The sequence below is a fragment of the Dreissena polymorpha genome, chromosome 6 (assembly GCF_020536995.1).
Source record: "Dreissena polymorpha isolate Duluth1 chromosome 6, UMN_Dpol_1.0, whole genome shotgun sequence".
NCBI classification, from domain to species: domain Eukaryota; kingdom Metazoa; phylum Mollusca; class Bivalvia; order Myida; family Dreissenidae; genus Dreissena; species Dreissena polymorpha.
Window position 1 is genome coordinate 7,117,223 of NC_068360.1, and position 72,089 is coordinate 7,189,311.

At 32.4% G+C, this 72,089-nt stretch overlaps 1 protein-coding gene across 1 annotated transcript; it reads right to left on the minus strand.

Annotated features, from left to right (window-relative positions):
- Window positions 1-41,988: 41,988 nt before the first annotated feature.
- On the minus strand, window positions 41,989-54,072 carry LOC127834189 (opsin-5-like). The gene is made up of 8 exons (XM_052359832.1): window positions 53,961-54,072; window positions 51,280-51,462; window positions 49,536-49,643; window positions 48,877-49,040; window positions 48,127-48,288; window positions 46,913-47,098; window positions 44,628-44,653; window positions 41,989-42,001 (listed from the first exon to the last, which is right to left on the minus strand). Exons 1-8 carry the CDS (start codon window positions 54,070-54,072, stop codon window positions 41,989-41,991), a joined length of 954 nt encoding a protein of 317 aa, XP_052215792.1.
- Between the last annotated feature and the right edge of the window lie 18,017 nt (window positions 54,073-72,089).

Sequence of the window (72,089 nt, forward strand, 5' to 3'; positions counted from 1 at the left end):
CCGAGTAACAAACACATTTTCGCAGCAGATCGCTTCGGCAAATGAGCATTGTTAAGGTCTGCTTTCTCTTTAAAATCGGTTGTCGGCTGTACGAGCTCTCGTGACTGTTTGATCGACTCACGTGAGCTCGCATACTCCGAAGGTATTGAACTGTATTAAAGACTATTCAGCTGCGAATGTCACAGACCAAGACTTTGGCGTAAACATGTTCTCATTAAATAACTGCTTCACTGACAATTTAGTAATTGTTAATGGTTAGGCGGCTTAACATTTGTCTTTTCTGTTTTTTGTGTGTGAAAATACTCGGTGATAATTTTGTCTGGCAGTAGGTTTAATGTTCCTAATGAGTTTTTTGCGAGATTTTACCGGATTGAGACATGAAACAAGAAGTTAAGGCTGTATTATTGTGTAAATACAATTATTAAAAAGGAACACTAATACTTACTTCTACCCTCAAGATCATAATTTTTAGAATTTAAATGTATACAACTGATATCGTTATGTCCTAAATAATTGTTCAGACATTGTCAAAATTTTGTTTGCGAAAGGTAAATATTTGACATTAAGCTATTAATTTTAGACCATACTATACAAATTGAAGGATCAGAATAAAGCCACAATGTTTAAAAACAGATACAACTGATTTACCCTCAACCATCAACATGTTAACGCAATAGGAAGAAGTGGTTTGAATCGACACGCCCAGCAATTTCCCCTATGAAAATGAGTATCATTTAATTGCGAACTGCATGTAAAAAATGTGTTGTCATTATATGATTTATTATTTTTATAATTAGTCAACGGATACTTAGATAAACACATATTTTGAAAGTCACACAATTTAAGAGGAATTACAAGCAAATTATAAGAAGGTGTCTATCTGAAAAAAAACGTTTAACATATTAATCTATTAATGCTTAGTTAAATGGCTTGATGTATATTCTTTATTATTTTGATCGTCAGTACACGTTTTGTAGACGACCCTCAATATGAAAAGAAGTTGCTCCAATTTATGTCTCAACGCACTGTGTAATTTATTTAAGTTTTCTATTGGTGTGTTCCGTGTCAGGATTATAAGGTGGATAGCCATAGGGTAGATAATTCCAACATCAGTTCGGTTTGTTCAATAGTTCGCGTAACCAGGTTTAAAAAAAATGTTTTTGCATGAGTTTTAAGTATTATCATTACCATTAATCCTGTCGCAAAAAAAACTAAATAATATAGCCTGTTTCTATAAGTTAAATTTAACTGCTTCCTTTGAATTTGATTATACTTGTACGACTATTTATTATCTGGTGTTATCACAATTGTTAACATGGTCATTTTACTTGTTGCTGTGTTTGTCTTGTTTTGTTATTTATTTTAAGTGTACTACTATTTAGTTTATACTACTGATTTTGAGAATCCAAATATCATTGTGTTATATTTAGCGCAATTTATTTTTCACTGCTACTTCCGTTTGTTCGGTGTGTTCTTGCTAAATTTTATGTTTTATTGTGTAAAGACATGGTGGTCTAGTTTTTGTTTCTTGTTAATTTTTTTTCTTCAAATTCCTGTACACAAGATGTATGCTTTTTCATAGGACTATTTAGTGTTCTGTTTACGTTTTGTCGTGTGTATATGCCACAGACAATTTACCATATCTAATATAATAGGGAATCTATCATACTTTTTTGTCAAACACCAATACTTTTTATGTATTTCGTTAAATGACTCAAGGGCACATTATTTATTTTAACTGTAGTGACGTAAATGATAATAAAAAAGAGATTTGATGGAATGCATTACATAACAAATATAAAGGCTGTTATCTTTATCTTACAGAACGCTCAATGAAATGCACAAATTTAAAAACAGAATTAATTCAGAATTGAGTGGGAATTGCTGCTTTTGTTAGTGGTTTATATATATTATTGAGAGTTGACATCTTTATCAAAAATATATAACAAATTCCAGTAAATTCAGATACGAGAGCTTACAGACTTAAGTCAGTATTTCAGGTTTTTCGGGCATATAATGCTACCTGATGAATAACAGATCATAAAGAAACACTGGGTAATATTATTATGTTGAAGGACTAAAAGATCAACAGGTTCTTAAAATTGGTATATGGTATCCGTTCATACATTTAAATGTCAACAAGAACATCGCAACTTCAAAATTATCACCACATAAGATGAATATATGTGGGTGATTTAACAAGGATGAGTAACATTTGCAATTGTATATACAATTGTGAGATGACACATAGTTATAGTAATACTATTAGATAACTAGTAATCTTAACATAATTTGTATGTGCCATATCGGCATAAAATCAACACAATTCGACTTGTCAGTTGAACTGTCAGGGCATTGTCAGCTAAGTATATGAACAGGTTCCCAACCACTGCAGGATTTCAAACTAATAACAAGTTGATATCTCTGTTAGGTAAGTAATACTCCGGAAAAAAATAAATAAGAACAACAAATTACAAAGGGGTATGTCAATCACTCGTAACATGTTACAAAGGACACTATATGAAGTGATGTTATTGTGAAGTCAATGTACAGTGTTATTAGTAAACATTTTGTCTTAAGTAATAAAGTTTGTTACTTTCACTTAATTATGAAATATACAAACAATTTAACAAAATACATCAATATGAAATCCGCTCATGAAACACACACACACAAATTTATATAATTTCCTGGGACACTGACTTAAAGGTATATCAATCACATCTATTGAAGTGTGTGTTTGCGGCTTATTGTTTCGCCTTTGTAATCGTAATTTCTTGAATAGCGCCTTCAAAGGCCAATTACTCTGTAAATATGGGAGCAAAAGTTATTGCTCGGGTGCAATATTTATATTCACTTCGCATAACTAACTTTAGGTCCGTACTTACGGTGTCCTTTAGATTGTTTGTAACGACAGATATGACATATTAATATTAGTAATCACATGTATCGCCTTGCCTAACATACCTTTGACGCATGACTTAAACGTTGTTATTTTTTCATTTTAAATTATACACGCTCAGTAGTCAAGAAGAAAAACTAACATTCAATTGGCAAACCTACTACTAAATCATCAACATTCGGACTATCTATACATGTTCATAGATAGCATGTTGTGTAAATCTGCTCACAACAAAATGTCCTTTTGCATGGAAAATAATTATCTCATAACAGTAAACTCACAGGTGAGGGTGTGAAATTATTTTGTCGAAAGTGTTTATAAAAGATTAATAAAAGTAAGGTAAGAGGCAACTAAAGTGGTCGGTCTAGTCTAGACAATAATTGAGATCATACTTTTGCAAAGTTTAAACTTATTAAATATTTATAACGCAACCTCGATTTATCATATCGCCCGTTTTCTATGAATTATTTTTATTATGCTTGCCAATGAAATGTACAAGTCGGTGACCCAAGTTTTAATCAATAAATTTTTATATTTTTCTGTTGAGAAAAACAAACTTTCGCTAATAAAAGGGTTTCAAGAGTAAACGTTTGATATTCATCAAATAATGTTATGTTATGCTGATGTTATCACTCAGAAATAAACTAGGAAAAGCCATCTCCTGAGACAATATTAATAGAACTATACCGCATAGCGCATTTTTGCACAGTCTGCACCCAAGCATATTTTATGGTTATTTGAAATTTATCATTTATATTCTAACGACAATACCAAAACAACGAGAGGGACATTATGCCCATGAATCCCTCACCTAAATTAGTTTGATATTAACAGACATATTTTTACAAGAAGTTACTCTGTACACTTAGCAATAAAGTTAAGAAAAGGGTTGGCTAATTTTAAGCACAAAGCCATCATTTGAATATTTAAGTAGAATACAACTTATGAAGTGATATTACATAGAAAACAAGATTCTGGGTATTGTGGTTTTGCGAGCGATTTTATCGTGTATCTATGTTTCGTGTTGCTCTCTGGTCTAAAGATGGTTGTCATGCTAAGGAAACGATATTAACTACGTTTGTAAAAGACCACTTAATGGTGCTTTACACCAAATATCTGGCCTTTCAAGTTGAAAGTATGATAGAAGAGTGTACAAGTTTTTTGACAGTGTTCATATACAACTAAAGTTGATCCTTGGACATGGACATTATTGACGCAATTTTTATGACAAGAAGCTTCTTTAGCGTTTGGCAGTAGAGCGTTTTGTGTAATCTCGGTTTAGAATATATTTTTGTTTCACCTAGCTAATTTTCAAAAGTTTATGAAAAATACATCGCGTATTGATTGTGTATTATCTGTTTCGAGATGGACCTTATTATTATTATTATACTAGTAACGAAATCATTAACCCTATCTATCGTTATAATAGATGTCCGATACTTATGACATAAGTACACTAAATTTCTGTCCGGCGATTTTTATTCCCGGATCACCTTTATTTTTTTATTGAGTTTCTGTTTACATATATTGATTTGAATAAAAGATTCTTAAAACGCATATGGTTTGTGATGAATTTAAATTTGATGTACGGCTATCCCTCATACCAGTCTGGATCCCGATGTTTTATATTAGTTTAAACATATTTATTTCAAGCAATACAATTTGTTATTACATAGCATTACATGTAACATTTATACAATGAACATGTTTGAATAGTATTTCGACAGACCCGGAATTAATTGTGTCCACAGATAAATAAAAACGAGCATTTTGTATCGACAAAAATCTAAGTAATCATACCACATCTAGCGTTAAAATTTTGGCTATTGCTATAAGGAACACTGATTGTTAAGGTGTTAGCTTTATTTGACGAAATACTTAACGAAATTTTCGTTGATTTTGAGCGTTATAGTGACTTTAAACCATTATAACAGGTAATCGTATTGCGTCTCCATAAGAATTAGTACATCATCTTCCATGAGCCAATATAACATAATGATTATTTCCGTAGCGTTCCCCGTACACAACAAATATAAAGAAGACGTTTGAAGGCAATAATGAGATCAGTTTATGTCATCTAAACGTGTCCTTGCAATTGATATCGCATTCAATATGTGGTTGACCTCTAATTCGATGTCTTCAATTCCAGTCAGCGGATAGTAAACAGGCATCAGACAGGAAATGATTTTAAAAAGGTTGGTAAAATTAACCTCATAAATTATCAGCTTCGTTACTGCACTTGTTCCCCCTATGTGGTCAACTTGCGCAATGCGGAAACACCATTTAATTACATTCTCAGTATTGACTGAATAATTTGACTACTTTGACTTCATAGGGGACCACAGGGAACCGTAAATGACATGGTAAAATTGATATGAACTACGTTTGATAGTTATTTGATTTGGGGTTTTATTGTTTGATGGAAAACATATTCTTTCTTGTAGCAGAATGAATTATATCATTCGTTTGTTTAGTATGTTTAAAGTGCAACATTTTGGATTGAAGTTTTTAGTTGTTTTATGGCACATCCGTTTTGGCTGTCGTATGACTTTTATGGCATTATTAGCTCAAAGTTTCCGACTAACTTGCCTATAAAATATAACAGTGACTGTAAAAAACATGCATATATTTTGATACGTTGTATTGTCTTATATTTTAACTGGTTTTATGTTACGTATGATTGAAAAAAATGATTCTTTATTTCACCACAATACTGTATTATCTTGTGTAAATATTACCTTTGCGATATGTGCATGACACTTCTTAAAAATATACACACCACTACATCAAAATGTTATAGTTTGAGCTTACTCGTGTTTTACATTCTTTGTCAAGATTTATATCTTTCACAGCTAAGTTTGACACCATATATTGCAATCACATGTCATAATCAGGTGTTGTTTTAGTAACACTCAACAACACAAAAACCATCCCCACCAACAAAAAGGTCATGGTAAATTTACGAAGCATTTGAATAATAAACAGCACAACCACACAATCCATATTACTTTCTGATTTTTATACATCTCGTAACCCTACTGACGAATATTTTATAATTCATAATGATTGTTCAAGAACGAAGTCAGTTCAATACTACGTCAAGTCTATCAAAGGAACTTTATAACTCTATAAAAACAGTAAATGTACACAAAAATTGAGTGCCTCATCAATCTTATGTTTGTTAAAAAATGTTATAAATAAACAGAAGTCAACAGGTTAACTTACATGCTTATACTGGTACGTTAAGTTTTATTAGTTTAGCATCTATACGTACATAATTGCAAACAATCATTGTTGTCGGTGGAAAAGGGCCCATAACTCTACTGATACATAACAACTCGGTTACACTATGTCCGCATTTAATTTGCCGGTTTACCAACTCACGTTTTTCATGGAATTGCTTGGTCACCAATACTTAGTGCAGCTACCTTTCTCAGTATCATACATGTTTTAAAGCAAAGCCAAGTTCAATTATTTTACAGCAGCATTAGTTACACTATTTCATTCTTATTTTTCTTCAAAAAACATCAAAGCTTGTGGCTTTAGAAAAAACAAAAACAATTTTTTCTCTGTGATTTTCTATTCATCTTGTAACCCTTATGGCGAATATTCCATAATTCATAGTTTTCGTTTAAGAAGTAACTCATTTAATACTACATCTTGTATATCAAAGGAAAACAAACACAAATATTATTGAGGGTTCGGAAAATAAAGTAGCGAGTATCAACAAATAAATTAATGTTGTTATTTACAATATATAAGCCTCAATAAATAATGTGACCCCAGCTGTTGTAAGTTTTGGCTAAAGGGAAATCATTTTAAGATGTGTAAATGACCCGATAAATATTAAACCTCTGAGCTATTAACGGAGTAAAACATATGTATAATGAGGCCCTTAGGACAGTACCAATTTTCATCCCTGAGGCAATAAATTAGCGGCCTTTTTAGATACGCACTATATGATGTTATTTCCTACATCTGAAATGTATGTGCATTTCTTTTATAGGGAATTGGGCATACTTATACAATGTTGAAGAAAACCAGTAGACGGGTTAAATTATACGGCAAGTATTAAACCTCGAAGCCATGACATTTAAGGAAAGATTGTGTATTGCTCAAGTTCTAAAGTCTTCGGAATACTTCCATTAAAATAATTAGCAAAAAAGCACATTGTATCACTATTGAAATAAATCAGATATATTTTTCCTTCACTTAGGTTTTTCAGTCCATAAAGTATACATTTGTTTGCTTTAATATCACAAACATAGAAAATCCTACGCACGGCAAGTATTTACATGTTAATGTAAACATGTTAAGTAAAATTTAAAAATAAAAGCAAAGTCACTATACAATTTGCTATTATAACAAAACCTAGTAATTGAAAAAATGCTCCCATTTGATCAGAAGTCATTCTCAACGAATACAATTTTTCGATCTTTTGAAACAATTGGTAACAACTATACACATTCAAAATACATATTAAGCACTGTCCGTTAGTAACATATTGCAATATTATGAAACGTCAAGAGCTCAAATGGTGTAAAAGCCGAAGTACTTAAGATTGGTGTATATAATTCTAAGGTTTATAAACATTAAGTCTATATAAATTAGAGATTAGTCCAAGTTTAAGTTTCACAATAACTGAAGAAGATTATGCAAGCAACCATGCTTTGTTTAACGTGTCATAATGTTACACTTAGTACTCCCTAGATCGAATAGCAAATATTTATTATTGATAATAAGTATCGTTTCAACTAAACACAACACTTTAAGTCGATTTTGCACCGATTTAATTTGGCGCTACGAGTGTAAAATGTATGTTGTGATTTAACACAAATTCTTTCAAATCTGTGGTGTCAAACAAAAGCTTAAATTAATATAACAAACATTACACAACATTAACATGTGATTCCCAAAACACCTTCTTCTGTTTTTGTTAGATAGTGTATAGCTAATGGAAAGTCAAGAATAGGGAATTGTGGTGATACAAACTCGCGTTAGAATGAAAAACACGTAGGAAGTAGAACGGGCTGTCACAACAGGCATTTACTAAAAATACATAAATTACACATATTGTAAACCTTTAAATAAGGTTATATTTAATTGAAATTTAAGTTATCGGAATTCGTTGATACAATGAGGGAGCGAGTAAAACATTATGTGTGTCCTTCTGATATTTTAGAACAGTAGTTTCATTATTATAATTAATTATAATGTGAGTGTAAAAACTCGCATTTTTACTTGTATATGTTAATTTCAATGTTATAAATGATCGTATGTGTATAGGAGTTTCATTTAGTTATTTATTAAAATAAGTGCATGACATAATATGATATATAAACCAACATATGTAGTCGGTCACTTGGTTGTAACGTTTAAAAAACATCATGTATAAATTCAAAGTTGATGGTTACCGAGATATGAATAAGAAGTTTATATCAATAACTCTGTATTCATTGCTTAACAATTCTTCAAATATGAAAATCCAAATGCATAGAATAAAACACGTTTAAAATATTAACACTTAACAATAGTAAAAATAACGTTTGTTAAAAGGTTTTTGCTCAATCGTTGTCGATGTTTGGACGAAAAGCAAAACTATGATCCATGTTGTTTTTGTTCTTGATATTTTTTTTACCGCATATTGAATATCCAGAACTTTATATTAGAAAACTGAAGAAAAGGTAAAAACTTAAATATGTAAATTATCTTAAACCTTTGTGCAAAAACAATACGAAATGTGTGTATCTTATTTTGTTTTTATTATATTGTAATACAGTATGTTTCATTAAAAACAATACCATTAAATATGTTTGTTAATAACTAAATTAATTAAACAGTATGTACAACGAAATAATCTAACATGAATTTTGTTTAATGACTTGTTTGAATATATATTCAGGTATATGAAGTATTGTATATTTATTATGTAAGATTTCGTTCCGCAGCTGGTAGGGAATATGAATGTAAACTAGTTTTACCATGTTATCGGTTGAACTACAAATCTCTTTTTATGAATATTTAATATACAATTGGCTGATTTTTTCTTTCGCTCTGTGTTGAAAGAATCATTTTTCTGATTAAAACAGTAAAATGCTTATGATTGCCTTACAATTAAATTAAGTAATGATGCATTGTAACTGACGTTACTTGTGTCAGTTAATACTCACATCCCGGGACGGGTCATACTGGAACCAAATGAAAGTATGTCATTTTGTTGGTCTGTCCGAGGCCACAAACTTGATCTTCCTTGTAATGCTTTAGATTGCTACATTTTACTACATTTGGTGTCGAGAGGGAAGGGTATCCGTCACTTCTGTTATGAATATAAATATATTAATCTTGCGCTGCAATCAGTGCGACCAATACTCGCTGTTAGTTATAGCAAACGCAAAGTTTTAATGATATACTTGTAATTTGATTAGTAAAAATTGTTTAGTTTTACTTTTAGTTTATTATTACAGGCACATATTTTTTCACTTTCAATTATCCTTAAAATTTATATACAATTTAAGCAACATGTAAACACAAAACAGCCGTTTCGCTAATCTTTAATTAACTTAAGGCTCAGCTTGTATTCCATAAAGTACTTCATAAAAACGAACACAAGTCATTATGTTATTTCCAAAGTTCCCCAAGTGCTTCGGGAAGAAAGAACTGCATTAACGTGCATATAAAGAATTTTAACAATCACGTGGAAGACGTCATAGGGCGTAACGGTAATCCAACAATCAATCTTCAGGTACAGCTAAACATGTATGTCGCAATAATGCGACTTATTTTATTTATTTTTTTCATTTGAAACGAAACACATATGTTTACAAACTGCTACCTGTTTCTATTTACAGTGAGTGATTGTTGAATGATTCAACACATTTGCTGCAATTAACTTACACAGTTACACCATAATGTATTAAAATAATATTAAAGTAATTGTAATCTGAAAATTGTGGAATGTGCTAATAATGAATGCATTACCATATTGTGTTTAATTCTTTAAACGGATGAAATTTTCATGAAAAAGGTTGTGTGTGGAGTGAAAATCAACGGCTTAAACGCCAAATTTGTGGGACGCACATATGAAGCCTGGGTAAACTCAGACATTTGATGAAAATTATTAGATTTGCTGATTTATAGGTATTGAAATTTCATTGGCAAAACAAACATAACAAATATCAGTGTAGTTTATTTGAATACGCACTATACAAGAAATATACAAGAAGAATACCGATACATACAATAACGAATAAAATATGCACGTATTTAGAAAACATAAAAAATATATTGCTTTGTAAAAGAAATCATTCAACTCGTAAATATAGCATTACCCTATACGATTACATATAATCTCTTGTATTGTAGCTCAGTTCACAATGTATATTATAAAAAAGGAAATTCACAGTTGTTTTGCCGACATGCCCTGGAAATACGAGGCTTCGTGGGGAAAGGAACGTCTCAGAATAGCTTGTGCAGTATGCCTATCAGAGACGACAGTTTACGCCTTAACTCAATTTCCGCTAAAAAGATACTAAAATTAAACGAAAACACTATGGGATCGTAATATGTCGTCCCTGATAAACCTGTTCGGATCGCAGAGTCTAATATAGTCCGACACTTTGCATGAAGCCCCGTAGTTCAAGGCGAGGTTCATATCATATATCATGTGGTAAACGCTGATGTAATTGATAAACCATTAGATAAAATTTAAAGCAACTCGTAGTCAAGTAGACACGATTGTATGCAACTAATATACAAGTAGAGAAAAGTCGTATGCGATTTATAGACATGTAGGCACAATTGTATGCAAATGGTTAACATGTAAATATTAGTTTATGGAACTGATAGAAAAGAAGACATAATTGTATGCAACTGGTAGACATGGAGACATAATTGTATGCAACTGATAGACAAGCAGACACAGGGTTTGTATACACGGAAAACCCCATCCAATCGATATTTTAAGCTTGAAGCTGATACCGTTTGCAGTTGTTTCTATATTATCCGTACAAAACTTAAATAAAACGTATTTAAACTATAGAATCATAACTCTAAGCATTTTAAATACAATAAATTATCATTCGTATGGGATGCGAATATATTACATGCTTAACGTTTAAATGACTTGCTCTGGACACAAAACAAGTGTATGCATTCTCAAAAATCCTAATTTTACACAACGTTTAAAAGAGTAATGCTTCTCGCGCATAGTTCAACCGTGGAATTATATATTTACAAATAAAGTTTTAAGTTTTTGCCTCGTGTAGTTTTCCGATGTTTCCGTACAAATCCCCAAATATGACTTAAATAATTTAGGGATACCTGTTTTTGTTATCAAGATATGCGGCGGAAAAAAACACATATAACAAGTATAAGCAAGAGCAAAGGCAGTTGTACTATATAATACCTAAAGATCAAAAATAAATTGTGTCATCATTTCAAAGTAGGATTAAAATATAAAATATACACAACATCATATCATGATGCCAATTGATTCATCTTTACAGGTTGTGTTCCCCTTGTTTGGATGGGGAAAAACATTGAATACGACTTATCAATGTAAATTTGAAAATGAAGTAATGTTCATATGCAAACTAAATACGTAATAATAGCATCCTTAAACATTATTTTCGTTTGACTGCCCTACTGTCAATACTAATCGCTTCATTAGTAACGGATATTGCAATACATGCTTTGTTATTTTGTAGTATGCAAAGGTGAACTGTAGCGTTGACTTATTAATGCATACAAATGATTTTAAAATGTATGAACATATGTATTTATTAACCTGTAAAGTCTTTATTTATGGTTGTTTTAGAAGTCACAGACATGCTTTTATATTTGCTGAAGTAGCTGCAAACAACATTCTTAAAAGAATTCATTTCACTTTGTGGAAAACCAACAAACGTAAACAAAATACAGTTTTGCGTAGTACTTTGTATTTAGCACATGTATGGTATGTTTTCCACCAACAGTTATCATTAATATTTGATTGAATACAATGCTTGCAGATGGTTACAGTAATATACATGAGGAAAAGTGTATAATTGTTTTAAAGTGGTCAAGTGGGTAAACACTTGGTGCAAGCCAAATGTCAGAAAAAAAACAGAGACAACAAATAATGCGCTGAGTTATGTTTATATTGTTTCTAAGATAATTTCAACCTTGAACAAGTGGAGACAAAACAAACCTAATTGTTTAAGTAATTTAAAATGCCAACTGAATTTAGTTGTGATATCACAAAGGTTAATTGATACAGTAAATGAGACATTTTACAAAAACGCGTGCTATTTAATTGAAATTTGACCTTTATATGTAGCAGCATGAGTTGTCGCATATCGAGAAAACAAAGGAAATGGAATATATATACTTTTCGCAATTACGAATGTTTTGATACCAAAGCATCGTAGTATTCGAAAACAGCAGTCCTTCTCCGTCAACCAAGATGCGCATTTCAGGACGATATTCGTGGTATTCCGAGATATTGTTGTCGAGAGACATTATATAAGAGCATGTCAACAGATGTTGCACTTCGACTGACAAATGTAAGGGGAATTAAATCAAGAACATCAAGCTTTACTAGGGTATATGCTATAGACTTTTACTCAAAGTGTTGGTAAAATCTCAACGTTTATCACATGTACAAAAGACAGTAACATACATGTTACTTTATTTACATTGAACGAGCTTAATACCGTATGTTTATGCAAAATCTGACTAAACGATGTTTGTTTTTGTAAGTTATAATAATCCAAATTGTACAAAGTAGAGTAAGTTCAAAGTATATTTCTATTTCAGACAACAATAACTCAATTAATATTGACAATACAAGTATGTTTACATAATTTGAATTGTTTATATTTGTATTGTTTAACCTATTGCATACATATTTTCTTGTAAATTTTTATTTTGTTTTTTAAATTCAGTCATATGAAAACGTAAAATTATTATTATATGTGTACCCGTGTTGTATTGTTTTGTTACCTATTAACATGTTACAGCATCCAATTGTTATTCTCTTTAAATGCGCAATTTTGTCAAATGGATATTCGCATAAAGACACAATATTTGAAGTGACCTTAATTTGAATCACACTTAACAACCCCTGAGCTACCTGTGTAGGTCTATGCTAATCATGTATCAATCACTTTTAACATAGTTTACATCATATATCTACTATGTGGACACAACATGTTGTATGTAGGACGGCAAATAAGAGCAGTGTAAATTTAAGTCAAGAAGGTAACGTGGTCATGTTTCAGTTAATTTTAGTCTTATACTTTTTTGATATATGAGCTATATTTTGTATAGTCAAGCAGTAAACCGTCTGCCTTCGATTCAAAGTTCAAGATTTGTATCATGAGAGTTAAAATGCGTAGGATAACAATATAAAGAACACCAGCTGCTGGAGCACTATTGCATTATTATTATATACAATTGTGTGGGCCTTTATTTACGGCATGTGACCAATTTCCAAAACAGTACGAAACAGCACTATACGAAAAAGCATACACACACCGCCTTGGAAAGGGGTCAATGCAAAGTTTTGGAGGGGGGGGGGTAAAACGGTTTTCGAGCGGTCAACCTCACAATTTGCCCAGCAATATTCATGATACGTATACGTATAATTAAAATAGTCAACCTCATAGCATATTAAACAATAAGACATACCTTACAATATATAGTCACGAATTTGTACATTTTTCCATGCCATTATCAGCATTGCGGGGTCATTATAAATTATTAATAATCGGCCCAGAAAGTGTGCGCGTGACGTTCAAAATTGCGTCCACATTCAGTCTTAGCCACAAATCAACGAAATAATCAGTCATATTTAGATTATTAAATGACAGGTAGCACACAATTTGAATAATACAAATATCGATTGAAACTGAAACTCTGCTTCCTATTAGATTGATGCCTCTATTTAAGCTTTAACAGGATTCACCAAACAGCAAAATGTAAAATGTAAAAGACACACTTACCTCTATGACAACTTGAATTCGATGCTTATAACAATAAAATAACAACGATATGCAATCCGTTTTCTGTTATTCTATCCGTTGATCTATATTTAGTTTGAATCACACTTTTAAACTAACGAATGATAACCACTGTCACCAAAAACACGATTTTTACAAAATCAAATGACTTGTCGGAGCGATTACAAGAATTTATCAAAGCTTCCAATTATGCACGACAAATGCACAATCCGAAATACGTTTTTGTTTTTGTTCGATGCTTCAAAAATATTTAATATAAACCTTTAACGTCCGAAAATCTAAAACTGGTGTTTTTCGTCACAGAAATACGTCATAAATTGAGTAATCAATTGAATGAAAATAAAAGTACGGAAACCTGGTTCTGTAATAAATTTAAAAGAAAGAAAAAAACACAGATAAACAAAACAAAGTAAGATATATATTATAGACGTTAATACACGGCTGAGCCGGGCCGGGCAGTGATAATCGGCCCCAGGCCGTTATGCTCCCTGCTGGCCGATTATCACTGCCCGACCAGGCCCGGCTCAGCCGTGTATAATCCTCTAAAGAATAAAAGGAAATTAAAACGCATTATATTTAATTACCGCTAAATTACTCAATAGTAGGAAGGAGACCAGAGCAACAGAGTTACAACTTTGTGAGGAAAGATAACATGAACATACGTACAAGTGACAACTGACAACTACATCCCTTGTTTTTACATATTTCAGATCATCATCGTGCAAATACAGTAAGAAGCAGCAATGTTGGGTGTAACAAATCCATATAACGTAGTTTGGTTGTTAATGTGATTGCTTCAAAATAAATCAATAGATAAAACTCAGTCAGAAAAAAAATTAATAAAACGATGTACACCTATGCATGAAGCAAATTCAGTGAAAGTAGATCGGATGACGTAATTACGTTAGCGATGACCCGATGACTTCACGAGTAACTAAATCAAATATTATTAAAGGGACCGTAATGTAAAGTCAAAATTATTAAAAAGGCAGGACTGTCCAATCGAATTACCAATAACACCGCATGCGTTTATTGAATAGTTTAGAAGCAAACATATAATGATTCAAAATTTTAAGAGAAGAATGAAATAGTGAATCGAAAATAAACAAGCATGCGTTTTAAGAACGTCAGATTCATATCCTTTTGATAAAAAAAAATTAAATTGAAAAGTTGAACATAAACATTCACTTTAAAATATTTTAATTTGCTAACACGCTTAGAAACATCTCCTTAAATGATGGGTGGGACATTCCATTAGTTAAATGCCATTTTAAAGAATCATTATATTTTGAAATTAAATAACAATACAGTGAGTGAATATTAGCGAATTTTCGTCAGAGGTTGGGATACAAAAATATCTTCGTTTATACGATTACGATCATAAAATTCTTTAATACATGAACATGCTCTGGCGTATCGTATCAGCTGCGAACTGTAAATACCATAGAATGGACCTTTATGGTTTTAACCTTCTAGGAACGGATAATTCAACGAAAAACTCCAACGATGTCAGTGATTTATTGTAATTAACTGATCGTTATGAAATATACCGGTGTTGTTATGGACTATGTGATACTTAAACATAAATTATAGCCTCTTGTAAAAGTTGCGGAATAGATCGTTGTTTTGCATATAAATCGTACAGCGAGAAATAAACTTTACATACATTCATTGAAATATATTTTTTATCGATGATGACATCGAAAACCTGGTCAACATCGGTTTTGAATCGATAAAATAATATATAAATGATCATAAATACATGCAATAGGCCAAAATAATTGCAGCGTCGCGAGTTATGCAAATTATAATGCTATTTTTAGCATTATTAGCTATATTCTTTGTTTTCAACCGATTTCAACCGGATTTTCAATGAAATCCTAAATAATAACACGTTTTCTTACGATTCTGCTCGTATATATAGCTGTGAACTGTCCCTTTAAACTACAATATGATATATTTAAACCAGCTTATGTTTTTGGTAAAATATTTACTGGTAAGAAAAATATTTAAAATGTGAATATTACATTACTCTTTGATGCCGGATGCTCTTTGATTATCTATATGTATAATGTGTATAATGGGCAAATTAGGAAATGAAATGTATATAATGATATACACATACTACGCATGACCACATTCCTGCTTTATAAGCGGAGTATACACGTTGGTCTTTTTACGTCTGTCCTTCCGTCTTGGCATCTTTTCGTCTTTCTTTTTTCACAAAGTATATGTAATTTTATAAACGATATCACGGTTACAAATTTGCTAAATCCCAAGATACCAGAAGCACCATAGAAATGAATACCTTTTATTATCAATTAGTGTGTTCTTCATTGCAATAATGGATTTTGTTAAAATAATACGTTAATTTGTTTTTAAGATTACATTACTATAAATTATTATAGATACATCTTATCTATAAAATAAATAAAGAAATGTGTTAATATAATAGGGAAATCGATGACTTCAGGAGCTCTATCAGGAGATCCATGATTTTTCTTAATCACTTCTTGTATATCAAAATTCCAACTAGCAGAATACAGTAGTTTTATACATCTACATAAAATATAATGAACGAATATCGGCGTTTTATAACAATTAGTCATAATTTTTAATATTAAATGAGGAAACGATTACAAAAGCCGATTGTGTTTTTTAATGATGAGATCTCTAGACTCTAAACAGAGAATGTATTAATTTTTTATCAGTTATGGATGGCTATTTTTATGAAATATGTATTTAAAACAAGAGATTGATGATAATTTGCTGAAATAAATGTAAACTTACCTTGCAGAAATTCGCTGTATATAATTATAATTAAAAACACAATAGAATACAAGCATTCAGAGACTGTTTAACTTTTTTAAATAAAGCAGTACATCAATATTTATAACACAAAATCACAACCACGTAAATGTTTCTGCGAATGGTAAGAATTACTACCCATTGGCAGTCAGAATAGTTTCGTCTTCATAATTTCTGTGTATGGGAGTGTACTTGCTTTAGAAAACGTTGGTGTGACAAATGTAATGTTTTTTAGTAACCGCCGGTAATAATATGAATTTTAGTACATACGTCGGTGTAATATGATGCTCCTACGTGAGCTGAACTTGACACAGTTGCCTTGGACTCGGAATTTATTGACAATCCGTTGTCACTTCTCTGCTTGAGAAACATCGAGCGTTGGCGTTTTATGTCTCTGAAAATAACAAAATTATTTTTTGCAATTGTATATCTTATCATTATTTTCTTCGCGTTGCTTTTAGGATTGGGAGAAAAACAGACTTGACGGTTTGAAAATAAAAACACGTTACTTCATAAGGATATGATGATGTTTTTAATCAGTTTTGTAAATTATAACCTATATAAATAGATATAACCTTGAATTTGTGTTTGTTAGTTGATATCCACTAGGAAGAGCGACAATTATTGACTTATATTTCAAGATAATGTTTATATTATTGACAAATGAGGACGTATTTATGTCTGAACAACTGTTTAGTTTCGCATTGCTAAACAACACTACAGTTAAAGCGTTAAAAACTTGTAAACTAAACATTTAAACTATTTAACTATTAAAACTATTAAACTATGATTAAAACTATTAAAACAAAAATGCAAAGTACACTTAGAGTCATAATGCTTCAAAGTGCATGTACCTTATATAGATAATGGGAATCTCAATACCAAACTTTGCCAGTAAGACATGCCTTATCGTGTCAAAGCTCTGTAGTAGTTAAGATATATATAGCACACGCGCATAAAACCTTAGCAGAAATTTCACGTACATTTAGATAAAAACCAACAATTTGATAAGGTGAAATGAATACAGTTTTATTAGGTAAAACGCGCTATAATTAAATAAATGTAATTAATAAATGAGCAATGCGTAGCACGTCGAGCTTTTATTAGTTTATTGAAACACCATTTCTCGGATTCAGAACTAAGCAAGTAATCATTTTTGGCCATGAGACTTCCTGTATAAAATCGTTTAAGAACGGGATATGGAGTTTTAACTTATTTTTAAATGGATGTTCCGAATGTATGAAAACGGCAGAATTCTGCTTACGCCAGAGTGCTGCGCGTTTATCAGTAACCTTACTTTATGACACTGAAGTTGTGTGAAGATTGTTTTAAACAATTATAAAATGCAAACTATAGTAAGTTGATATGTTGGAGGCCGGCCAATTAAATTTACACCAAGAGATTGCTGATACATTAATCATGGTTTACGGATTCCATCATCCCCATTCTTATGCACAGTGCGACAGATTAAATGACGCATCTGAATTGTTTTTCATCCTCTGCAATGAATTGTTTGTTTTGCATTCCGTTAATATTTCGTGGCGTTATTCTCTCCAACCAAACGCGCAATTCAATTACATTAAGTAGTTATTAGAAGCTGTTCATGTCTGATCAGTTTGAAATAGTTTTTTCTACAGCTAGTAACTATCATAAAATGTTTAATTTGTATAGTATGTGTTTGTATCCCTTTAAAGAAGGGATTTATATTGTTTAGCAAATGTTCGTTTTGCAACGCATATTATTTCCAGATTGCAAACAAATACATGTTCAATTTGCACAATAACAACAATATACAAAAACGTCATTTTAAACTCATTAAAAGTAATCTATATAATAGAAGTAAATTACATACAAAGCATATAAGTTAGTAAAGCGTTTCAACGTTTACTACACAGATGTAAGATTATATTTTACATTATACCAATTAGTTTAAGAAAAGAGATTCTAACTGTCAAAAAAAACTTTATAGTTTACATACGTAGTGTTTAATGAAGTGAAGGCATCACTTAAAAACAAACAGGATATGTGTTAGATAATTAAAACTAGAACAAACGTACAGTTAACCTAGATCGCATGTAATTTTGTCTTGGACAAACACTAAGGAGATATAAACAAAGAACAAATACATGGTCCAGTTGTACAGAAAATAAATTAAGAATGCAATCTAATAACACATTGAAAATGCATGGAGAAACAATAATTGGAGCATGTAATCATATTTTATGACACATATGTGATACATTTAAATGTATTTAAGTAACAGAACGCTATAAATAGTATTTGTTAAAGTTTCAAATAACCTACAACCGTCACCACATTTAAATTCTAAGTTTGTGAGACATGTTATTTAACAATAAATATTCCATTGTCATTGGATTCTAAAGCATCTTTTTAAAAGTGATATTTTACTAAAGTTATCAACATGTTCTTTGAATAGTGTTTGGCTCTTCTTATTCTCGATATGCATGCATTGTTTTTTCACGTGCATAATCACAGCTTTAAACACCGAATAGCGTTATCTATGGCTCTATGAGACTTTGTTGAATATCCAAATAGAATAAAAGTTTAATATAAATTAAACGATCAACTTGCATTGGCAGCATTTCGTCAATATAGTCTGGTCAAATATACACGTTGACCCCCTAACAATTGCTGCAAAAAGTATTTTTACTGATTTTGGTGGGGTAGAAGGTTCTGTATAACAACAGTTAATTTGACCTTCAGAAAGTGCTGTTTTTTTTCAAGATGACCGCCAAAACCGTTTTTTGATCATACCAATGTTTCTGTCTACATACATTTGTTTTTTATGTTTCAAGGGGCAAATAACACATTTAGACTAACATTTAAATAAGTGTAAATTTATTAAACTACACAAAAATCCACCATTGCGTGAAAATTGGCTACCGACACAATACGCATGACATCAGCTTGAACCAGATCATATCTTGTGCCAGAAAAATAATACTTAATATATCAAGCACCTTACTTTGGGAGACAAGAGACATTTTAATAATTGTTAGTATACATAAAAAGTTGAAAACTCATGAAATCAAATTGATCAAATTCAGCTGTCTAGTTTTACCAGTGATAACGTCTCCTCTGTCCATAGTATTTTTCAAAGAGCGTTAAAATGACGGTGTCGTCCTCCTCCTCTTCAGTACCGGCCTATTGTTAATTGTTTGGAATATCACATTTTTTAGTTTGGAAAGGTCCACAAACAGCAGTGCAGGAGAGTCAATAGCGTCTGCAACTGCATCGAGATGATTTACAGCCTACGTATATGTTACAAGGGATGTTGTTCGATTGTTCTTCAGTTGCAGAATTGTGCTGGGTCATGTTTTCGAATTAACTGGTCGTTGTCCTGTTTCCGTCCCCAATCTGGCGGTTTCATATCATTTGCAATCCCTATCCATACCATGTTGTGCTAGCATACGCGTTCGCTATGAAATACCGCTGAATACGATGTTGTGGAAGTCGAACTAGGGGTGACGAAAGATTCGTAGCAATTATTGTGAATCATAAGGCTTGCCACCGAACAAATCCATCATTAAGCAGTTACCAATATTTGATACCTGTTGAGATTTGTTTGGAAAGAGTAATGAACTAGCAAATAACTTCATGATAGAGACAGGTTTTACTAATTGCCAAAAATACTGAAATTTTCAGATGCAAACTATCCTTTATATCAATCCAATTCGGAGTAAGCATAAACAAAAACAAACTTATTGCACACTTCGTCTCGTAAAACATATTTAAAAGGGTTAATATTATACACTTTGTGTTCTTTTGACTATTTGTTTACGTCAGAGCGGCAGTAGATGGTCTAATTGACATTTTTGGAGTTATGTAGGAACAAGATGAGCAAATATGTATCCTCGCCCACCAAAATGTTGGTGCTATGACGTGATCGTTTCGCTGTTGCTTAACAATATCAACGTTTTCAACCCCTAGTTACGGAAGGACTTAACATCACTTTCTAATTAGAACTGCACTGATCAGAGAAATCATTTATGCATTGTTTTATTCACGAGACAAAAATAGCTCCATTTTACTAGAGCATTATGTTTCTTTGGTTAAATTCAAATTTGGTTTACGTTTGTTCCTCGTCGTTGGTGTGTGTTGCCTTTTATTGAAGAACCATCTTCGTTACCAATCAACAACACTGTTACGACTCCATAATGCGTTTAAGTGAAATTTGCAAAAGACTCCTCTATTACGTTATATGTGTCGCCCTTTTTTCCCCCATTTAAACAAGGGAGAAAAGAGCCATCATTAAGCACGTAACAGTCAGTTTCAGGAATACAGTTCATCACATCCTCACTCGATGCGTCTTCAGCATGGTCTCTAATCGCCTGACTGATCAGATGCAAATGATTCAGCCAAAAGCCTTTACGGTCCGCCCTGATCAACATCATGCTATGACTAAGCTGATAATTCAGTCATAATTGGCCTGTTAATGAGGTATGGACACGTTCATGTTTCTTCTTCTCTGTAGCCCCCTCGATATGATATAAATCGCAGAACATGTAGTATATGCTAGCTCGTCTCACTCACACTCATAGGAAGGTAAGAGTAAAACTCATCTGCATGATTCAGCAGTATCTGAATCCTAGGATCTTCCTTTGTCATTTCGGCTATGGCTGTGTAAGAGATGTTTACCAGAAGATGGTACAATAAAGCCCTCTGGACATCTTTCCCTGTCATAATGGCGCAATGGAAATTTCCCACATTGACAATAGCATGTATGCTTATGATAACGGTTCCTCCCATAAAGGACCGCATACCCTATCAGAATCAGTTATAATACCTTTTTTAGCATTTGTTGGGGTGTTGAAAGTGCATTAATCATATGTTGATCCCATTAATAATTTCTATAGATATCCGATCCGACGTTCCCAGAATAAATTATCTACATTTCCCTCATAATGTTTGCAAAATAAACATAATGGTCCATCAGTAATTTCCATTTTATCACAAAAACAATTTGTTCATAGTATCCTCTAAATCAATGTATTGGAATAACTTAACCTTGAGATTATTGTTATTTAAAAGGGTAGCTAAAATATGCAATTGCATTATTTTTCATTAATTATGATATTGAGTTTTGTGCACAATTTTGCTCTAATTGATGTTTCTTCATGAAAGTGTACAGTCTTGTAGCACCACATTGTTTTTTCAGAATAAGTTCTTACGTTTTAAAGACAATATACACAATATATTGTCATAGCTGTATGTTTTGCACTTTTCACTCCATGTATATGTTCATATTGTACATTCTGTAAAATTCATCAACATAAATAAAGGTTTCATTTTGGAACCTTCCATAATTAACTATACAATCAATTCGAGCCACGAACAATTACTTAAAGAGCTTTTCGTTAATTTTTCGATTAGATTCAATTAACAGATTCAAAGATTAAGATTTAAACAATGGAAAATACAATACTTATTTGGTGTTACTTAGTAATCTCAATAAAGTGAGAACTTTTTTTAAACATCTACCCAAAAAGGTTTTGAAATTATGTCAGATATATTTTACGCAAAATGAAAGCTGGAATGACAGAGTGTGTAAGTATACAAATGTAGTTTGATGATATATATCCGATGTTTCATTCGAAATTGGAAGGGTAAGGCAATTATGAGATCAAATGAATAATGACACAATACGTGTTTCCACAATAGAAATAAATACTTACAATTTTTTAATTGTGTTCACCGGTAAACATGAACATGTTTTTCATGCATTTTAAAGCTGTGTTGCATCCAATGTAATTTCCTTTTAATGGTTTTATGGTATGAAATCTATATTCTTACATTTAGACCTGAACTAGTTGCAAAACATTGTATAACATTAAGTGATTCATTTCATGATTGTTCAGTAATGTCTATTTAATGTGTTGTATCATCCGCAAACCAGGACAATTGAAGATCGAATCCATTAAAGGCTATGCCTTTTATAATTTTTATATTCTGGTTATCCCTTACAATATGTGTCACAATTTTTGCGCCGAGGATATCAATGAGAGGGGATCCTTTTTCTGCAGCATCTTTCAGTAGGGAAAACGAGCAACCATACTGGTTTTAAATGTAGACAGGTAATAGGCGAATTGTTTTCCGTTTTATCATTTACACCTAGTTGTTACAGGTTCGTCTAAACGTTATCCAAAAGCAAAACAACCCTAACAATATTTGAGTCATGATTAACGGAATCATTGTGAAAGTGTTAGTGTTATGTTTGTTTCAATCATTTGACAAAGCCCGTGTTGCACATAATACGTTTTCCTGAGCTCTGTCAACAGTTGAGATCCAAAAACATTATATTCGTATAGCTTCACTTTACTGATTCATGTCATCTTGTAAGGTAGAGCATTAAAACGCGGAAAAGAGAAAAAATAAACATTCGCATTTACCGATCACATGCGGTTATTCAAGGTGGTATCATTTATATTTTTAGTGTGTGTTATTTATACAAGTAGTGGATAGAAGAAGACTTCCTATATTGATTCAGTTTTTAACATTTCATAGTTTGCTATATTGAATAATTCAAATGTCAAAGATATTTAAATACGTTTCCTCACTGGAAACCGTTTCGTTACTCATTGTTTCAAAACAACCTTACTGTTGTGCTCACTGCAATACAAAGAACAGATTGATCATCAACCCGTGTTGCCTCTCTGCCTTCTACTGTCTGTCTCTTTCTTGTTATCAGTATTGTTGCAAAGATGTATGTTCCTATTGTGACAATGGATACATATCAATATAGTGTATAAGGCTACATCAGGTGCATTCCCGTGTCATATCAAGATGTCGTCTGACATATATATTTCAAAAAGATTTGAAAACACAGATATTGCTATAGAGAATGACACATAACGTTGTTTATACGGTTATTAGGGATGGTACATCATGCACACATGTTTCTGTAAAAACAACTTTTGTACATATATTATCTGCCATTGGTGATGCTGTAGTCATATTGTGAATGCCCTGCTCGCTCTGAATAACCTTGACCAGAGTTCCCACATTTATTATATCACCTGAATATCCAGTTAATTGATGCTTCTGAAAATTCCGATTTTACAAAAATTACACAAATTTGAAACTTTACTCTGATACTTTTTGAAAATTATTAAAGACGAACTGGAGTATTATATTATTGCAAAACAGTACCACACCGGCAGCCTAACACTGCTAATAACACCACTTAACTGCTGTAAGATGTGTTGCACTGACCTTGCCACTAATATCAATTACGTCACTGTGACTATAACCTAATAGGACAGTGTTGACATTAAATCTTAACTTGATATCCTATATAAATTATAAAACCGGCTTAACCGCTGAGACGATTTAATTCTTACTTTTTTGTTACTATTGTCACGTGTAACATTAGTGACCCTTTTAGGAACTCGTTCATGTCCGCCGCATATGTAGGTGATAAAAGCTTAAATAGGATGTAAACACTTAACTTTTCAAAATGACCTTCTCTAAAACAGCGGTGCAGGCGTTCACTATTTGATACGTAAAATTGATCTGGCGGCGCGAAAGGGGTTACTTTTAATTGTGTCATATGCGGTTAATTACATTACGTAAAAAGTAGTCTCAAAACGCATGGACCAGAGTAATAATAGTTGATATTACATCCACTACTAAGTATTGTTTTAAACCATGGCCCAGAAGTCTTTGCCATGCGGGTAAGTGTTATGTCTTATGTATACTGAACAAATTCTAAAATGTTAGTATCTGACATAAATATTGCATGTTAGTCCTCAACCAAGTGTATTTAAGTTATTCCCTCTGGATTTAACCAACATAGTTGTTTTTGCATATTTATTTTGTGAAAAACTAAGTCCAGAGTTGTGGCCTAAAACATAATATTTAGCCCCTGCCAACATTTCTCCAATTATGCCTCAGGTGTCAAACGTGGCAACGCTCTGTGGTTTTATCAATTGAAGAGAGTAATTAAGCGAATTCAACTTTTTAAAATTCACGTCTCCGAAACAGAAAGCCCACACTTTTGACATGTCATATGAGACATCAGATAGTGGGAAAAATTCCTAAAAACATTTAATAAATTACTTAAAAAACTTCTCTGAAACAGCAATTATGCGGGTTTTAATATTTGGTATATAAAATCGCATTGTGGCCCCCAATTACTTGTACTCAAATTATACAACGGGGCTTTAACCCGTTTAGGGTCTTTTGTAATTTCCAGACTTTTATAGACATTCATAGTAAAATACTAAGAAAATCGTCTGAAACGGTACAGGACAGCATTTGGTGTGTGCCATTGTATAGTCCACCTCTTCTTGGTTTGTTCATAAAAACGCTTCTGGGTCAAAACAAACCTAACCCTAGGATTCTATTGATAAATATAAACATAAGTGTAAATACCAGACATAGTGTTCTCTGAAGCCACAAGTCTCATTGCTTTTATATATATATATATATATATATATATATATATATATATAATCATATATCCCAGTCATCCTGTACATCATACCATGAGATAAAAGCAGGACCTAATTCAATGTATGAATTATTTATAAGAAATCGTTCAATAATTATGATAAAATATTATATTACCGAAGTATTCGACTCATAAATCACAAGAGCACGAGTCCTTTTTTATAGTTCGTGTTTGACATCGAATGGTGATGGCCCTCTACAAAAGCTGTTCACATAATGCCCCTTGAGTCAAACATTACCCTGCTGGGATGTGGCATTCGCATGATTTATATTGAATAATACCAACAAATATAAAACCACAAATAGCACAGATTTGATATTTGCTATATGACAACAGAGCATTTAATGTACAACGTTTCAACTTTATAAATAGCTTTGGAGTCTCAACAGTCGTTAAATGATGATGTGATTGTGACTGCGAATGTCTTTATCCATGTATAATTGCTGTAATAATTACCTTATCATTGCGAAATAATTCAATTTATGAAAAAAGAGATGACAATACAGTTTCCAGTAGACATCAGGGGGTAAAATTAATTTAAATCATACAAAATGAAGAAGCCGAGGCAGCTTGTTAACACATTTGCTGAAAGGTTTCTGTAAATGGTTTGTTGTAACTGCTGCTTTATGTACTAAAGTTCTTGCGGTGGAAGCTATTTGTTGCAGGGAAATGTAATCGTGATGTAACAGCTATTACTGGAAGTCATTGTCATATCGGATTTGTTACCCTGATTCATCTTACTCTTTCTGCTATATTTGCACCGGGTTTTCATTTTTCTTTTGTATAAGAAAAATACATTTTTAACGCACATAATAACAAGTTTTGTATCGTTATGACATTAAATCCAGATAAAAACGGTTTATTTAACGAATTCAAATATTGTTGATGGTGTAAAGCCTAAAGAACTTTCACAAAATCAATATACTTATATATTTGTTATTCTTGTGGAATATCATTGGTTTCATTCATTATCGTATCTTATTGAAACTTTCATATTTATAATTGTAATTATTTAGAAATAATAACACTTTAGTATTTAAGCGTGACAGCTGCATTCTGATTGCATGATCCGTCGACAAAACTGGGTTTTCATATCATGAGTAACGACTACTTATTCAAATTAATTATTTATCAATTTAATACTTGTTCATTAAACAGTTGTAATATTATGACGTTGGTTTGCAAACAATTTAATGGCGTTAACTTCCAATAATAACTAGCGATATGGCTTCATGATTTGACTTCAACATTCGACGAATATGAAACCGAAACTGAAACGAGAGTTTTATGCCAGCCGATAAGTCCCTTTAATTTTTTGCCAGTATGTTAAATGCACAGCTTGAATCCATTAAACGTTATATTCACGTTGACAAGCAATTTTCTTTATTATCTGAAAATGTATATGGAAGGGAATAATCTGGCAAATTACGCTTAACTTATTTATAAAACGCCCAGAGCATTTATCAAAATAATTGGTTTTAAATGGCTCATACATCTAAGAACGCCGCTATGGTAACATTATTATTTGAACACTTTAATCTGGATTTTAAGCTTATGCGCGTTTGCTTGGTTGATGACCATTGTTATGAAGATTTAGGGACATATCGGAAATATGAATGTTTTTCAAGTTTAATCCGTCAGTCCTGCCGTCCGTCCGTACATCATAAATTCTGGACCCTTCTGCAAAATCTTATAAAAGTGCTAAAGCTAGATTGGTGAAACTTAGTATGTGGAGATATGCGCCTATTTTAGGGTAGTTTTAACAAATATTGCGGTTGCTCTGATAAAAGAAATAAGAGAGAACCAAACAAAATGTGAATACGGATCTGTATTGTTAATGTGCACGTAATTACAGTGTAAAAGTCAAACCACCGAAATAATTGTATTTTCGAAGAACAAAGTTAATCTTATTGTCGAAACTAGAGTAGCTTACAATAATTGACGAATTTTGTTACACATTGAATATTTGATATGACTGAAGTTTGATAACAATACTTTATTACGTACTTAATTTATAAGTGTAAAATCCTTAGGAATTAAATTTAACCCATTATCTGACAAGAAAAATAAACAAAGCACTTGGGTTAACTGCCATTATACGTTAACAAACTATGCTTGGAACAGTTCAAAGCTCCGCGCGAAGAATGACGGAAAATACATTTAGATAGTGATCATGTTTAACCGTTATGTGATTACTAAAACGCAACAAATCTGATAAATAAAGATCGTAATGTTAATATCTGAATAACATATTAATTAATATTTATATATTAATAAAACTTAGTAGTAAACGTATAAAAATAATAAGATGGATACTAAAGATCCTTCAATAAATATCGGTTCAAAGTCAAATCAACTGTTGTTCTAGTGCAATTATGGTCATAGTTGACAATGTTTTACTTCATTATACCTCAACACATTATATTTACCCCACTATATACTCTACAGATAAAAAATAAGCCCAATTAAATTAGAAAAAAAATATATAAAGACAAGATGAAAAGTTGCCTGATATTTCGTGAGACTGAACAGCACATGGCCATGAATTGGCACGAATTACTTAGTTTGATTTAGTCTGATGAATATCCGGTCACGGAAACCAAGTTCAAATACTCTTATTTTAAGTTTTCAAACACGTAAGAAGCAATAGCGACATTACATGGTCAATGCACGAAACTGGCTTTTCTGCCTTAATAATTATGTTGTTAATATGATTGCATCTTCTTTAATCAGAATCGAGTTTGGATCTGGTTTAACGTGATTCAGTACACTGGCAGTGGACAAAGCATGAATTGTCATTCACACCAACGTGTGGTATTTGATTACCATGGGCATTGTCACCTAAAAAGACGTGTGATGTTACAAAACGAGCCCAGAGGCATTGTCATTTACACCGACGTGCGACATTACATCCCCATTGAATACCAAACTCAGCATGGTACAATAATATAAAAGAAAATGGAGCGACATACTAACCCGTCGTCTGAAAATCTGTCCATAAAATATTTTCCCCGTAGCATTAATTTTCTGTCCACTCCATATATTTTATACTCTAATTAGAGCTTAATGGAACAGGGCTAAAATGTTAAGCTCTTCAAGAGAGTGTGCTAAAAGCATTATTCGATGAAGTCAAAGCCACACGTGTTGATCAAACTCCTGCCGATAACATTTTCTTTCTGTAAGCTACAAACCCATATATGTTTAAATTAAAAAATCGATTCAACAATTATCATATTTGTTTAAATACGGAAGTGAAGTTACACTTTGACAATACATACATGGTTACAGTAAAGGGGCCTATTTTTCAATAAAACACCTTATCATTTACAAGGCTCAGATTGGCAAATTAATTCTCTCCCAACAAAGTGAACGTAATTATAAAAAATAACAGTACATTTGCTTATTAATTGGAACACTGACACTGAAAAAGATTTAGTTTCAAAGTTTTATAGAAAAACATAAAGTGTACTGCTATCAAAAGGTATAACATGCAAGGATTGATTTCAGTGAGATATAGTTACAGATAAACATGTATTGTGAATGACATTTTGTCTCGAAATTAATAATCCGTCAACAACGTGAGATAATTGTTGAGTTGTCTTTTTTCACAAATGTAGAAACATCGGTTTTCGTATACAAATGCGGTTTACATGTGTTTTTAAAACATCATACATGATATATAAGTTTCATATCAATAACCCGAACTTATGCCTCGTTGGTTTGAGGCTATTGTAATTGCGCTGATGTTTTTAATATCGGACCTGTTCAAGTTCTTTTGCAACTGTGGTTGTCTTACAGTTTTGCAAACATTCTATTGTTATCAAATGAGCATAATTTATTGTTCCACTCACGATTGTAAACAATTTGACTACACAATTGTTTACTTTATACTATGCAGTGAATGTGTGGAGAACCGCGTAAAAGATTATCCGATCATTTAACTCCAGATGAGGTAAGGTTTGTATAAACATGAATATATATTAAACCCTCAGTATTAAACTACATAGAAAGTGTTGTCTTGCATTCATATGTATCGTAATAGTTCAACACAAGAAACATATATTAGTTTTATTAGCCCACCAGAGCACGAATTGGTCATGGTGAGGTTTTGTTGTCATCCTATATCCGACGCAGTGTGTCGTCAACTTTAGCTCGTTACCTCTATACAGACTATTTTACCCAATCTTAATTAAACTTGAGCAAACCGATTATCTTTCTAATTGCTAGGACAAGTTTGAATCTTTGGAACGTGCGTTCGAATCTAGGTCACAACGACGCATCTTAGATCAGCCTTTTTATTAGCCCACCAGAGCACGAATTGGTCATGGTGAGGTTTTGTATTCATCCTATATCCGACGCAGTGTGTCGTCAACTTTAGCTCGTTACCTATATACAGACTATTTTACCCAATCTTAATTAAACTTAAGCAAACCGTTTATCTTTCTAATTACTAGGACAAGTTTGATTCTTGGTGACGTGCGTTCGAATCTAGGTCACAACGACGCATCTTAGATCAGCCTTTTTATTACGCCAGAGTAAATATTTAGGATAATTCAGTAATATCAATGTTGACAATTTATTGGCCGTATACAAATCTGGGACAAGTGCGTCAAAATGTCAAATTAAGAAAAAGCACTTTTAGATTTAACACTCCAATGGTCACATGTTTCTTCCAATGTTGATGTATTTTGGTCAGAATTTTTCATCTAAACTATATCTTTACCGAGTTTTAATCATCTTGTTACCCGTTTAGAGAACATATGTATGAAACGATATTGATGACATTTGAGAGTTCATTTATGTGAATCATCGTTGATTAATTCAGAAGTGTTTGTTCGAGACACAATGAAACTAAATCACGAAACATTGGCGCAAGGAAGCAGGTTCGATCCCGCGCTAAACTTTAACATAATAAGTAGTTTGCACGAGGCGTTAAATAAGGTACATGATAGGTGCTTTAAACCGGGCACTACAAGACAAAGGGTCGTCTCAGGAAGAGAACGTCCCCTGTATATCGCGCTTTCTTCCGGAACCCAAATGAAAAGTCTTATGGAGGAGAGAATGCATATCTCTACTGAAACTACTCGTTTTCCAAATGATCCAGCTAAAAAAACATCGATACATATCTACGTCCATCTTTATTTATGTGTCGATCGATAGTTGCTCATTCATTTTACTGAGCTTCACAGAAATAATTGTTGATTTACCCAAAAGAAGAATTAATAATGTGTTCCGTAGCACTAAATAGACATATACATTTACCAAACTATTTATTTTCTAAATTGCTGTGGGTTATTTGATCGGATCGCAGAGAGCTTAATTAGAAGAAGTTCTGAGCGTCTGTCCGTCATTCTAACCTTGTTTAGACTGGCTCTTATCTTTCTGAAAACATTTCAACAATACCTTGCCAGCTAAAATGTAAATCTTGTGGAGACACTAATCACTTGCTTATACGCATCTAGTTTTAATTTAAAAATCGTTCTTTCAAAATTAACATTTCATGTTTGAAAATCAATTTAGAGGTGAAATAAAACGGTAGAGTCCAATAAAATACTGCGATGCTAACGTTTCCGATCGCACATATAGCAAATACAAATTGAAACTTTAAGCTGGCGATTTATGTTGAAAATTGTCGATTGTTTTTTCTATAAGTGTATCAATTTTACCTACTTGAAAAGATCACTCGGTAGCTATTTCTGCGCGAAATCGCATTAAACGCCACATGGGGTAATATATAATCAACTGTTAAGAGATAGAATGACGTTCTTTCGAATATGCAAGCCACATTACATAGCCATGTAGGCTGACACATATACGTCACGAGAAATTCTCAGGAAACTTTCAAATCGATAAACTATGATCACCGTCCAATCTGTTCCATGCTGATGAGGGCGGTTAACTGGCGACTTTTTTGATTGCTGTCGGTTAACCGGTAGCCGGTTTATTAAGGTTCATGGAGGGATAAAGTTAATTAAAACTTCGCTTTGGTTTTTCTTCATTGAATGTGGTACAATATGGTCAAACTATATATGATTTTAAAGCTAAAGACGGATAGAAAAACATAAACACATTTTTGACATTCGATATTTGTGAGCTTTATTCATATTTTGGTTTAAAACCAATACTTTTTTACTCTAATTTACAAAAGCTCAATCTAAAGTTAGGAAGGATATGCACTACCTTAAGTTGAATAAATACAAAGCTATATACATATACAAGGTCAAGTTAGCAACATTTCACAGAAAATTATTGTCATAAAACAACAAATGAGTTTTTATTCAACTGCCTTTTTTGGATAAATATCCTAAACATAGTTCTAAAAATAACTAAAACGTAACTACTTTTTAAAATTCCAGGTATGGTGGATAATAAGAGTCACAATTCTAGTTCAAAGGCTTAACAATTTTGTTATTTACCTCTCAACCAAATTGCAAATTTTAAACCATCTCAAATTGAAATAGATTGCAGACGACATATAAAATTGTAAAGGAATATACAGAAATTGGCAAAACGATTGATTTTATATTTCGACTCCTTCTACCCATTTGAAAGCGTGGCCATCGCTGTGATCCGTACAAAAAAAAGGTGCAAAACAAATCGGTCGAAACCACGTGCAGTGTTGAGAAAACCGGGTATGTGTATACACATACCAGAGATAACACTTACTTATTTTGACAGTTGGGTGGCAACTAGTAAAACAACTATTAACATTAATCAGCAAGGGATCGCACTAAATAACAGAAATGACCACGTAGAGATATCATCACTTACCATATTTCAAATATTTTCCAGCTGAAAATTGTCCCCCACACGTCTTTTTTAGTTAATTTGTATTGTTTTTCTGGAGCCGAAGTGCATCTCACAGAATATCCATCCAACTTCCGTTGTTTTCACTTTCGTTATTAAAAATTCCGTTTAAAATAATTATTTCTACTTTTAGATTGTTAAAGCGATTTATTATTATATATTAACAATAGAATAGTATACCGTAATGAATTGAATGGAGTAACGTATCGATCTTTCTGTCAGTCTGTAAGCGTGCTATTTTATGCGCAATAATAAAGTACATGTGATTCGACAACGATTGTAAACATTGGTGAAATGCTTCTTACATAGTTATTCTTTTGAGTGTTTATGGGGTCTGATCGTGCAGTTTGCAAACATCAACGGAAAGATTACAATACAATGCATTTGTCATCGTCAACCGTTTGGAATGTCAATTAGGCGATGAGTGAGTTTTTAGCATGTTTCTTTCTATTTTATTAATTTAAAAATGGCTGCCCCCATGGTAATGAAATGACATGTGTTCGAGTTTTGATATGTCTAGATATGCAAACGTGTTTTACTATTTAAGCGTAACTTGCCCTCGTCAATGTCGAGAATTATTCACTAGTTATATAATTTTCCGCCGGAATACGTGGAATAAACATGATTCAGATTTTTGAAAATAATGTATATTTTAGTGTTAAAATCGCTTTGTATTTTGATTGATTTTGTGGATGTTATGATACGTTGATGTACAAAATTGGTAGCAGTTTGAAGGAAAAACATCCATTAAAGCATATAAGTATACATTATCAATGTGGCACTCTTCCTTTAGTCAAATTTGAGTTCAATGCTAGGGGTCCCACATTTTTCAAAATGAAGCCTCTACATGAACCTTAAACAGTACCTTACGGCATGATGTCAAGCATGATCATGTCATACTTACACTATAAAACATTTGTGTAAAGATACTGTTAAAAATTGTGACTTATGAAAATTAAAATGCAAATGGTGAGCACTTAATTATTGATGGCGAGTAAATTGTGAAAACTATAACCCTTAACAATGTTACGCGGTAGCACATTTATTCCCATAATTATACGGATAATTCACCATGTTCATTTATAGATCTGATTTACAACGTTTTGTTACAGCCACGTGATAATATTTGCTGCTACAAGTCCCTTTGTACAAATAAACATGGTTTAACATTCCATCTACATGTACGCCATGTAAAACCTGTGTATTAATAAGAGCGCGAAATTTTGCTGTCGTCTGTATCCACGAATGGAAAACGTGCTTGTTTCAATAGACCATGTTACTAACCATGTGACACAAATCTTTGTTAATTGATTTATCATTGGTGTGTAGCATTGTACATATGACGTATAATCCTAGTTGTACCATTTAGAACACGCATGTACAAAAAAAATATTTGCTGAGTTTACAAATGACTTGTTTTACAGGCTTTGCTAAATGCATAATAATATTACACATGTTAGTATGTAGGACACCGACACAGTGTTTATTTCTTTTGACCTTGCAGTCAAGGATAACCCATGAAAGTGCAAGCACTTATTTCCAATGGGGTCCTTTGGTTTTGCTGAAGAGACAGCAAGCAGAAGAGACAGTATTGGGATACAAGGAATCCGGGTGCGATACCCTAGCTATTGGTTCTTTTACGAGCTCAGTGTATAGCACCGATACACGCGAGATTAACTGGGTTTCATACCAGAACACCTCTAATTGGGTGGGAAACACTTGAAGCATTTCTGAAATTAAAAGTGCCACGGCCAGTGATTGAACACGGGACCTATGAAATGGTAGACCAGAGTGTTACCACTCGACCACCGCACCACCCACAAGTAAAATCTACATCTACAAATATTTGTTTACGCCCCGCCTATTCGTTAACAACACTGATACACTCAGCTGTTTCATCTCAATTCACCCCTTACATTGACGTAGAGATTAATCCCTTTAAGGGATGAATTACGCAAAGCATCCCTAAAAGACGCAAGAAAAGGTTAAATACAGATGAAATTGGATGAAACGCGGTGAAAAGGGATAAATCTATAGAAATCGACTGAATGACGGTTATTTTATTAATAAGCGATTCCAAAGAAATTATTCCCGGAACAAAATCCCTAACCCCACTGTAGATAACAAAGCTTAAGGCTGTTATCTATTGCTTACAGAACGTTCAATGGAATGTACAAATGGAAAAAAAACAGTATAAATTCAAAAATGGGTGGGAATTGCTGCTTTAGTTTTGGGTCAACTTCTTCGATTGGGAGTTGTCATCTTATTCAAAAATATATAACATATCCCTGTAAATTCCGGAACGAGAGCTAACAGTCGTTCTTGTTTTTCAGGCATATATATGTTTCCTGATGAATAACAGATCAGTACCAAACACTGGGAAATATTAATCTATTGAAGGAATAAAAGATCACAAGGTACTTAAAAGTGGTATCCGTCCAGACACTTTATGTCAACAAAAACATCGTAACTTCAAAATTATCACTTTAGTAAATGGATATATGTTGGTGATTTAACAAGGATGAGCATCATTTGCAATTTGTTTTATCCAATTGTGAGGAACATGATACATTGTCATAGTATAACTTATTAGATAACTAGTAATCTTAACACTGTTATAAAGAAAAAGAGCGATTGGTTGAGTTTTTTTTTTCCGAAGTGCAATATCGGCATAAAATCATCACAAATTCCCCTTGTCAGTTAAACGATCAGGGCATTGTCAGCTGAGTATATGAACGGGTGTCCAACCGATGCAGGATTTCCAACTTATAACAAGTTGATATCTTTTTAGGTAAATAATGCTCCGGACAAAGAGACAACAACAAATAACAAACGGTTTGTCAGTCACTCATAACAGGTAACGATGAACCCTATGTGAAGTGATGTAATTGTGAAGTCAATTTACTGTGTTATTAGTAAGCATTTTGTCTTGAGTAATAGCGTTTGTTACTTTCACTTTATTGGTATCGTTAAACAATAAATTAAACAAAATACATCAAAATGACGTCTGCCCCTAAAAACACATATTTTTATAATTTACTGGGTCACTGACATAAAGGTATATCAATGACATTTTGCTGAAGTGTGTGTTTGCGGCTTATTTTTTCGCCTTTGTTATCCTATTTTTTTAATCACGCCTGCAAAGGTTAATTGCTCTGTAAATATGGGAGCAAAAGTTATTGCTCGGGTGCAATATGTATATATATGTATAAATATATATATAATAAATATATATATATATATTATTTCACTATGAGAGATTTTGTCCAAGTGAATATATCCTTGCACTTTGACCTTTAACATGTAAGGTGACCTTGGGCATAAATCTATGAAATAACGTGCTGCATACAACGTCCTAATAAAGTTCTCATATTGCACATTTTGTTTTTATTTTCTAATAAATAATGAAGTGAAAGTCGAATTAAAATATACTTTTCTAAGCATAACCTTAAAATTAAAATTAAAATGGACTTTAGGTCCGTACTTACGGTGTCCGCTTGACTGTATGTAACGACAGATATGACATCTTAATATTGGTTGTAACATGTATCGTCTTGCCTAACATACCTTTGACGCATGACACAAACATTTGTTTTTTCATTTTACATTATACACGCTTAGTATGCAAGAAGCAAAACTGACATTCGAATGATAAACCAACCACTTAATCATCAACATTCGGACTTTCTATATACATTGATAGATCGCATGCTTTGTAAATCTGCTGACAACAAAATGTCGTTTTCAAAGGAAAATAATGTTCTCATAGCAGTAAACTCACAGGAGAGAGTGTGGAATTATTTTGTCAAAAGTGTTTATAAACGATTAATATACGTACGCTAAAAAGCAACTAAAGTGGTCTCACCTAGACAATACTTGAGATCATACTTTTGCAAAGTTTAAAGTTCTAAAATATTTATAACGCAACTTTGGTTTGTCATATCGCCCGTTTTCCATGAATTATTTTTATTATTCTTTCAAATAAAATATAACAGTCGGTGACCACAGTTTTAATAATTTTATTTTTATAGTTAGTTTTCTGTTGAGAAAAACAAACTGTCGTCTAATAAAAGGGTTACAATATTAAACGTTTGATATTTATCAAATAACGTTATGTTATACTAACATTATAACTCAGGAATACTTTCGGGAACGCCATCTCCTGAGACAATATTAATGGAAATATACCACAGAACGCATTTTTGCACAGTCTGCACCCAAGTGTATTCTGTTTATTTGATATTTTTAATTTATATTCTTACGACAATACCAAAACAATGAGAGGGACATTATGCCCATGAATCCCTCGCCTAAAATAGTTTGATATTAACTGACATATTTTTAAAGAAGTTACTATGTACACTTAGCAAAAAAAGTTAAGCAAAGGGTTGTCTAATTTTAAGCACAAGGTCAGCATTAGAATATATAAGTAAAATACTAATATAATGATATTACACACAGAATACAAATATTCAAGGTATTGTGGTATTGTGAGCGATTTTATATAGTGTGTATCTATGTTTCGTGTTGCCTCTGGGATGCAGATGGTTGTCATGCTAAGGAAACGATATTAACTACGTTTGTAAAGGACCACTGAACTTTGCTTAACACCAAATATCTAGGCCATTCAAGTTGAAAGTATTAAAGAAGAGTATTAACGTTATATTTGACAGTATTCACATAAAACTCAAGTTGATCTTAGGACATGGACATGTTTGACGCCATCGTTATGATAAGAAGCTTCTTAAGCCTTTGGCAGTAGAGCTCTTTGTGTAATCTCGGATAAGAATATATTTTTGTTAAACCTGGCTAATTTTAAAAAGTTGATGAAAATACATCGCTTATTGATTGTGTATTATATTTTTCGAGATGGATCATATTATGTATACTGGTAATGGAACCATACACCCTTATCGTTTTAATAGATGTCCGATAGTTATGACATTAGTACACTAAATTTTTGTGCGGTGATTTTTATTCCCGCATCACATTCATTTTTAATTGCTTTTCTGTGTTCATATATTGATTTGAATAAAAGATTCTAAACACGCATATTGTGTGTGATGAATTCATATTTGAGGTACGGCTATCCATCAAACCAGTCTGGACCCCAATGTTTTACATTGACCGTTCCAATGGGATGATCCCAATTTGAATCGCTGTTGTTTTCAGTTGGTGTTCTGAGGTAAAATATAAGATATAAACACTAATGTGTATCTTCATATATTAAATATGGTTAAATTGCTATCTGTATTGGAAGAGATCTCTCAAAAAATATTAGCAATATGGGCCTTACACTTTCATATATATGTATGGATACAAAAATAAATAAATATTAGAGTTTTCAATATATAGATAAATACATTTTCTACACAGGGACTTGATCCTAACAAACGTTCAAGAGGAATACAACAAAATCGCGATATATTAATTTTAAAAATCATGTAAGCGGTGTCAAAGCTGAATTCGTTCGAAATTTAAGAATTGACGAATATATATTATTGAATGTGCATAATACACAAAGACGGAAATAGGAGGTCACCGTGAATACTTTATTTCGATGCGATGATAAGTATTTTTATTTTCATAATTGTTGATATAATGGTCTCCATATCTTTGAAATAGCTGCATATCAAATCCAAACACCGGGTACCCATTTCATGCTCTCATTGTAGTCTTGATTCAATTGATCATGTTTGATGAAGTTAGTTAAAATGGGTCAGCTTAGTTTAAACATTATATGTTGTTGTTTATAAATATAAAGCATATTCCACAACTGGCTAGGACCATGCACTATTTAGTAAAATAGAGCCACTTAATAAGTTAGCATCAATGACTAAGAAACGTACACGTGTAATTGAAATAAGTAAATAAATACATATTCCATTGGGATTTCAATTGCCAAATACTATTTTTTAGCATGTCTTACCACTGCTAAATGTCATTCTTGTTAAGCAATACAATGGTCTTTGTCAGACAGACCCAGTGCATACAAATTAACTGAAACAATAACCTTCTAAAAAATTATTACATCATACATGGCGACCCTTTTAATCTTAATACACAATTAACACGTGTAATAAGACACTACGAATTAAAATAGTTATACTCAACAACATACTTAGAATACAGCTATTATTACAGCTGCAAATATACACGCAGATCATGTTAGAATGGGTAATAATTTGTAAGACCAGTATTGATATTCTATCATTTTTATCATCTGCGTAATATTTCCCTATTGTCTATAACAGACCCATCTTACAGACTCATTATTTGACCCAATAGACCTAATAGACCCAGCGATGAGATTTCTTTTGGGTCCTAAAAAAGATATCTACCAGATAACTTGTGTGGACTAAGTACAATTTCTACTTGTTTTCTTACAGTCCAGTTTTGTAAGGATATACTTATGTTTACTTATCTTCAATGCAATGCATAATCAACGTGATTTACTATTCTTCATATGTTTTCACAAGTAAGTAACTAACGAAAAAGGGTTTGATTCCTGCAAGAACAGGCTTTATTTAAGAAAATGCCAAATGGCGGCAATATCATCAGACGAAATATAGAAGAAAGTTATGGTATTTATTTAATGACATTAAAACGGTTGTAATGCTACTTAAATAATGTTAAATAGTTAAATGTTAAATAGTTGTACTTGCATGATGTACGATATCACCATGTCAAGATAAGATGGCACATTTCTTTTATACGTAATGATGAAATATGACATTTCTTGAGTGAAATAAGAGCAGTGAAAATAAAAAAATGTTATATCACCGGTGAAAATTACAAATGTTTGGAACTTCTTTTTCTATTTAAAGATTATAATAAATAATTAAATATATATTTTTTTCTATGATCATTAGTGAATTAAATTCTAGATTCCACCGAATCCAACAAATTTTCTTTTTATTTAATGCTTTTTCACCGTTTATTTACATTGTTAAAGAGTGATACTGGAGAATTTTGCTGGTATAATGACGTCATTTCGTCACACTAATGACGTCATTTTGTGTTTTTAAATTTATTGAGGCTCGCCACAGAAGAAAAGGTAACTTTTCAGCGAATGGAAACAGCTGTTAATTATTTTCTTGAAAAAGGGGCATAAAAGAAACAGAAAATTTGTTTATGTCAGTGTATGCGCCACGAGTGAAAATATTATTTTTCTATGATAACTCGTGAAATTACAATCGATCTTACACTGACACGAACAGATGTCCTCTATGTATTATATGCTTTAGTTTTAAATTATTACTAATGCAAAAAGCCTTCTGCCATTTTTTAAATATTTGGTGACATTAACATTAATGCGTTTTTCAATGTCACGCTCATTTTTGACTACAATAAGCAAATTGCATAAAGTACAATAACTCAAGGCATTTTCTTCGCGAGGGTCAGGCGATTAATCACATCGCCAATTTAAAACAAAAACCGTGGTTTAAACATTAAGGTGATATTGCAAATGTGTTAACCATGAAATTACCTATATGAAGACTTTAAATCAATAGCTATGACATTCAATGATCCCGAGATGTAGGAAAATTATTGCACGTGCCAATGTCTTGATCATAGTAATAAAGTGTGATCCAACCAAAATATTAAATGATATGGACATGATCGAACTAACAATGTATCAGTCGATGGCGATGCGTTGATTTGAAAATGAGGATACAATTATAATAAGTGTTGTAATGGTTAAACCATTATAACAGGTAATCGTATTGCGTCTCCATAAGAATTAAGACATCATCTTCCATGAGCCGTTATAACACAATGATTATTTCCGTAGCGTTCCCCGTACACAACAAATATAAAGAAGACGTTTGAAGGCAATTATGAGATCAGTTTATGTCATCTTAACGTGTCCTTGCAATAGATATCGCATTCAATATGTGGTTGACCTCTAATTCGATGTCTTCAATTCCAGTCAGTCTGTCATAATGTTATAGTTAGATAGTGTGTATTGATTAAATGTTGAATACAAAACTCATTAACGTCACTTAAATATTTGTTTTTAAACAATTGAAACGCATTATCCATAATTTCCATGCTTTAAATTGAATGCACCCTCAGGTCAACATTTCTTGAAATGTTTTTATAATATTCCATACTGAGATGTGCAATCCTTTATATATTTTAAGTATTTATTTGTGGTAAAAACGTTGTTTTATGTGCATTCGGGATTTGTTTTATGGAAGTACTTTATAACTGGATTTTGATTTCACACTCACATAAACCCATATTTATGTAAGCATGTTGTTTTTGAGAATACCTCAGTTGTGTGTACGTCTGTAGGTGTCTGTAAACAATGACATGTAAAAATTGTTTGTACCAAGTATAATCAAGTGAATCCATAGTTATTGAATAACTGTGATATGTATCAACATTGTGTGAAATATCAAATATTATAAGATGTTGGATACGGACATTCATCACCATTTGTCCATAGTTTTTCCTTTGAATATAATATGAACCATAAGGCGTTAAAATTAGGTCTAAACAACATATTTGCATTATACATAGGTTACATACGTTACACTTTATCTCGGAAAAGTTTTTAGTAATATAGCAATTCTTCTTACTATCAAACTTTAAATACTGTATCAGGAGAGACATTCCTGTTCACACAAACTACTTTTATAGAAAATTAAATATGGTTATTTTAAACAGGTATATAAATATATAACAGTGTTTACCGTTACGAAGTAAATTAAGGTTAGTATATAAATATGCATATTGTAGAGTCGTATCTTATTCAAATATAATTGAATGTTTTAAGAAAGTGTATACATAGAGATACACTATTGAAAATACAATTTTGTTCGCAATTTAGCTGATATAAAAATAAATGTTGCAAGATTTTAAATTGTTTTTTGCGTTGTCAGTTTGTAAGAGTTCGATCAATTTTAACGTATTTTTGTGATTCCAATAAAATCTATGTATATATTGTTTTCTAAGACTATTAAAAACTGGGCATTCGAGTAAGAAATGAAACTCATCTTCGAAACCGTTACAGTGTTGACATTTTCTGTTAGCATAGGGTGTCTGTTCAGGCCTGTGCCATCGCTCTGCTTCGACTTCAAGTCTGTGAGCAGATACTCTTAGTCGCGTTTACTCGAATCTAAATTGTGAAATATTTACAACATTGAAATAAGGCTAAAATCTAAAATTTCCGTAAATGCAATATTTTTTTACCCCTTGAAGTTGGTTGTAACTCGGTTATCCAACCTTGAACGTAAATATCAGATAAGCGTTGTTTTACAATAGATATAAAACAATTTACGTCCCCTACTCCCTGAAAATACCATGCCTAGAGTATTTAATATATAATATATTAAAACCTAGAGTATTTAATATATGGTTTACAGATTTTACCCAAGAATTGTTTTCAGAATGAAGGTCAAGATCATGTTATAACATATAAACAATTTTAATAAATTTAACATCATCAAATTGTAATATTTTTAACCAATATTTTAAAATTTAAACGATCCGTTCATTTATTAGGGGTTTACGTCCAAGTTCCCCGTAAATGAAATTATTTTGTGTTTGCGATCGGACACCTAGCAACTGTTTACAATAACGTAGGTGCATTCGTACAATTTGGATGCCATTGTTTAATCCCATCACTTCACAGCCATAACTTAAAATTGGTTCAATAAGCTTATCAAATAATTAAAGACTATGGCTTACTGAGATATTTGTAAATTTTATCAAATTTGATTTTAACTTTTTAACATAAAACATGCTTTAAGGGCCTGTGCCGGAAGCGCATTATATGTTGCTGAAAAAGATCCACCCGTTGTGAATACTATTTCAAGATATGTAAATGTATTTACAATTTCAAGCTCATTTCCTTGATATATAAACTTAAAAAATTTCTTCTTTTTTTTCCCCCTTCTTTAAAAATCATTATTTTTGTTTTATTGATATTTACAAAGAGTTTTCATTTTGCACAATACTCATCTAATACATCTAACCCATGTTGTAAATCAGCTTCTGATTCTGCAAAGATAACAATGTCGTCAGCATACAACAATAAAAATAATTTTAACATGCCAATATTAACGCCTTCAGATTTGATTAGAATAAAATGTTCCTCGATATCATTAAGATACATTGAAAATAAAATGTGCGATAATGACTCCCCTTGCCTTACCCCTTACAAAAATGTAAAAGATTCATTACTGATTTCGTTATTATAGTTCTTTTTTTTTAACCACATTATACATTGATCTTACTATATTCAAAATGTTACCTCTAATGCCTTGTTTAATTAGTTTGTACCATATAATATCTCTCACAAGAAAATCAAATGCCTTTGTAAAATCAATAAATGACGTATATAGTTTTTATTTTAATTTAAAACATGATAAATAATACCTTGTAAGACAAATAGATTATCAACTGTTCCCATGCTTTTCCGAAATCCGGCTTGGACTTCTATGTAAACATGATATTTTTCCCCCCAGACACTCAATCGATTGGTAATAATTTAACTAAATAATTTTCCTATAGTGCTTAATAATGTTTTTCCTCTGTAATTGGCCGTGTCGTCTAAATCGCCTTTCTTATGTATAGGAACAATTAACTCTTCGCTCCATGCCTCTGCAAAATAACTTAAGTTGAACATTTTATTAAAAAGTACAAACAAAACCCCAAAAAAATGAATTTCGGAAACACCATGTTTTAAAAATTCATTTAATACATAATCCGGACCAGCCGACTTACCAGTTTTTAAACAAATGCATGCTTTTTAAATTTCTTCACGTGTAATCTCAATATTTAACTTTTTAAACATTATGTGTAATTCTTCATTGATATACCGCTCATTCAAATAGAAGTGTGAATTTGGATCATTTATTGATTAAAAATATCTTACAAAGTCATCTGTATGCGATGTGCTTGATTTAATTGGATTAACAGGTCCTTTTAACATATTCCAATATATCTTTGCATCTAAATATCTATTTTGGTTCTAGAATTTTGATCTGTTCCAAATCATATTGATATTTATTTTTTCTAACAAGGGATTTGTAAACACTACGTGCTCCGGTCATGAGAATTATATTTTCGTCAGACCTGTCATTCCTATATATGTTCAATCTTTTATAAAATCCGTTTTTGCTGATTTAAACTCGTCACTAAACCATTTGTTATTTTGAACATGTTTAAATATTTCATTGTTGTTAGTTTTTACAGTTTGTTTAAATAATGGTGATTACCCTCCATCAATAATGGAACGAAAATGTTCTAAACTTTGGTCTAAAGACGACACAATGTAAGTGGTGTTAATATCATTGCACACCTTGTTTAAAGACTGTAAAAAAACATCAATTGATTAATGCTTGAATCCTCGGGACTGTTTGTTTATCCAAAACTTAATAACTCCTGTCGAAAGCGATAACACATTGCAAGTTGTTGAACGTGTACATAATGACAGTATACATACTAAAACGTGAGGCGTGAATCGGAAATGACATACAAAGTTTAACTTTACAAGTGGAATTCTATTTAAACGATTAGAGGACATGTTTTGAAGCTATTGGTATATAAATAAATATTCTGAAACATAGATCTTTAACAAACGTATTCAAACTATAATTATTTCATGTTCGCATTAGACGTTTATTTACATCGTCACAATGTTCTCAAAATGCTTGATATTGTAAACTATTAAACTGGAACGAAACTGAATTAAACGCATAGGAGTGCATGGGTTTTAAACATATATTTATTGACTGATTATGTCTTCTGGTTTGACTTTCAGCATTTGTATTTATTTTCTTAATTGAAAATGAAGACTCGAATATCGAATTTAATTTCGATTTTGTTTCATTTGTTTTGTGTTTAAGTTTATTGCTTTCTATTATTATTTCTCCAACCCGATACCATTTTATCAAAACAGTACACGTAAACTAATATATAAATTGTTCCACCAACAATTTTGTTTAATCTAGTGAAGAAATGTAGCATAACTGAAATTACTTCCTTTTTTATCAATTCATATTAATACAAAACTGATTATAGTTCTTATGAAAATTTTTAATCTGTTCAAAGTTATGTTTTAACTACTTTTTATACTACATACGCAAAGTAACGCGTAAAGATTAAACACACATTGGTCATGACGTTGAATTAAAATAAAAAATGCGTTTAACTTGCGAATTAAAAATTTCAAACTGTAAAACATTTTCATACGATTCACTTTAAACCCTAAGAAATATTGGAATACAACTGTTTCGAAGTTTATTATGTGTGGCATATATATGTTATGTAGAGACGATTTCCATTTTTAGTTGGTCGCGCTAGCAGGCTACTAATGAAGAGGGAGGTTTGCAAGACAGTCTGCTCTTTACTACGCTAGAAACGATAACCACCATCGCATCTGCCTGTTTATACTTCACCACTGGTACACTTCAGACAACTCACCGTGTGTATGTATTCAATAGTGTTTAACAGCTTGTGTGACGACATTGACCAGTCTAGTGTTTAACAGCTCATGCGACGACATTGGTCAGTTTATCATTTAATCTGAACATATTGGCTGCTTTCATGGAAAACGGCACTTAATGCATGTCAAACTATTTAGATTAGCCTGTGCTCACTGATTAGCCTTTGCAATGCGCACAAGCTAATCAAGGACGACAGATTCTGATGTTATGGTGTTTTTCGTTTAAAGAAAGTCTCTGGCACTGGAATGACAATTAATGCATTTGCATTAAGCCATGTTTTCCCTAAATGACAAGGCAAATAGACACAATCACTTTTAAATCAAATAAACAACCAATGAGTTCCTAATGTGTACCTTGTAGCTTTTTTAGTAAACATATAAAAGGGATTTTGTTCAGAGATTGTCATTTATTACTTAATATTAATAAATGTAAACATTTGATCTTAAAAGCTCCATTAAAACAAGAATAAAATTTAAGAAACAAAAAAGTTAAAGTTACCCTCAACCGGGCTCGAACCACTGACACCCGGAATAAAAGTGTATCGTTTAGACCAATCGGACATCCTTGATCATACAATTAGAGATGTATGGTGTACTTTACATATATACGCAATCATCGTTATATGAAAAAAAATAAACGAAAACAACAGAACCATCCAAATTATTAAATCGTTTAATTTTGCCAATTTACCAAAACGTGCAAAGGTCCCTGTAATCTATTAAGAATTTCAAATTGAATGAGATCAATACACTGTTAGATCTTACATCATGAATAACTTACGGGATTGCCTGTTAGCCTTGTTGATTTAAGCCCAGGAAGCTCACTTTAAAAATACATATTTGCGTGCCAACACTACGGCGGTTGAAAAACGAGTTATCCCCTTTAATAAAACCGGAAGGTGTTAATAAACACGAAATAATAGAAATATTTTATATGTGTATGTGGCTGTTTGCTAAGATTATTAACAGCATACCAACAAACAATATCCATGTACAAAGGTTGGAGATTTATCACTAAGAACTTTTCTTTGATCAGCCTGACTGATTTCTCAATTTAATTGATTTCTTAACTTGTTACAGTTTAACTGTTCTGGTCGAGACATGAATTTCAGTACTGAGAATATCTTTCTCTGAAAATATAGCCTTCATAGCTTTTCATTCTCAATAATCGATGCAGTATGATTTGATTGTGATTTCGATTTAATTAATGTTAAAGTGCAAACTTTTCTTGTTCTTTAAGAAATTTTTACATTTGAACTCGTATTTCAAATCAGTGAATTAAAATTATACAAACCGTCCACATAAAGAAGACCCAGTGATTTGTAGCTGCTATTATTTACTGAAGTTTACTCCGGCGGTAACACTTTGTTGCAGTAACATGTATTTGCCATTTGGCAGCCAATGCTCGAAGCAATTACTTGTCATATAAGTCGGGTTAACCTGATTTGGTATTGCTGTTGATGCCCTATTTGCCAACCGTTTATAACTATTTGTATCATAATGCCATGAACTTAATGGATACAATATATGTAATGCACACATCGCCTTATACTTTCAGTATATATTAACATATAACAAACTATGCAACCATCGTACAGACAATCTAAACTCACCTTCATTAAGTAAGGACAAATCAACAAATCACGTAAACTCTTTATTCAAATAGCGTAACACTAACATCACGTTGATACACATTTAAATGCTTACAAAAAAACAACATGGACTAGCATTTTTTGAATAAATCATTCATGAAGTGTGCAAGAATCATTGCGTGTATACTCTGGAATGTATGGCGTTTATGCATTAAAAAAACAAGTTTCGTTTGACTAGCCTTTATATGTTTTCAGCAATACCAATAGCCCCAATATAACTACATTCACGTTTAGTATATTCAACGTCGCAATGAAACCGATCGAAAATACTGATGAAATCGTCCAATACTGAGTCAAGTCGTATGTTCATACTCTTGTCAAAAAAGAATGGGTATTTACATAATAGCAACGACATGCAAAGAAACTTAAAACATACTCTGATTATTTGCGGTAAGTACTGTGCAAATGACTTAAATATAATAAGTTAAATAGTTCATTAATGATATGTATAATAATAGCATATTACTGAAACATTAAACAGTTCACTGTCATCATTACTATATCTTAATATTTGATTACGTACACACCACAATAACATGGAGTCACCCATGTCATTTCTGTATCTCAGTTTATAAACTATAACATAACGTCACTTCCGTCATGTTCAATATCACAGTTTATAATAATATATTGATGTTCTATTGTATTTGCGACACAGGCTACTTTTGACGATGAATTTGATTTGGTATCCGAATGTATAAACTCGTCCTGTGTCCCGCTTCGATTGAAATTGTTTGTTGTTGAGCTTCCATTCAATCTGAACGACTGCGAATTTACGCTCTCATTGTTAAGCGTTCGCAACAGCATCGGCCTGAATTTGCTGTTAAGGAGGAAGTATATGATGGGGTTTACGACGGTGGATGATTTGGCGAGCAAGACAGAGACCACCACGAGTCTCATTGGCAGAAGGTCTGCGTTGCCGTACGCCGACCACATGGAGACGACTGAATAAGGCATCCAACAGACGAGAAAGCCCCAGGACATCGCAAATGTCATCTGTGAAAAGTATTAATTGTTAAAATAACTATACACTGGAATCAATGATTTAACCAACTGCAATCACGAGGCGCCGATTTCTTAAAATGTATAAGTGTGTTTCAATAATAACCAAATAAGACTTAATTGCAAATTGGCGTTATCTATTTACTTACAACAAACGTACAGTTTATCGAGAAATCGAGCTCAGACGTACGGTTCTGGATCACCCCAAGATGGTATCATTACTACAATAACGGACCGGTAAATTGACTGGTTTATTCGGAAGCCCCGGTGTTTTGTATACTTGCTCGTCTTGTATTGTGGACAATATTGTTTGCTATATTGGTTTGTGTCATTAATATTTTACATTTATTCAACACCAGTCAAAATTGAGAATTAAATTGAATAAATATTTGGCAGAATGCACATATTTTAAACATACATTGACTAATGTTTAACTCCCCGTGTTATTTCGCAAACGGACCAACATTCGAACGTGATCGCGTGAAATGTCGATAAACATTTGATTTCAGGGCCTTACAACATGACTTGTGTATGAATTTAATCAAATAGAACCATTCAGTATACGGCCCTTGCTGTTATTGGCAATAAACTGTGTGTTTAATGAATAGATTTGAGGCTAACAAACCAAGCTTGAGAAAACCCCCGAAAGATGGTTTGAATATAATCACTATTATATTTCGCATATATTAAAATACTGCTAATTGAATACAATTAAAAACATTGCATGTTTTCTACATAGCCGTACTCTTTGAGTCAAAAACAATTACGATTCAATGTTTCCGAATCGTAGTATTAACACATATGACGTGTTATTAACCAGGTTCATATTCCAATGTAACTAACTTATGATTAATGTTTTATTTTTCCCCCTTTAAAAATAAATAAAATTAGATCTATGTTATTTCGTTTGTAAAATCCATTTACTTCGGATAATTTAAGAAACTAGTGTTGTTTGAGTAAACATATTAAAAAACGCCAGATCTGCGGTTAAAGCCTTTTCGTTTATCTCGGTTGCCATGTACCTTTGTGAGATAGGACTCTCTATTAGACAGCTGCCTGCGCTTTGCTAACGTGATGTTTGAGTAGCGAGCCATCGCCTTCGTACTCTTCCTGGAGGTGAGTAATATACGGCCGTATGCGAATAGTATCAGAGCCGCCGGTGTCATGATGCAAAACAAAGACACCTGCAAGAACATCGATACAATATTGTTTGAGCCGACTTTGTAATGGTTCAAAAAAGAAACAATTGCATGAACAAGTGATACAAATTCAAACAAACGTTTTCATATTTTAACAATGCATAATATCAACATCCTTTAATCAGCCTAAGCATTTAACTTCTCAATAAATACCTGCTATTGTTGAGGTTCTTTTTGCTTAGTAGCTTGAATATTTACCGTTTTTTTACGATGTTCAAGTATACAGCAATATAGTTAAGTAATTGTGACCAAGTGAACGATAAAGTGCAACAATTGATGCGATGGTAAAATATCCTTTAAATAAAAAGCAATGGAATATTCGTTTAAGTATGACATAAATTTGAAAACATATATACTTTTTCGTTTGATTAAAAACACATATTTACATACAGTATCTTTCTGACGGAATAAGTCGAGATTGGGACACAAAGAAATATGCCCCTTAACACAAAACAATCCAACCGACATATGCTTTATTTTGCGTAATTGTTTAGACTACACACTATATCGGTGTTGAAAACAAATACCACAAATCACTAGTGGATAACTGTACCAGTATATAAACAGAATTACCAGTGTTGTGAATATTTTATTGTCAGCCCATTGTAGGGAGCACGATATGCCGTACATCTCCTGGGAATACGATCCCCAGCCTGTAAGAGGGATAGAGGCCCAAAGCAGGCCGAACATATAGGGAAACACCAGCAGCAGAAAGGACCAGTTCGTTGTTGCAATGTCTGCAAGCATACATTATTATAAACAAAGTGAAACTTCAGCTGGGCCAATTGTTGTGGCACTTAATTGTATACTGAGTTCCATTAAAATAAATCACTTGTCAAGCACTGAGGAATTATCGAGACAATAAAAAAACAATGACAAATTCAATGCTAATTTAAGTATATGAAAAATACATGTGTAATAAATGCTTTAATGCTGACGACCAAAAATATGTCTTTTTTTGTTTAAACGTAAAGATAAGATTGTCGGTATGTACGTACGGGCAATTGCTCAGAAAAAGCCTATTTATTAAACATAAATACATTGCAAATACAATGCAAATGGGATGATAGCCTTTGACATCAATTCAAAGCATTGCGAGGTATAAACTCGTTATTAAGCCCAAACCAAGCACGCATCTTCAAAATTTTTAATCAAGTTTACTTACGCCGAGAGGAGAATAAAACATAAACTGGTTGATGCTCAACATATGGAATGCATTTATTAATACATACTGATATTCGGACGGCATATGGTGCAATAGCGTATAAGCGCCATCACTGTCAAGGTCAATATGCTTATAAGTCCGAAGAAAAATCCAAGGAACCCATATATTGTGCAACCTACAATACAAACGATAACGCAAATATGTAAATTTTGTTGTGTATCTCAAGCGAGAAATTGCGATAGAAAACAGGTATTATAACTGTTTGTTGACGTGTGTTGTTTTAATTAAATTTAGAAATGTTGTTAATAAATCCTCAATGTTTCCCTCGTCATGTATTACATTACATTTTGCCAAAAAGATATGTTATATGATAATATTGTTCAAATTCATATTATGTGTTTTGCAAAATGTTAGCCGACCAAACTAATTTGAAATCGAGCCTTTAATGATAAAGCTCCTTTTCCACTCTGTATTGGTTTATGAGTTCACGAGTAAGGTCTTAATAATTGGAATGCCGCACCGCATGCCAAGTAAAAATTCACACTAATTTATGGATCTGTTGGGCAGGTGTCACTCTGCCTACAATACAACATGTTACATTTAAAGGGAGACGCTTCGTTGACGACCTGTGTACAGTATGTCTTGTGCACAAATTCTGTACATGAGGTATTTATGGCGAGTACACTTCTTTAAAGGCCTCTTTGCAGAGGATTTTCATACAATATATTATATTTTTTTTGTTTTATTTCTTACAAAACTCTTTATTACAAAACCCCACATAAACCCCGTCATAATCGTATATGTTATTCGTTCGATTATCTCACGTATCATTAACTAAACGCACTGAACTTGATTACTTGACAATGCCTATCATATGTTGTGTTGTTCGATGTCAGTTGTCTCAGTAATTAGGGTAGAGGATATGGATTATACTTTATTATATACCTGTTTAATGCTTTTTACAAAATACAGGTTGTATCAATCGTTGAAATAAAAAATCCCGTATTACGCTACTCGCTGTTTCCAATTCCGTATTACCATACTAGCGGGACTACTTCGACCCATTTAACGACATCACATCACGCGCACCGAAAATATAAATATTTTATATTACGAAATATATTACGTAGTACATCGTGTGACGTCATTTCTGTGACGAAACACAATGGTTTTATCTAAACTCTATGAAATTTAAGGACGTGGTGTTTTTTAAAAGTAAACTATTTGTTAAAAACATAGAACGAATTCAAAACGTATTTTGGAGTGTGTGTTTATCATGCATAAATGTATATTTCGATAGGAATACAATACAATAGTGTGGTGTAAACTAAGTTTCGATAAAGACATTGAAGATAGAAGTGAAAGTGCATATCGTTCCAGCGTTTTTGTTATAAACATCGGATTAAAATTTAAAGTTGTCAACTTAATTGTTATAAAAATTGGATTATCGATGGCATTAAAGTAAGCGTTTCGGAAACCTGTGTTTCCCGGATCGAATGTTTACACGTTTATTTACATAAACTGTATTCATACGCGTCCTAAATAAACTATGGCGTACCGAACTTTTAGTCATTGTTTTGTCAGTTTTGTTTAAGTAAAACATACAATTGTTAACTCTTTTCGTTAGTTCTTGTATATACTCGAGTGTTACAAACTCTTGGAACAATTGACTGGCGTAATATTCCGTATATATTTTGATGGATGGTAGCTACAATCAAGAAACTATTTCGTTGGATATGTTGGTCCAATGCGTATCTATTTCTAGGGATATATCACATATATTTCATTGACTCTGTAGAAGGATACCGTACCTATTTCGTCGAAGATCCACTCGTGAGAGAACGAGGAAGAGATGGTGAGTGGGAAAGCGCAGAGAGGCATGAGGCTGTCACTAATCGCAAGGTTGATTATGTAACGGTCGTTACGGGACAGACGAGACCAGTTCGAGAAGCACGTGCACACGACCATCACGTTTAGCGTCACCGCGAAGAAACCTGTGGGAGAAAATAAAAGGCAATATAGACGGAGATAGGGATAAAGTATGACCTATATGTAAGTGTTTAATTAAATGCACGTATCGGCTTGCCACAAGTGTAATTTTAGGGAGAACTTTTTTCAATGAACTCGGGAAGAAACCTCTTATGAAAATGAAGGGCATTGTATTTATATAGAAGCAATTAACCAGAGTTATGTTGTTTGTGATAAAATGTGATAATCGCATAATGCATAGTTCGTGTGACACATCACTTTAAAGCTTATTAAAGCGTATAATTAAAAACGTAATTTCTTTAAAAGTGTGCTATTCCGGAAATATCTGAATTGTGAAAGTTTTAACGGATAAATCACGCGCATCGCTATAGCTTAAAGGGATCTTTTCACGGTTTGGTAAATTGACAACATTGAAAAAAGTTGTTTCAGATTCGCAAATTTTCGTTTTAGTTATGATATTTGTGAGGAAACAATATTACTGAACATTTACCATAGTCCAATATAGCCATTATATGGATCTTTTGACGATTTGAAAACCTAAAAATTATAGAGCGTTGCAACGCGAAATGATTGAATAATTTGTTGTTGTCGTTAAAATTTACGAAACTACAAAGTTGCTTATAAAAGGTATAAAATACTTAAACTGTGTATACCTGGCGGAATAGCCGAGAGGGCTTATGCGTTTTACTTCAGACTAACTCCAGGACTCCGGGGGTCACTGGTTCAAGCCCTCGTACCGGCTACTTTTTTTCCTTTTTTTTAAATTTTATTCTCGATTTTTTACTGGAGCTTTAAAGATCCAATGCTTACATTTATCAATATAAAGCATTTAATGACAAACTTCAAAATATGCCAAAATCTGTGAAAAGGCCCCTTTAAAACGCATCAGTTTTAAAGAACGAAACGCATTTCATTGCAGTAAATACAATCCAAACGCGCACTATAATAAGATATGAAGACTGAACTTAAGTCCGCAAATTTCGGGATAATGCATTGTTGTCAAATGTTCTGAGTATAGAAATATGAGTCACCCTAAAACTGTTTTCTCTTTAAGTGGTTTTACTTATTGGGTTTGAATATATTATCATGATAATAAAATAGATAATATAATGATAAAATAGAAATTATATATTTCTCCGAAAACGGTTAAAAACAACTGCACGCATGTTTAATTATTTATCCTAACAAACGTGTGTGTATAATACGCAGCCCCTCCCGCTCGCAAATGTCAAGAGCAAAGTCAACGAATACCGGAATATTAAGAGGACTTACTATAAAATTGCGACGAATTATACGATATATTGGGGGTTATTTCTTACCAAGAATAGTATGAGGATAAATGATATAGAACATTTCTTGTATGCCAAGGCATTTCAATTCAAGAAAGGCACACAAGCGTGCGTTAAACTCACATAGTTCTTATTATAGACTGCATATAGGTTATTCTGTGTGTGATATTCATTCGGGCTGATATTTTGCACAGAACAGACCAATCCACGAGATTTAGATTCCGAAAACGAATATTTATATTGTACTTATAATGATAATTTTTGGGACTAGATTGTTGTATGCGAAATAAAGCTTTTAATAAAAAAAGGTATCCAAACGTATGCACTCCGTTATTTTGCAATCTACTTAGCTTACACTTGACAAATGGTGTAGGTCGATAACGCAGTAAAGCTAAATCTGTGCAGTTTACAACGTTTTGTGTGTTAAAATGGATTATTTGTAAACAACATTCATGATCAGAGTGAGTATTATTATTTTCAAGGTCTTTTCTTTTTAACCAGCCAACGAGCGGCGGACCAATAACAACCATGACCAACACCTCATTTAAATATATGGATATGTTGGACATTGTGTTTTCTTGGAGTAAAAACCTTAGAGAATAGTTATTTAGAAGTTTTAGCCTATTATTATAAATAGCTGATTTATCAAGATAACCAGAACCTTACTCTCATGTTGAAATCATCGCGAACACATCTTTTATACAATACATCATTAGCAGATGCACATTTATTTATTTGTTACAAAATCAGAAAACCACGCAATACGTCCCGATATGCCATACGGACGAATATATATATATATATATATATATATATATATATATATATACTTTTAGTGATTCTGTTATGTTTTAATGAACAATTCGCGGTAGTGAATTATTTCAAAACTAAAAAATGTACATATTCTTTTTCACTAAGTTACATTTTTTATCAAAACATATCATAACTTATAACACCGAAGACACATGAAAACATAGATAGAACTTTGTCATTTCATCATTTCATCATTTGATAAAAAATGTCACATAAAACGCATGTCTAAACGATTTTAAGCATTAGATACTGCACACGGATAATGTCATTTCATTATGACCAGCATATGCTAGTTTCACAAGACCGACAGATGAACGAACAGACAGAGAACCATGGTAAATTATGTAACCTATTCTCTATTATTTGGAGGACAAAAAATCAATAGTATACACAGTACTTACATATAACCACCAGGTATACACCAATCACAAAATCCTCCCAATACAAAAGTTTCGATTGAAATCTGTCACTTGCTGTTTCAGTCGCATTCATGACTTCCAGATCAGTTGACATGATACAATGTTCTGAAAAAAACCACATTATTTTGTAGCAAAAGGACTAATTGGTTATCTTTATTTTTAACATGCAGGTCAGTGATATTTAAAAAACAAAAAATGGAATTATTGTCTTTAAAGCACCTTAGAGTAAACTCAAACTGTAGACGAGATACATCCGAGTTGCAGAGTAAAATATATGGCAGATTCCATTATAACATATATGTTATTTCACGCTTTAATTTAAATACTTTTTGCATAAACAGTGTTTTCGGTCAGATTTATTTATCCATTAGTGTATCAATGGAAATACATGGTAAAATACATGTTATACATGTTATACTTCTCTGATAGACATTACGTTATGGTCAGAGCCCTGAATGACCCAGAAGAAGCGCGTTGGAATTTATTTAATTTGGTATCGGTTTGAAATCCTGTTGATGAACAACTTGTTAATTTCACCGTTATATATGTTGAACTGATTTTAATATAGTTATTATTTTATTCGTGTACTATAAAACTCATTAAATATTGAAATCTGCTCTTTAGGTCAAATTACACCGTACATCAGTGTTCACGACGAAACAATGTTTTACCAATAATAATTTACGACGCAATATATATGACGCCAAAACAAACCAACTCTCTCGTCGTGTTTGCCTATATACATGTATCACTGGTTAAGTAACATTAAGTAATCGTAGGCGCTAATTTGATACATGTCATCAACCTTGTTTTCACATGTGTTTGACCATATTTCTGTATACTAATTAGTGTTAATCGTTTTATTAACGTTGTATTATTATACGAATTTAATGTATAGTATGTATTTTTAAGTATTTCTCGTCTTTGGAATGGGTTCATATATCGAGGGCACGTGTGGCGTGAGTGTGGTTATTAATTGATTCATCTGTGAAAGTATAAGGTTCATTTACATGTAAGCTTGTAATTGGTTTCAAAGTTTTAGTCTTTGTACTAACCTTTCCAAAACGATGATGCCAGTCTAATTAAATACATGCTTTTACTGGCACAAACCGAGTATTAAGCTTCATTATCTTATCTCTGTTAATGCGTATTGTCTCAAATTGTGCAAGATGATTATTTTGTTTGATATAAGGTAACGTGTTTCGGTATTATATTATAATGTTGTATGTCAAGCATGTTTGTGTAAGTTATCATTAAAGCCTCAATACAAATGAACAGTATGCGCAAATAGGGTTAACATTCAAATTCAAAATTCAATTGAAATGTTCCATTTGTATTAAATGGTACTTCCAACAAATTTAAAGTGCAAAGTAGCAAAGTCATTGTTTCATACCACTTAGTAACGAGAGGAATAACTGACATATGATAGGGTTTCTGAGAAGGTTTATTCTGTAATGGTTTTATGCTATTGGGCAAGTTTCATCTACTGTCCAAAATAATTGACATTAGATTCGCTGCTCAGCGTCTTGCAGTTATCAAAACATAGACATTCCAACTAACTTCAATGTCGAATGGATAACCATTTACGTGTAATATCCACATATAATAGGTCTTTATATCCTTTATATGATTCAGGGAGTATCTAATAGGAATTAAGTTTCTAAAAATTAACCTATGAAATTGGTTTATATTTGTTTTAAACTATGAAATTGAAGCGATTCACAATTGACGTATTTTACGCCCCACAATAACTACGACCAACTATCACCATGCTCTCATAAATGTACGTTGTGTCATTAGATATGATTATTACAAGATCATTTCTACGAAATATGAATTATTTGGGATGGGGCGTTTCATCAGTTAGTATGGGGACGTTCTTAGTATATCAATTATCATTCTTATAGGATGAAACATTCACAATTGCAAGGGAGGCTGTGGAATATCTCTGGCCCGCATTTGGATGTTTGCACTGCATAGTCAAAGTTCTGAAACGTCCATGATTATACTTTTAAAGTTCTTGAACTTCTGTGACCGCAAGTGAGGAGGTTCTTGAACTCTCCATGACAGAAATTTCAGAAATGCTAGATTCTCAATAGTTGCTTACATGAAACCAGGTGGTAAACGACTGTGGACTTGAATTGAACTAAAGCCCAGTGAAACGCCTCTGGCGCATTGATTAGCAATGTTAGCACAGGTGGAAATGATAAAATTGTACAATTATTTCGACAAAATATTTTGAAATTACAATCGATTTCTTCCTTTGAAGTGAGGTATTTTTTATTAACAATCGAGCCCTTCTCTTTTTTTAACATGTTTACATCGATTTTTAAGAATCGAATAAAGTATGATTTTTTAATAATATAAGCAGTATAATTACTGTCCTTAAATATAAAGTAATTGAACATAGAACTGGTCATTAAAGTGATGGTAAAGCGTTTTAGGTTTAGCACATTTATCGATGAACACTTTTGATGTTCCTTCATTATAATTTCTCTGTAATGGATAAAAGCATTTGTTAATAAGTAACACATACGTATGTATTTCAATACAAGAAATACGTCAGGTAAACGAATGACTTTTGCTTACTGTTAACAAGATAAATATTTGGAAGCATTAACGTATCTACGTACCAACAAATTAAATTATGTTGTTAACGACCAACAATTCGTTGTGATTATATTACGGTATAGTGAGTTACCTCTTGCTTTATGTTAATTAATTTCACATCACTGTAAAATATCTTGAATAGAAATAAACCGATAATTAAAATTGAAGAGATGCAAATGAAATATAATCAACGGACAGCAGACGCACCAACTTTAGCAATGGCGTCTTTCTTTAAAATGCGGTTAAATTAAAGTTGCGGGATATTAATGACTAGGAGATGACATTGGCAGACACTATTTCTTCGCATGAAAAAGTGAAAAAAGCAGCACTCGAAGTTTTTGTATAAGCTTTTTATTATTACATGAGTGGGTAGAAACACATAGACAATCAATTTTTAAAACACCATGTTTCAACATCATAATCTATAAACAGGCGTTTTTCGGATATTGTATGCAGCTAATTGTGTTGTAATATCTAGCGATAAGTTAGTGGATTTCACCTTTTAACCACGTTATATATTATGCTCCATATTTCAAACAAATATTAGTTGTTTTGTAGTAATAGGGTCATTTTATTAAGATCATTGTATTAATGCTTCGCAATGTAAATATTTAAAAAAAATTGCAACATAACATAGAAGTCACATGTTGAGTCGTTTCCATATTGTATTAATCCATGATATATTATTGTATTTCATTCATTTAAAAACAAAACAGCTCAGAATAGTTTCAGTAGTAGCCTCAAGGCTTTACGAAACAGAAGATATAACCCAAACTTCCTTACACCGTTCACGTCCGCTTTTCGATTTACGGTCATTATAGCATTTAGTAAATAATCCTCATCGTTGGCGTTATCAGCGCATAATTATATTCGTAGCTATTAATTTATCATCATTTCGCATTTTAGAAACATCTCAGTTGAATTGGTGCTCATTAGTTCTTTATTAAGACATAAGTTCAGTAAAATCGCTGAGCAGAAACTCGCTATTACAAAACGACAATGCGTTTCTGTGTTGTTGCCTTAAATGAGTAATGAAAATAAATATTTAATTATGGGTAACGCTGCATAATGGCACATTAATTTTACAAGATCTATTTTTAATTGTCAGAGATACGAGAAGAAAATAGTAGTTGGTGTCTGAGATTTTCTTACAGTGTTCACAAAGCTGTAAAATTACTTGTCCCAGAAGGAATACTACTTCTCAGACATGTGTAGAATACTGAGAGAATTTGGCCCATATTTATGACATGAAGGTATCAATATTATAGGTTGTCTGCAAATTTACCCATCTGATAACTTTTTCTGTACTAAACTCATTTACTTCTAGCTGGGAAAATCTATGACAATCCTATAAAATGGAAATGATTAATCAACGTGTTTATAGGGTCATGTTTTACATACTTTCTACACCATTTTAAATGATTGTTAAACAATATCCCAAAAATATAACGACGCCACAGAACTCTCCAAATTATGCAATTGTTTTGCGTTTGTCCCGTTTTATAATTTCGAGGTTATTAAATCGTCGAAAGAAGCATATACTGGATATTTGAGGGTATGGTTAATGTTCCGTATTACTTTTTTTCTCGCAAAAATCATTACTACATCGCACATTTGCAAATCTGAATTATTTCTTTATTTTCAAAATTCGTCAATTATCCAAACCGTGAATATGTCCCTTTAAAAAGGTACCGGGTTGAAACGTCAGTGCAGCCGTATGTTAACATTTTATACTGCCAATGCTACTAAAATTATTTAGTAGACGCTATTTTAAATAATATAATTTAATTAGTACATTCATTCATTAAAATTAACCAGAAACATGTGATAACCTCTTTTAAATTCATGAACAGAACAGGGGTGCTCAATGAAATATACTTTGTAAATAACCTTTATGGAACTTAACGAAAATGGATTGGAATAATAAAACACCTGTGTGGAAACCTTCCATAGATAAACATATCAGTCAGTAAAGAATGCAGAATACTTAATCAATTCTCTTTTATATGTAAAGCAACAGTCAGTTGACCAACATCAGCCATAATATTATGTGCCACATTTCTTCATCTCTCATCTCTCATCCCCCACCCCCACACACACAACACACATGCACGCACGCACGCACGCACGCACGCACGCACGCACGCACACACACACACACACACACACACACACACACACACACACACACACACACACACACACACACACACACACACACACGCGCGCGCGTTCTGAAAAAACTGGGCATAATTTATTCCAAAATTGATAGGCAATCAAACTCGTGCTTTCAAACGAGTGTGCGATGTAATAGAACGTACCTGTGCAGAAAATCACAAACTAAGTGCCAAAACGTGAGGCGTTAAATGCATACTATATTAATTATTTTGTTGTACTAGTGGAAAGCTACTGAAACGATTATGAAATATCTTTAAAAGTTATTACTATCCAAAGAAATGTTCTTTAACAGCTTTATCAAATGTATGCAACGTTGAATATTTTTTTATTATCGCGTTTTACATATTTTTTTTATAAATTTTAATGACAAAACAATATATTCAAATATGAAACTTGAAAACTATGTAAGTATATACATTTACGGGAACCTAAAGAACGTTTAAAAAATATAACTTCTTGCGCTGTTAACATAATTATATTTGTTGAATGAATTTGTTTTCTGAATTGACTATCAACATGTGTCAATATCAATAGCAAATATATAATATCAAAACTGCAATAACAACCGCTTTCATCGATTCATAATGACAAAAAAATTACTGGCTTAAATTTGTTCAGACATATTTCTTTTCTACATTTGATATTCAAAGTCACGCATTACGATAAAACACAACCTGACCCGTTGGATCTAAAGAAAAATGCAATTTACATGCGAATTAAAGACGAGTACCTTGTACTGAACATATTGTATTCACTCCGAACCTAAAATCATATTGTAACTAATAATATATGTCGGCGTTTAATAACACGTTTTGTTATGTTTAGAAATATACTGTATCGGCAAAATTGTCAACCCCGGTATACAAACATACACCTTAATGTTAGGAGCTCAGTCTTTTATAATGTGCGTGTCATATTTTGTGAACACTCTCTATGTATCAGGTATATCTTTTCAGCTGTTGTTTTTAATTTATATTCCAGCTATTTTATCATTTATAAAAAAAATAACTAAATCCTAAATATACAACAAACATATTGGTCCAATATATACTACTGTAAGAAGCAAAATACAAACAGCCTTACTTGATTACAACTCATATACGCCTAATCCAAGGTTGAGAGCCAACACGAATAAATAATAATTTACATTTCTCCAATAATCGATATATTTTCTAGTACTTCACAGATTTAAACCTTTAATTATTTTAACTAATAATTAATGTTCAATATTCAATATCGGAAGTTTTACCCGAGTAACAATCACATTTTCGCACGAGATCGCATCGGCAAATGAGCATTGTTAAGGTCTGCGTTCTCTTTAAAAACACTGTCGGCTGTACGAGGTCTCGTAACTGTTTGATCGACTCACGTGAGCTCGCATACTCTGAAGTTATTGGACTGTATTAAAGACCCCTAGCTGCGAATGTGACAGACAAAGGCTTTGGCATTCACATGTCATTAACTAACTATGGAAGGGAATATCCGCCAGTCCATTCATGTTGTCAAATGACAATAACATATTGCTAAATTACAAATGCATTTTGCTTTATTGTATTTGTTACAAAATAAGTGCGTCTTACTTGCGTCTTTATGCTTGTTTCTATAGATAAGTATTCATGTCAAAATTGTAATGTGCAATATTACAAACTTGTTATGCTTGTTTTTTATCTGCTATAACAATGTTATTTGAACACTGTTTAAATGTGTGTAAATGTACTTTTAATTCGGTAATTACCATTCCGCTTTGCATGTGTTTTGTTTTGATATTGTCTGTTTTAGATCGGCAATTTGCAATATTGCAACCGCTAATCGCCTCATGCTTAACCGTAAACCGCAATACGCTTAACCTAAATACGCTAAACTGAATTCGATAACGAAACTAAACTTGATGTTAGCTCTTCTTAATGACGTAAATAAACTATAAATTTGCGTTCAGCAAGCTTTTAAATATTCATTCAGTTTCTTAAAAAAAAATTGCGGTTTTTTATACGGACAGTATAATACTATTAAGAAACACGTTTTAATATTGAGTTTAGTTTCGTATTCGAGTTGCAGTCAAGCGTGTGACGTATTGCGGTTCGTCGTTAAGCATAATCATTAGGCACTTAGCGGTTTACAACATCGCGCATTACACTTTTTACATGAATGGACTGGCGGATATTCCCTTCCATAAATAACTGCTTCATTGACAATTTAGTAATCGTTAATGGTTCGGAGTTATACATTTGTCTTTTCTGTGATTTTTGTGTGTGAAACTAATCGGTGATTATTTTGTCTGGCAGTAAGTTTGATGTTCCTTGTGAGTTTTAGCGAGACTTTAATGGATTAAGACATAAAACAAGAAGTTAAGTTTCATGCCAGAACTAATACAATGGATTGTCATAGGGTAGATAATTTCACAATCAGTTTGGTTGGTTCAATAGTTATCGTTACCATGATTTTAAATGCTTTGCATGTGTTTTAAGTATTATGAGTACCGTTCATCTTGGCACAACAAACACAAACTAAATAACAATTCCATGTTTGTAAAAGTTAAATTTAACTTATATTATGTTTTCTTTAATATTGTCCATTGTAAACATGGGTTTACTTATGCGCTTCGATTCATTTTAATGTTATTATACTTCTACGACTATTTATTCTCTGCTGTTAGTTTGATGGTTAACATGTTTATTGTACTTTTTGTTGTATTTGCCCATTCATTCAAGGTGTTCTACTATTTACTTTCTACTTTAATAGTTGAGCAACCAAATATCATTATGTTGTACTGAGGACAATTTATCTTGCACTCCGAACTAATTATATTCAGTGTTTGTCAAGTTAAAATGTGTTTTATGTTCATGGTATAGTTTGCTTCATAGCATGATTTATTTGAACATGTGTTCGTGTACTGGCATCGTGGTCTAGTTTTTGTCTTGCTTCTTTTTTCAAATTCATGTTAGCAAGGTATATGATTTTTCATAGGACGTTTAATATCAAATATAGTTAAATGATTTTGTCAACTTTTTCTTACTAGGACATGGTTTCAGGGATACCCTATTTCAGCATATATATTTATACTATGTTCAGCAAGTCCAGGCAATGAAATGAGGAAATGCTAATAAAGGGGATACATGTAAACATTGACAATGAAGGAAAACTATAATAGAACGATCAGACGAATAATTGAATACAACATTACAATTTGTACATAGTTTTGCTCAATATTCAGGCCTTAGGGTTATTTTTTAAGAAAAACCGTGTTGTGTGGATAGGGTCCTTACACTGTAGCACAAGATCTTCACAAACAAGATGGAAACAAGTCTGAGGATGTACGTACTTTAAATTATAAGTTTTAACTGTTGACGTTGATCTACCTCAAATAATCGAGCTAAAATGTAGCGATAAGCTGGTTAAATTAAAACAAATCACTTCACGGTCTCTGTATGTCATCAGCTTTTTCATCGACAACAAATACAACAATACATACATGTTGTTGAAATATTAGTATGCTAATGACATTCAGTATTTTAAAGATGTAATTGAAGACTCTAAGCGGTATCTGTAACTACAAAGCTACACATAAACAAATACACCAGTAAACTGTTAACATTATGGCTGCATAAACGTTTTTTTTATATTTTGCCACATCGATACTTTTTTCGATGAAATTGAAAGGAATTTTATAAACGGGGTAAAAAAGAAATGCTAACACAAGTTCAACACTAGTATACAATGAAAATGAACTTTGCAAACACTAACAACAATTAAGTCCTCATTCTTTAAAGTATGGATTGTTTATACAGACAAACTTGACATTTTCTTCATATTAGATTTATTTCAGGCATATATGTATTACCTCATGAATACAAGAGTATAATCACCATGTCCTTGAAAAAGGTATCTGTTTAGAAACTTCAATGTCAACAAAACATCGTTAAAAACCAAGTAAGTAAGCACATCAGAAAATGGTTATCTTTGGGTGCTTTTAACAGTGACGATTATCATATGATTATCGATTGCAATCTTACATCTACTTGTGAAACCCATGATACATAAATATACTATAACTTATTAAATAATTATTAATCTTAACATTGTAATTAAGAACAAGAGATATTTGTCAGAAACACAATCCCCCGTTTTGCGCCGCATTGAAGCCATATATTTGAAATTTGACCTTGAAGGATGAGCATGACCTTGACCTTTCACCACCCTAAATGTAAATATTACAAATATTTTAATATCAAGTTGCTATCTTCAATAATGCAACAGTTATGGGCAATGTTAAAGTTTTCGGACGGACGGACGGACTGACTGACAGACAGACGGACGGACTAACGGACAGTTCAACTGCTATATTCCACCCTACCAGGGGAATAAAAATTGAGATTATTTTAGAAGTAGTTCACGACATATTGACTTAAAATTTCACTTTTCAGTTTAACTGCCAGGGTATTGTCAGCTGAGTATACGTAACGATAAAACGTTTGTGAGGATGATGCAATTGTAGAGTCAATTTACTGTATTATTAGTAAGAATTTTGTCTTAGTAATACCTTTTGTAACTTTTATTTAATTGGTATCGTTAAACAAACAATTAAACAAGCGATATAAAAATGACGCCTGCCCCTTATAAAAACACACACACACATATTTTCAAAGTGTTTTGGACATTGACATAAAGGTGTAACAATCACATTTTGCTGAAGTGTTTGTCTGCGGCTTATTGTTTCGCCTTTGTAATCCGTAATCCTTTAATCACGTCTGCAAAGGCTAATCTCTCTAAAATATGAGAGCAAACGTGAGTGCTCGTGTGCACTGCACTTCCATCAAATTAGTCCACCAAATAAAGCATACCAACATTTTAAGTTGAAAACCTTAGTTTACAAGTCTAACGCTTCCCGCAAAATTAATATATACATATTAAAAAAAACATAATGTAATTGAGTGACTAAGTAGATAAAGGGACACAACGTGTGTATTGTTTAACGCCTGATTGAACATGAGCAATCCAATACCATGATAAACGATGCCAACTAAATCACAAGACCAATACATAAACACGCGAACGAATAGACTAACAGCGTATTTGTATATATTTATTGTATTTTGTGTGCATGTCTTTAGCTTTATTATTGAATATTGCACATTAAAATAAAATGATAAGCAGTCTGATAAATTTCCATGTACTTTTACCTTTAAATTGACCGTTAAAAACAGATTTACGACTAAAAGAAATGTTCTAAAATACCGTATTTTTAACAATTATTAGTCTATTGATTAACATATCACGACTGGCATATTTTTAATCGTTGGTGTTTTAAGTTTGTGTTCTGATGGAAAACGCTTGATATAACCAATAATATATGCCTTTGTAATATGTGCCTTTTGATATATGTTATATGGTTTAATAGCTAACTGTTTTGGTAGAGATGCGAAAAACAAATATCAACAACGTTTGTCTTAAATTAACCGATAAATGTTTTAAGTGTTTAAAATATTTACAATATTTTTTGTCCGAATGGGAATGATCTTAACAGATGTTCAAGAGGACGATGATAAAACACGACATATCAATGGTACACATTATAAAAGAGGTGTTACGGCTATATTCTTTCGAATCCAATGGAATAATATATACTTTTTATGTGCAAAATGCACAAAGACGGAAGCTGAAAGCCACCTCGGACACTTAATTTCGATGATATATGTATATTTTATGTATATTTTCATAAATTGTGTTATAAAGATCGCCTTATTTTTCAAATATGCGCACGTCTGCCCAAACACCGGGCATCCATGTCTTGCTCTAATCATAGTCTTATAGTATTAATCATGTCTGATGAAGTTAGTTAAAATGTTTCAGCTTTGTTTGTACCATGTATGGTATTGTGTATACAAAACAAAGCCTTTTCAGAACTTGCTGGGTCATACAGCATTCAATATAATAGAAACACGTATTAATTTAGCATCCATGACTAAGACTCGTACCTGTGTAAATAAAATAAGTTAACAAATACATATTCGTGTAGGATTTCAAGTGAGAATGATTACGTATTAGCATGTGTTACCACTGTTAAATGTCAGTAATGGTCATCGTTAAAATTTTCTAGGTAATACCCAGTTTTCACCAAACTGAAATTTTATCTCCAAAAACAATACAAAGTAGCGAAACTCAAGCTGCTTGAGCGGTAAAGCATTCTTATAATATACGATTTGTTGGTCCTTTATTTTAAGCAATTGACCAATGACCAATACAGAACAAGCAGCACAATATGAGACAACATGCACTTACAGAAGAATAACGCTTTGGTCTTTGCCTTTCTACAGCATTGAGTATTTAAACCGGTTTGAGAGCGCTCAACCTCAAATTTGGTACAGCAATATTCATGATATATAAACGTGTAAATAAAATTTAACCTCATAGCATTGAAACTCAAATAAACAGTAAGAAAATGAGATTCAAGCGCATTCACTTTTTTACTATTTGATTACTCAATAGTAGGAAGGAGACCGGCGCAACATAGTTACAGCTTTTTGAGGAACGATGAAATAAAATTACAAATAAGTATTACATCATACATGGCGACCCTTCTTATCTTAATACACAATTAACACTTATTAATAAGACACTACGTACATGTATATACAAAAAACATGTACTTAACAACATACTTTTAATACAGGTATCATTATAACTGAACATATACTTTTAGATCACGTTAAAATGGAACAAAACATTTGAAAGAGCAGTATTGCTATTCAAAAATTATAATCTGCGTCCATAAGAGAACTATCTTACAGACTTACTATTTGACCTAATAGATCCATCGACCAGACTTCTGGTGGGTCCTTAAATATATACATGTATCTACCAGATAACTTGACGTGTGGACTAAGATTTTTTTTACTTCTTCTTATTGTACAGTTGTGTAAGGACAGAATTATGTTTATTGTGTCGGATAATTGATGTTAAAATCTTGTTCGCAAAAATGCATGTCCTGTGTTTACGTCAGTGTGGCCAGAGACACATTAGTTTGTTGACAGTAGATGCACGTTTGCAACTGGGCTCAGTCCGTTTAAATTATAGATCGTGACCAGATTATATGATAAATGGATGTTTGTTGTTGTGTATGTACACTTGTCAGATGGTAAATACGCCAGTATATGCAGGTTCAACGAGGTAGTCTGATCTATCAAGTTTAAATGTTTATGTAACGATACATGTATATAAACAAGCAAACACACTAAATTTTCCTTTTTGATGTATAAATTTATGATAAACTCACATATAAACAATAAATGGACTAACTTTATTGCCAGCATCTTAAACTCTACTGGCCTTTCATTTTTATGGTTACAGCAAGAGAACATTTCGACAAATAACATACATAAGCAAGTCAAGACAACTTTAACTGATCAGTTTATCCAGTGTTGGAATGCGCAGATACAATGTTCATCTAAAGGCAAAATGTATGGATTATTTAAAAATAATACCAACTTTGAACATTATCTTACAGCCTTACCTCAATCACTACGATTAAGTATGCTGCATTTCCGCACCGGCAACCATCTATTCCCAGTTGAGTCTGGCCGCTTTTCTCAAAACTTCATACCCCATGAGAATCGAAAGTGCAACCTCTGTAATACAAACGACATTGGGGACGAAATGCATTACCTTTTATTATGTCCTCACTTCAAAGAAAAAAGAACAAATTTAATCCCTTCTAATTATACGCTCCGTCCAAACGTCATTAAATTCCATGATTTAATGTGCACTAACAATCCTGTCACACTTAAAAACACAGCTTTATTTATGAAACACTTAATCAATGCCTTTCGGCGCTCGTAATAAAATAGTTGCATACACGTACCTAAAGACACAGTATTTTCTTTTGAGAAGTATACCTCTAATACTCTAAAATTAATGACCCACATAATAATATAAAACCTACCTCGCTATGGCGCACGAAATAATCCAATTGCCATTGTTAAAAGTTCCACTCTATTACGTTTACAAACAGTCCAACTCATCCATCAATGAAATATTACGCTACACTGTCTCATCACGTTTATATAACACTCCCGTCAATGAAATGCCAGTTATCGCTTCTATCGACAATCCACACAACGCAGGGGCACCATAGAGGGTTGTACGCTTATTACCGTTTACATTTTATGAACTGAAATTCCTGATAAACGTCTAACCGAATTATTTAATTGCTTAATAGTTCCCCGACGGTTACCCTCCCTCATTTTATTAGACGGGAGAGTACTCTATTTATACTAGGAAGACCTACCTACGTTCAACCATAAAATCACATTAAAAAATGGATATTGCAAAAATTAAAACTCACTACTCGAATGCATGTTCTTGTATGTATTAAATAAAGAAAATGTCACGTAAAAAAAATGATTAAAAATAAATAAATAATAATATAAAAAATGGTAGAACTATGTTCCCTGTCTTATGGTAAGTGTAATCGTAATATTTGCTCTTCCTAGCTTTATAATCACCACTATCATAATCATCATGGCCATCACCATTGTCGTCATCTCGATCATCATCATGATTACTAGTATCATCATTATCAGTATTACTATCATTATTAGCGTCGTTGTTGTTGTTGTTACTATTACTAGAAGTATTATTATAACTAACGCTGTTGTTGTAAATCATTAATCCTACTCTTTAATATGGAGTGTATCCACATAAATATTCCACCACTAACTGTTAACTATTTAATGTTGTTGTTTGTGTTACTTTTGTAGAAGTACTATTATAACAAATGTTGTTGTTGGTGATCACTATACATTATTTTGTAATTAGAACGAATTCACATACGTACTTAACTATTAATTATCCAACACCTACGGGTTCGAAACCCAAATTTTCTTTTGTTTGTAGACAATATATTGTTTAAATAACCATTATGTTACTGACCCTCTACTGGAGAATTTTCACATGACAACCACTTTCCCAATTGATCTACTATGATTTATCGTATATAATACTGTTTGTTTGATATCTGTGTAATTATCTTATACATATGCTCACATGTTATTACAAAATGTCATTGTTTTGTAACCTGTGAAAACAAATAAAGTTCTGTTCTGTTCTGTTCTGTTCTATAAGCAATTCTTCTTTGGACACTAAACAAACAGGATTAAACTCATAGGAGAGACGCTATAGGTTTATCTTCAGGACCCCAGATGGGGTGGAGTGCTGTCTTGGTGATTTACACGGACTTTGTCATGTCTTGGAAACGTTATTAGTTACTTGAAAAATGTCATGGACTTTGACATGTTGCATTAACAATTGCATCCAATTGCATAACGCAAAATATCTCAAGATATTTTCTTCTCAATTTAAAACAGAAAACATGATTTTAACATTTAGGGGATATTGCTCACTGCAAATGTGTAAACCATTGAATACATTATTGCAAGTCTAGAAAATAATAATTATGACACTAAATAATCCCCAGATAAAAAAAATCAATTATGTTGGAAGATAATTGTATGGGCCAATGCCTTGATCATAAAGTGACATCTTTCCGCATAATAAAGTAAGAACCAACCATGATATGCAATGATATAAAGTTGATCGAACCATTCATTATTCAGTCTTCGACTGTGCGTTGACTTGAAAAGAGCACACACAAAAGTCATGATACAAAATGATAAGTATTGTAATGGTAAAACCACAATAAAAAATGTTATCTTCCGTTATTACTCTTAGTTTTCGGACACTCTAAGTTTTCGGACATCCTCATTGTTGGCGAAATGTATCTCTCAAGTATCGGACATGCGCGTTTTCGTTTTTCATAAAAATGGGCCTTTTCACAGATTTTGGCATGTTTTGAAATGTGTCATTACTGCTTTATATTGATAAATGTTAACATTAGATATATAAAGTTCCAGTAAAAAATCAATAATACAATTAAAAAATGAAAAAAAGTTAACCCTCAGCAGGGCTCGAACTACTGACCCCTAGAGTCCTGGATTAAAAAGCCTCCCAATTATACCTGTCGGCCATCCTTCCAGAAACAATGACAGGTGTATTGTATACGTCATGTATCAAATCCTCGTATTTTAACAAAATTTAACGACAACAACAGAACTTTTCAAATAATTAATTCGATTCGCGTTGCAAGACTTAATAATTTTCGGGTTTTTAAATCGTCAAAAGATGCATATAGTGGCTATTTTAAAGCATAGTAAATGTTCAGTGTTTCCTAATAAATATCATAACTTAAACGAAAATTTGCGAATCTGAAACAACGTTTTCTAAATTTTGCCAATTAAACCAAACGTGAAAAGGCCCCTTTAATGACTCTACATTTTTAGCAGTATATTTTTTAGCAGTATATTTTTCACGGCTTAATTATCAGATATCGGTAATGTATTTGCTTACCTTGAAACTTTGATGGCATAGAGGTGACATTCACTCCAGTTTTAGTTGATTCCACTCCTTTTTCTATCTCAAGAAAGAGAATTGCAATACTAAATTAAAGAGGAGTGCAATTTAAAAAAGAGCAGTACAGTAAATAAAGGAAGGGTGCATAAAACAAAAGACTTTCGATTGATAAAAAAAAACATTTATTTTCTAGCTTCCGAAGAAAAGTTTCAAGCATACCATTACCAGATGTCTCCTTTGGTGGCACGGGATTACTGACATCAATATCCCTCACAATCCAAAATGTTGCGAAAATACGCATTTAAACTTGAATAACGGCTTTGGTTTTATCACACCATATTAACCAGAGAGGGATAGCACAGGCTTACATATACTCGAGTAGTGTGAAAACCGCGTGACTCCACTAAAATAATCATTCAATGCACGTATTACTTAAGTAATTTTATATTATGTATATTTTTACATAGCTAATAGTGCCGCACTTCCGCCCCACAAATTCGCCGCACTAGGTGTTCGCCTTATTCGCCGAGTTTTCAAATTGGGCCTGTGTTTTTTTAATCTGGACGATGTTGATAAAATACAAAAAACGTATGTGCTTTATGCCGTCGTGCAGTAAAAAAACAAGCAGCATACTGTGTCCGTAATAACAAAGAAAAATATATAATAGACAACCGATTACAGTCTTGGCAACCATGTGTACCTGCTTTTTAATGTCTTTGATTTACTGCAATATGTATCACTTGGTTTCGAAGATGATAATTGATGAATTAAAACTGTATTTACTTAAGGTATATATATATAGCATTAATTATAGTGCAATTTCGCTCTCTTATTTGCAGTGTTTTGATAATAGGTGGCCTAAAATTGAATTACATTCTGACAAATTGTAAAGAGGTCCCTTTTATTGCAACCTCGAACTGTGTAGAATGTATATATTTGTTTAAAGTAAACATAGCCTTCAAACATTTCGCTCCTAAACGATATAATAATAAGCTATTTTCAGACTTTAGCGCTTCTATATTGCTTCATACGACACCCTTTCACTGTGTTATGGTACAAGCATAGTTCATTGGTTTAAAGAGTTATTGTTTTATACATGCTTTCTCTGTGACGGGTGTTTCTTGTTTTATTTTTATTATTTTTTAGCAGTCACATAAACAACCAAGCTATGTAATATGGATATATTACACCCAGTATTGCTGCTTCTCTCTGTATTTTCGCGATGATGATCTGACATATTAACTTTTTGATGCTATATTCTTAAATTCTTTTCTAAAAAGATGAAATGCAGTTGACACTTTTTCGTAGTTTCATTTCATCGTTCCTAAAAAGATGTTACTCTGTTGCTCTGGTCTTCTTCCTACCGTTGAGTAAGTAAATGCTTATTAAATCGAATGCGTTTAAATTCTTTTTTATTATTGTTTAATTTGAGTGGCAATGCTATGATGTTAAATTTGATTTACACTTATATGTATCATAAATATTACTAGACAAAGTGTGAGGCTGAGCGCTCTAAAACCGGTTTAAACTCCAAATGCTTTGAATTAGCCGTTCCAAGGCGGTGACTCCAGCTTTATTCTTATATTAATGTTTATGTTCTTTTGTATTGCGCTGTTTGTACTGCTTTGGCAATCAAGTACTTGCCTTAAATAAAGGACCAACTAATTGTTTATAATATGAATACAATACTGCTCAAGCAGCTGGAGTTTACTTGTTTATATTTAACATGAACGTAAAATAAGCGTATTGAAATCGTTGCGTGTATGTATAAGATAAATGGTGCTTTCTGCACCTAATGACTTCGAGCCTATATATGGTTATATTAGTTCGGTAAGTATACTTAATTTCGTGCCTTAATATAGTTTTCATATAAAAACAACAGAATGTGGTCAAAACTCAAAATCTCTATTTTATTCGTAATAAAATAGGGAGGTACATAAATGTGACGCTGAAACACGTGTCTCTTCAGACATGACTTTAACGGTTTATCCTAATGGATTCTTAAATAACCGGAGAACATTGTTAATGTTAAATTTGTTTTAACAACAGTGGCGCAAGAAATAAGAAATCGAACTCGTGATACAATTCTAAGACGACTGAAAGTTAATTACGTAGTCCAATACCATGCTTTAAACGTGCATCTTTCTCGCGTCAACAATGTCAAGAAAACATGTCACGTATTTTACAAGATTAACAATGCTTTTTGCATGAATAAACTTACATAATCTTTTGTGTTTTTATTGCTTTCGAAAAAAAATGAAGACGTCTGAAGCAGGAAAAGTCAACAGCGGACGAATAAACGGAGCAAATGAAAGCAAATAAACGTATCGCGTGCGTTCGCAAAAATCATGAGATTGCCTTGTTTAATCACATTGTCCTGAGGGACTTTTTTGTTCAATTTCCAAATTAAAGTCTTTCACTACAATGATTATTGGTATCAGATGAAATATTAAAAGACAAATCAGAACTCCATTTACAGTTGCAGCACATTCTAACATTAAAATGCAAACCTGAAAAAAAAACATTACATAAGGTTAGATTTTTAGTAACGACGACTGAACAAATCCTTGATGTCGATAGTACGTCAATCTAGCATTGCTGTCGTATATTGAAATGTCGATAGGAGGTCAATAAAGCGTTACTTTCGTATATTGGAATGTCGATAGGATGTCGATATTACATGTGTGTCATAACTTTAAAGGTCGACATCATGTCTATTAAATACAATTGTCGTGCCTCGATTTCATTTCCATATAGCATTGATGTCTAACTTTTAGAGGACTTTCGGGAACGAAACACTGACCTGTTTTCTAATTATGTCGACCTGCACAACAATTCCACAAAGGGATAAAGATCAAAGTCCAGGGCTGTGGAGAGTCATCTGACCTGTTGCTAGTTACAAACGCGTTCCAGCACGGCTCC

What these genes read in the sequence shown, in the direction of transcription:
- LOC127834189 (XM_052359832.1), bottom strand. Translation starts at nt 54,072, where the DNA reads ATGTCAACTGATCTGGAAGTCATGAATGCGACTGAAACAGCAAGTGAC. An exon ending in GAGAGTCCTATCTCACAAAG is followed by an intron (nt 47,099 to 48,126) that starts GTACATGGCAAC and finishes TACTTTTCACAG; the next exon opens with ATGACATTTGCGATGTCCTG. An exon ending in TCCTTAACAGCAAATTCAGG is followed by an intron (nt 44,654 to 46,912) that starts CCGATGCTGTTG and finishes ACACCATAACAT; the next exon opens with CAGAATCTGTCGTCCTTGAT.